The 72089-nt window shown below is 37.7% G+C and overlaps 3 protein-coding genes and 1 long non-coding RNA gene across 6 annotated transcripts; 2 read left to right on the forward strand and 2 right to left on the reverse strand.

Annotated features, from left to right (window-relative positions):
* The first annotated feature begins 1856 nt into the window (after positions 1–1856).
* Positions 1857–2249, forward strand: LOC110888555. Its single transcript, XM_022136078.1, has one exon. The coding sequence runs from the start codon at positions 1857–1859 to the stop codon at positions 2247–2249; it is 393 nt and encodes a 130-aa protein (XP_021991770.1).
* Positions 2250–32316: 30067 nt separating this feature from the next.
* LOC110913950 lies at positions 32317–37870 on the forward strand. 2 transcript variants are annotated; one of them, XM_035978844.1, is made up of 7 exons: positions 32317–32384; positions 32470–32703; positions 32831–32881; positions 33069–33131; positions 33311–33394; positions 37048–37070; positions 37395–37870. In XM_035978844.1, exons 1-7 carry the CDS (start codon positions 32355–32357, stop codon positions 37711–37713), a joined length of 804 nt encoding a protein of 267 aa, XP_035834737.1. In that variant the 5' UTR covers positions 32317–32354; the 3' UTR covers positions 37714–37870. The 2 variants fall into 2 exon arrangements, with proteins under 2 accessions (XP_035834737.1, XP_022014461.2); XM_022158769.2 differs by having other exon boundaries at positions 32325–32384; positions 37048–37286.
* LOC118483254 lies at positions 33544–36455 on the reverse strand. The gene is made up of 3 exons (XM_035978849.1): positions 36356–36455; positions 35787–35971; positions 33544–34326 (listed from the first exon to the last, which is right to left on the reverse strand). The coding sequence occupies exons 2-3, from the start codon at positions 35863–35865 to the stop codon at positions 33620–33622; spliced, it is 786 nt and encodes a 261-aa protein (XP_035834742.1). The 5' UTR covers positions 35866–35971; positions 36356–36455; the 3' UTR covers positions 33544–33619.
* Positions 37871–51860: 13990 nt separating the features above from the next.
* On the reverse strand, positions 51861–54259 carry LOC110913958. 2 transcript variants are annotated; one of them, XR_002578423.2, is made up of 5 exons: positions 54204–54259; positions 53577–53669; positions 53388–53477; positions 53264–53316; positions 51861–52270 (listed from the first exon to the last, which is right to left on the reverse strand). It is a non-coding gene; the product is annotated as an uncharacterized LOC110913958 (long non-coding RNA). The 2 variants fall into 2 exon arrangements; XR_002578422.2 differs by having other exon boundaries at positions 53192–53316.
* Positions 54260–72089: the final 17830 nt, after the last annotated feature.

Here is a 72089-nt window from a genome sequence, read left to right on the forward strand (position 1 = left end):
AAGATAAAACGACGTTCACATGCCCTTACGGCACTTATGCGTATCGCCGCATGCCTTTCGGGTTATGCAATGCTCCGGCAACTTTCCAAAGATGCATGGTCGCTATATTCCAAGACATGCTTGAGACTTCCATGGAGGTTTTCATGGATGACTTCTCGGTTTATGGCACCAATTTCGAACAATGTCTTCTAAATCTTGATAGGATGCTTAAGAGGTGCATAGAGACAAATCTTATGTTGAATTGGGAGAAGTGTCACTTTATGGTGACGGAGGGGATAGTTTTAGGACATAAGGTGTCGAGAGAGGGTATAGAGGTGGATAGGGCCAAGATAGATACCATAAGTAGATTGCCTCCACCTACTAGTGTCAAGTCCGTTAGGAGCTTCCTAGGTCATGCGGGCTTTTATAAGCGGTTTATAAAAGATTTTTCCAAAATCACACGCCCGATGACTAGACTTTTAGAGAAGGATGTACCTTTCGTCTTCGACGAGGAGTGCATAAAGGCGTTCGTCTTCTTGAAAGAAAAACTTGTGAGTGCCCCGATACTTGTTTCGCCCAATTGGAGCTTACCTTTCGAGCTCATGTGTGACGCAAGCGATTATGCCGTAGGTGCGGTCCTAGGTCAAAGAGTCAATAAACACTTTCATCCAATCTACTACGCGAGCAAAACTCTAAACGATGCTCAAGAGAACTATACCACAACGGAAAAGGAACTCTTAGCCGTAGTGTTTGCGTTTGATAAGTTTCGCTCATATCTCGTGCTTTCCAAAACCACCATGTTCACCGACCATTCCGCTTTGCGATTTTTGTTTCAAAAGAAAGACGCGAAGCCGCGTCTTATTAGATGGATTCTTTTGCTCTCCGAGTTCGACATAGAAATTAAGGATAAAAAGGGAGCGGAAAACGTGGCCGCCGACCACTTATCACGTTTAGAGGATCCAAAGAGAGAGGAGGTTCGTGAGGATTCCATAGGAGACACTTTTCCCCACGAAACCATAGATTTTGTTAGTACCGAGGTAGAGGGTTTGCCATGGTTCTCGGATTTGGCAAACTATTTAGCGAACGGAGATCTTGTGAGGGGTATGTCCTACCAACAAAAGAAAAAGCTTTTTAGGGAGGCTAGGAAGTATATTTGGGACGACCCATACCTCTTTAGGATAGGGGGAGATCGAGTGCTTAGGAGATGTGTTTCAAAGGAGGATGGTTTAGACATCCTTAGACATGTGCATGAAGGTTTAACGGGAGGACATCACGGAGCGAATGTGACGGCACAAAAGGTATTTGATAGTGGGTTTTATTGGCCAACGGTAGTTAAGGATGCCATAGAGTTTGTTAGGACATGTGACCGTTGCCAACGTACCGGCAACATCTCATCCAAGGATGAAATGCCCCAAAATCCCATCCAAGTCTTGGAAATCTTTGACGTGTGGGGCATTGACTTCATGGGACCTTTTCCATCTTCAAGTGGAAATAGGTACATCCTCGTGGCTATTGATTACGTTTCAAAGTGGGTCGAAGCTCAAGCTTTGCCCACCAATGATGCCCGAGTGGTGGTGAGATTCCTCAAAAAGTTATTCACGCGTTTCGGAGTCCCTAAAGCTATCATAAGTGACCGTGGCACGCACTTTTGCAATTCCTCCATGGAAAAGGCACTTGCACGCTACGGTGTCACTCATCGTCTTTCCACCGCGTACCACCCGCAAACTAGTGGCCAAGTAGAGAATGCTAACCGAGGGGTGAAGAGAATCTTAGAGAAAACGGTAGGAAAAAGTAGAAAGGATTGGTCGGAAAAGCATGACGACGCTTTGTGGGCTTTCCGCACCGCCTATATGACACCGTAAGGAACAACACCCTTTATGATTGTGTATGGAAAAGTGTGCCATCTTCCGGTAGAGTTAGAGCATAGAGCTTTATGGGCTTTGAAAACCGTAAATCTTGACCTTACCGAGGCCGCTAGAAAGAGGTTCTTCCAAATTCATGAGTTGGAAGCATTGAGGGATGCCGCCTATGAACGATCTTGGAGTATCAAGGAAAAAACTAAGGCGTTGCATGATAGGAGGTTGCGAGGCGTGAAAGAGTTTAAGGTAGGTGATAAAGTGCTTTTGTTCAATTCGAGGTTGAAATTGATAGCAGGGAAGCTAAAATCGAGATGCAGTGGACCGTATGTGGTGAGAGAAGTGTTTCCATACGGCATGGTTGAATTATACGACGAAGTCGACAAAAGGAATATGGAAGGTAAACGGTCATAGATTGAAACATTACTTGGGAGGTCCTATTGATACCACCGAAGAGGAAGAAATTCCTCTAGAGGACCCACCCACCTTCACCGACCAGTGAGTGCAAAAAGCTTCGTGTGTAGAGTATGTACCGTTTGTAAATTTCTTATTTTTTCGTATTTTTCGTAGTTTTTCGGTGTTTGTTTTGTGTCGTTGAGAATTTTGCAGGTTTCATCTGTGACAACCCTCACTAAACCAGGTATCTGTACGATTTAATTAATAATTAATTACTGCTTAATTACCGTGCTTGATTGAAATTGTGAATGAACTGCTACTTGAAATACTGATACATGTACATACTTGCATCATACTCTATTTGCTGTCACTCCATTATTTACATACTGAACTCTAGTGACAATCTGGAAGCACAAAAGCACAGTAGCACTATGAACGGATAACCTATTAAACATGCTGATATAGCCAGCATCAGGCAGGCACTGCCTCTAAGGCCTGTATGAGCCAGGAATAGTTTACTACACTGGTAGAGTGTAGGGATAAGAGAGTTATAGAATGCGTCACTAGGCGATAATTATAGTGACCGGATGTGCCTAAAACGTACATTAAGTTCAAAATTCAGCACTTTAAATAAAAATTCAGCATTTAGCTAACTAGTAAAGTGCCAAAACATGAGAAAAATATTACTAGACACTTTCCAAAGTGTCGGGAATAAGTTGTGTCACTAAAAATAATATTAACGACACTTTAAAGCTTTGTTAAGCACTTTAACGGATCACTATCCAACCGAATAACCGGACTTTACCCGGAACATAAAAATATTGCCATTAACATTGTTTCTCTTTTTCTGAGCCAGTTAGGGTTCCTGAATACCCTAACACCCGCTATAATGCACAACGCGCTAGTAACCGAGTTAACCTCCAACTTAACATAACTATAACCTAACTTGTAGTTGGAATTGAACTAGGAGACCCCCCCCCAACCGAATTCGGTCCCCAAGGGACACCCATGTCCTATATTTGATTATTTAATTCCCATTTATCTAATATCTAGATGGCATAAGAACTCTTGGATAATGAACATGAATTTTGCCTATAAGTAACTAAGCTTAAACCACCATATCATTTCCACACTTAACCAAAACAACACTCCACTCTCTCCTCTCTTTGAACCTTCGGCCGTGAGCACCCACATCCATCCATCATCCTTTCAATTTCATTCAACCCATTCCATACAACTACAAGTGCTAAGGATTGCGTATAAGGAAGCTTGGTGCATTCGGATTGTGAAGGACCTCACCTCATTGCTTTTATCCACCCAATCTTCGACTAGTTTCTTCCCTAGCCTCGAGCTAGTAGTAAGTTGCTAAAAACACCCTCTCGATCTATTTTAAAGTGGTTAAAATGAACTATGACGGTTAAAACTCATGAACTTACAAGAATGTATGCTAAAAGTCTACTAAAATGTTAAAAATGTTGGATAAAAGCTATGATGTTGTGTAAAACTTCTAAGACTTGTCTTGTGGTGATTATTTAGTGTCGATCTATGTTGTGGTAGCTCGGATCATCATCTAACCCGGATTAGTCATGTTCCTGAAACATGACATAGAATATGTTAAGAATGAAAGGGGTTAAATGATGAAACTCTACCACACACTAAACATGAACTTGTGTAAAATCGATTTTACTTACGAAATAGTGTTCAAAACTAGTAGATCTACGAATCTACAAGCGGTATTTTCATAGGACCAAGTGTCAAAGAAATCATATTTTCTAAAACTGGATCTTACATGAACAAGAATGATTTTTAAACACACAAGTGTGTAAACACTTGTGTAACACTAAGTTTCGACGAAGAACTAGTTTTGTCAAATTTTACAAGAAGTTGTAAAGATGGAATTTCTTTAAAAACGAGGCTTTTACGAAGCCGGATTGATTTATACAAAGATCCACTAAAAGTAATGGGATTTACTTCATATTCCGGACAAACCACAAGTTTGTGTAATTTTTGCGATTTACATATATGTTGACTAGTTTGGTGGTTTGGAAATTGCTGTGGTTGAATGAGAAAATTGTTGATTTGAATTATAAAAGAAAATGATACGCTTGAAAGCGTGGCCACCTCCAGTTACAGGGGAAACTCTGGCGAAATTTTTCTAAAACCTAACACTTAAAAGTATTTTCATCACAAGTGTTACAAATGTATTTTTAACTTGTTTTCGAATTATAGATTTCGCCATGACTTTATTTACAAAAATTTCTAAATGTCGGAGGTGGGATTTTCACAAAATAAAAGCTCGATAAATATATATTTTTAGTATATATTTTCCGTAACAACACTTGTGGATTTTTTTTATGATTATTTTGTGAACTATACAAATATTATTTTTAGGGTAAGAATAATATTACCGATTGTTAACGCTTCCAAAATATTACGAACGCCTCTACGATAAATATTTAAGTTACAACGGTATAGTTAATACCACCCGACCTTTAAAACGTAACTTACGCATTTTAAGAAAATATGCAGGAACGCGTATTTTGTCAAGGTATTATTTTGGGAAAAGTATATGTATTAAAATATAATATTTTTGAGAAAAATATTTATATTTTGGAGTTAGAATTAAAATATATTTTAAGTGAGACTTAATAATATATTTCGAATTTTACGAACGCACATGTATTAAATCCCCCATCCTTGGGAAGGAAAACAATTACCAAGTATTTACAAAATGTAAACACGAAATAGTTGTCTAACTATTTCCCAAAAACTTAAACCATAAAGCTAAGGCACGGTCGTCCGTCTAATAGAGTTAGTACGTGTAGGTCGTTGCACAGCTGCTTGATCAGGAGATATACTTGGTAGAGACGCACCACTGTGAGTTCATGTCCCCCTTTTCTCTTAACTGTTTTCAGTTTTCTAAACTGTGGGGGTGAAATACATGTTATTATGATTACGAATATTTCTTACATGGTACGGCTAGCGTAAGGAGGGTTATTATTTAGATCATGTGAGTGGGTAGGCGGAAACTTGAGGCCATTAATCCTCAGGGTAGGACCGAGGGGCAGGAGCGGTAGATCTATCTGGGTGTAGCGAGCCCAGCCCCAGGCCCAGCATAACGGACCTCGGGTGACTTTGTACCCAACGCAAAAATCTGCTAGGTTTGAGTCTTCCTACTTGCACTTCACACATATCGATGGCCTTGCAAACCATTGGTGATCTCTTTTTCCTTATTTGCTACATACCAGGATTTTATACTTACAAAGGTTTTACTTACTCACTACACATGAACTTGCTCAACAATTTTTGTTGATTTTTCCAACTTACATGTATTTCAGGTAATTAAGGATCTGGCATGGTATGATACGTTTTCACGCTGCATAAGAGAAATAGGGTCATCCAAGTTTAGGGGTCGTGGCTCTTGCCTGGACGAGCCACCGCTCTTAAACTACGTCTGCTTTATGTTTGTGGTTATGAATTCTGAACAATGTTTTTATGTTATTAGGTTGTAATCTCCGTTGCATGTGTCGGTACTTTAAAACAATGTTGTGGTACTTTTATTTTGAAACATAAATCAATGGATGATCTTGCATGGTTTTATTTTCATATAGCTTTGTTATGATTAAGCTATGGTATTAAGAAGTCACACCAAATTAACCACGCTTCCGCAAAGCCAGGGTGTGACATCATCACCGCTACGGAATGGAAAGAGCATGAGAAAAGAGGTCCCAGGTATGTGTCTTAGACACTTAGAAAAAATTTTGAGGGTTTTGGATGGTTTGGGAAAAGTTAAAAAAATTTTCTAAGGCATGAAACCAAATTTTCAACGAAACATTCTGTGAAAAACGGGCCTTGGCGAGACGCCAAGGTCCTTAGCGTCACGCGAGGGGTAAAGGATCAAAAACATTTGAAATCAAGATCGCCGCGTAACGCGAGGCCCTCCCCTGGACCCAACGCGTCACACGAGGCCCCCTTGGACCTTTTAAAATGGTTTTAACTGAACTTGTTGGCTGTAATGCTTTCCCTTCCCCTTTTCCAAACCCTAGAACGTGAATTTCACCAAAATCTCCATAAATCACTCGTTTTTCCACCAAATCACTCCGTTCTTCTTCCTAAATCACCACAATCACATTCCCCACAATCTTAACCATCAATTTCACCCGAATTCGTGCTCCATTTTCGAGTTTTTGGACATATTCGTGCACCACAAGTTCAAGACTTCATTTTTCTTGCTAAATCCGAATCCAAGGGATGATTTCTGTGATTTCTCGCTAGTAGGTAACTTTATTGCTTAGTTGTAGTGTCGGGTCAGTCATGTCTTAGATCTAGGGTTTGTGTAGGTTTATAAAGTTGGGATTTTTGAGCCTTTAGTCATGTTAGTGGTATGCGGGTGGTTATGTTTGGGATGTTTACATATAATGGGGTCTGCGGATGGTTAGGGTTGGTTGCTTGAGGTTATTTGACGCTTGTGGGGTATGTTTGGACAACTAGACAATATGGTTGAGCTCTACGGGTTTGTTTGGCTATAACTAATGAATTTTTGCTAAAAAAAATAGGTTTTTGAACTGATTTTTGCAAATGTGATTAGTTTTCTAAACGGATGTTGTTGCCACAAGCGTTGTGGTAAGGTTTAAAAAGTCAAACTCTCACGTGTTTCGCCTCAAGTGTGGGGATATTTTGGCACTTATGCTTAATTGAGGACAATTAAAGTGCCGGGAGGAGATAGTGTACATTGAGTCGTAGGTCGTTCGAGTCATTGAGTCTAGTAGTGTCTTTAGCGTAGTAGTTTGAGTCTAGTGTCGGGTTTACTTATATGCACGTACAAGTTCACAACATTTTGCCCGTACTCAATCTCCATTCGGGTAGAATGATGTGTAACTTAAGCTTTTGTAAACGGTAACCCATATTTTCGAAATTAGCCGCGAATGAAATGCTATACGGCTATTTTCATTTTCTAAAAAAAATTAAAAATTTTAAAAATACCAAAAATAGCTTGTGATTACTAACAGTCTGCATTGTTTTTCTTGTCAAATCTTTCTTGTTTTGCAGAACATGTCGGGTGAAGGTTCATCGTCAAACCCAAGAAAAAGGAAGATCAAGTATCGCGGGAACGATAGGAGAGTGTATTCCCGAATTGAGAGGTTGGTCGATCACCCGGTTTTGGACTTTGAAGAGGATACCGAAGAGAGGGTAAAGCTCAAAAAGTATGTGGTAACTTAGACATTGGAGCATCGTATAATTGACTGGGAGTGGTTACAGAGTATGGGAGCGAGTGAACGGGTGGCAGAGTTGTTAGGGCCGAGGCTGAGAGCGGCAATGGATTGTAATTGGAAGCAGTATACCGAACTTACAATTGAATTCCATTGTACCTTCCGTCACAAAGAGGGTACTTTTGCGGAAAAGGATGCGGTATCGTTCTCATTGGGTAGAAATCTTTATGAAATGAATATGGCTCAGTTTGGAGTAGCTCTGGGTTTTTACACACCGGAAGAAGTGCAGACGGATGAGTTTGTGAATGGGTTAAGGGGTGTGTATAATCACCCTCGGCCGAAGTGTTTGGATTCGGCGGATTTGGAAAGGTTCTGGGATACAATTGCGACTCAGCCGTTCGCTCAAACGAACCTCATCACATCGGTTCGTGATCCGATATATAGGTATATTTTGAAGGCATTGGCGACGACGGTTGTAGCGAGGAAGTCGGGCGAGAATAAAGCGAATTGGTTAGATATTTTCGCGTTGATGTGTATGGTTGAAAAGCGAAATTGGAATTTGGCAAGCTTCTTTGCATGGTCGTGCAATAGGCCTCGTCGGGGAGGAAAACGGGCTGCTATGGATCTTGGGCCTTATATAGCTAGATTGGCAGAGAATATTCGGGCCCTCACAAAATACAAGCTTGAGCAGATGCATGAGGGTATGCAAACGGTTCGTTGGAGTGTTGCGGATTTACGGTTGGCAGGTATTATTACACATTCGGACCCGCCAGAGTGGAACTTCGAGGTTGGTGCTCCTCCGCAGTGACAGCCGGCACCTCGACAGAGGCGTGCAGTTCCACCGCCACAGCAGCCAGTTAGACAGCCGAGACCCGACCCGTTTACTCCTGAGGCTGCTTTTGACTGCACACAGCAGAGGTTTGCTCAGATTGAAGATAGGATGCGGGTTGACCACCAGTGGACGATGCAGAGCCACCACCGACAGGACGATATGCTCAGGTACATGATGTCGTGTATGTCACTAGGTCCACAGATACCTCCACCCTTTGCGGGATTATTACCTCCACCAGTTTATGGAGGCGAGCAGCAGACCCCATATGTTTATGGCCAGTATCCGGGGTATGACCAGTGGGGGGTCAAAGTGGTTATGCGTATAGTGGTCAGTTCGGGTGGCAGCAGGCTGGAGGTTCGGGGACACAGCAGATGGAGGAGGATTCAGAGGAGGAGTGATGTAGCGGACTGCAGCAGCATATATATCCTTTCATGTTTGTTTTATTTTTTATGCTGTTTCGGTAGTTCGATATGGTTGTATCCGTAGGACGTATATTTTATTTTCTGTCTGAACTTCGGATGATGGTATGTAGACATGTAGTAGTGGTATGTTTGGTATGGTATTTATGCTTTAGGTTGATGATTTGGAGCCGCTTTCCGTTCGTGTGAGAGAGAGTTTGGTATTGTTTGCTGAGCACGTTCGGTATTGGAGGGCTTATGTGGAAACGACTGGCACTTTGACAGTCTCACATATCAGTTAAGTCGTTTTCCTTTTTGTTGTTGTTGTATTTTTATTTATTTCGTCGTCTAATTATTTAGTAGTCGTTAGTAGTCTAGTAGTTTTTAGGTAGTTGTCGAGTAGTGTTTTCGTTCTTGCATTAGGGACAATGCAATCTCTAAGTGTGGGGATGGGAATACATGTAAATAATAGAGTCTTAATTATTAAAAAAAATAATAATAATAATACAAAAAAATTGAAAAAATCGAAAAAAAAATCCAAAAAAATTGAAAAAATCAGAAAAATGTCCTTCGAATAAAAAAAGAAGTTTGCAAATTAAAGCGGAAAATGATAGAAAAGAAAAATTTTTGCTTGGGTTCGAATAATAATAATATGAGATTTAAATAAATCGAGCTTGCGTCTAGTTAGGGATATGTGGATAGGCCCGGGTTTGATTTTAAGTCCCTTTGAGCTAATATACCTTAATTGTCGGTCCGCTAGTGGGTTTTCGCCTGGGAGATATGGGAAACTAAAACCGCCAATAATAGTATAAGGGGCACCGTTATAAGTTAAAACCGTTAGAGTTTGTGATCAGAGAAAAAATAGAATAAAAAGTGAGCTAGAAACTAAATGAAAGTAATGCATTCCTATGTAATTTGGGATGGGGATAGCGACTCTACAGCCGAATTACCTCTAGGGTGTGTGAAATCGACCGTGCTAAAAAGAAAAATAATAAATAGATAAGTACTGAAACCTAAGTAATCTGTGGTTGGGGATAGCGACTCTACAGCCGGATTGCCTCTTGGCTAGGGAAAGCACCGTCTAGACTCACGAAAGAAAGAAAAAAAAAGAGAAAAGCGAAAAAAATGGAAAAAGAAAAAAAAGTTTGATTGTAAACTCTCTTGGTTTTGATATAAGACGGTTGGGAATTGGTCAAATGATCGTTCTTTCAGTCCTATAAGCTTGAGGCGGGAGTAGGTGGACTGTTGATTCTAGTGTGAGACCCTAGGTGGATTGACCGCACTTAAATTAAAATCACATGATAAGGGTTTAGGATTGGATTCGGGTTTAAAGTGGATAAAGTATATTCGCAATCGCAGCTAACGCAAGCCTTGGTTTTAATTAATTATACCTTTAATGTTCGACCCAAGTGAATATTTATCTATGATTCCGTTGCATAATTCTTTTTCGAGGACGAAAAAAGAGTAAGTGTGGGGATGTTTGATGTACTGAAAAGTACATATGTTTATAGTGTATATTTTGGTCAGTTTTCAGTCGTTTAGAGTCTAGTTTAGGTTAGAATTTCGATACTGCTGACGTTAAGCTTTGATTTCAGGTCCCGTAGCTTAAAGTGATGAAAAACGAGTAAATCCAAGCAGTTTGGAAGAAAACCGGGATTCGTACGCGCGTCGGAGAAGCTGGAAGTCAAAGTTGAATAAAAAAATAATAAAAATCAAACAGGGAGGCGCCCCCCCCCCCTAGGCGTCACGCGAGGGTTGGAATTCCGAAAAAAGTGATTTCAAGATTAGGGTTTTGAAGATTGATTTCCAAGAAACTTAACACAATTCTAATTACGAATCAAGAAACCCTAGGACGAATTACGAAGGTGATTTTGAGTATTTTGGAGTGCTTTAGCTTGCGGGAATCATTCGGTTGAAGCTTGGATCGTGAAAGTGAAGATTGTTCGGGTTTTATCTCCCGGTGTTCTTTAATTTCGTGCTTTCAATACTTTCCGATGAATTCTTGTTTTGAACTTGCTTTGTTTATTTTGAACATCATGTTTCTTGGCTAAACCCTAAATACTACCTAGACAAGATGATGGTTTAATTCATGTTTGGATCTTTTAACGGTTTTTATTGATTGATTATGGATTGATTTCTGAAAGTAAAGTGTTCTAGATTTTCTGATTTGGTGCGTGTGCGTATTTACTTTTGATTGTGGATTGTTTACTGTTTCACATAGATTTTGGTGGATGTCTTTCACATAATAGATCTGTGTTGATTATTTGCATCCTTGCGGGTTCGGGTGATCTTTGGGTGAATCGACCGATAGCCTTAGAAACAGTAATTAAAATATAATTAGAAGTAAATATTCTGCTTAACTTGTCGCTGAGAGGCTCGAGTTAGTTATTAGGTCTCGGTGCAGTATATAGCTAAATTAGATTTTGAGAGAAGTCGACGTTAGTTCCCTAATTGCATTTGTGTCTAGTAAACCAAATTAGAACCTAGAATTGCCTTAGATTGCGCGCTGAGAGGTAGATAGTCATATTAGGGCACTTTTAGAATCGTTAGAGGACTGAGAGGAAATCTAACAGTCGGTATACATAACAGCCTTGTAGGGTTTCCTAGGTTTCTTCCTGAGAAGGGTCGGGAAGTCTTAGCATTGAAATACCTTAAGGTTTAGTATTTTACGATCCCGGCTCCATACAACAATAAAACCGTTAGAGGTCCATTCATAGTTAAACTGGATTCAAGTCTAGGTAGTCCTTAATCTCATCTGAAGTAAAACCCTAGTCTTCGTTCGTACTTTAGTTTAATTTCATTTTAAGTGCAATTTTAGGATTTTTGTAAAAACCCCCCCTTAAAACACAACAATTGTTTAATCGTGTCAGTGTCTAGTCTAAATAGAGTCGTTAACGTAATTCATTAGAGTCTTTGTGCGTTCGACATCCGGACTTACTTTTCTGTGCTAGAGTCGACTGGTACACTTGCCGGTGAGTAGTTTACTCAGGTTAAAGAGTCTAGATTTTTATTACTTGAGTCTTAATTTAGGGTAATTTTAGTTTAATTAGTTGAACTACTTTTTCCACATCAGTATCTCATAAGGACGATTCTCATCACTCATCGAATCAGAGGAGTGTTCCATCTGGACAGGTTGTGCTTAATCAAGAGCCACGTGTTAAAACCTGTTCATATAAATATTTTTTCTCCTTCAAGCCCAGAGACTTCACAAGAGAAAAGGGAGCCATCGATTGCATGACGTGGCTCGATGGGATGGACACCGTTGTTGATATTAGTGGATGTGCAGAACAAGACATTGTGAAGTTTGTTTCACAATCTTTTAAAGGGGAAGCTCTAGCTTGGTGGAGGTCACTAATCCAAGCTACGGGGAAGATCCCGTTGTACAACTTGACTTGGGATCAGTTTGTTGCTCTTATCAAAGAAAATTTATGTCCTCAACATGAAGTTGAGAAAATCGAGACTGATTTCTTGACATTAGTCATGAAGAACTTACATTGTCAGGCATATATTACAAGTTTCAATACCATGTCTCGATTGGTTCCTTACTTGATCCCACCAGAACCGAAGCGTATAGCTCGTTTTATTGGGGGTCTAGCCCCAGAAATCAAGGCAAGTGTGAAAGCATCGAGACCTACCACGTTCAGGTTAGCGGCAGATCTGTCACTATCTCTCACACTTAATGTGGTCAGAAACAATGCTGCCAAAGCTTCTGATGATGGAAAGCAAAACGGGAGGATGAGAATTCTCATCGCTCCGATAAGAAGAAAAAGGGGAACTCTGATCAACATACCCTTAAATTGGATTTCCTAATAATGAGAAAGTAGAGCTTAAACTTAATTTTGTTAATTGAGACGACAAATCCAAACATGCCATATTTATTTGATTTAGTTTGAGAATCAAATTATCTATTATACAAAGATACATAGGGCGGTTTTTGTGACTCACTCTTCCGCTAAATTTGTTATGCACTATGCATAACGTATAGAATTCTCATAATTAACCGTTTAAATTTGATTTTGTATTAAACGGTTGGTATATGTTAGATTGTGTTGTGGTGAATTTGAATAAAAGGTATGCTACATATGTAGTAGAAGGTTTCTCCTTTCACACAACTAACATATGTTTGTGATCATGTGAAATGTGATAGTGTGAGATGTATCAGCTAAAAAGAATTACAAAAAATAAAATAAAAAAGAGTGAGGTGTGTGAATGTGATTAGACCATCAAAATCTAAAATAGAAGGTTAATAGCTCTTAGCAGATGACATGCTATCCCACACGCCCCGCTAAACGACTTGGCTCCCTTCACAAGCCACATCACACAGCCTTAGGCCTTAGCCTTTATATGATATCTCATGCCACATGCTTTTCTCATAGTAAATCATATCTAACAAGATTTGATTGTAAGGTAAATATCTATAATCATAGATCTAATTATTTTCAGATCCCTTCATTTGATTGTAAGGTAAAAATCCATAATCATAGATCTAATTATTTTTAGATCCCTTTAGAAAGAAAATGCTAAGACGGAACAGTTTTTTCTGTAAATATTCATCTTAAAAATTAGTTAGTGTTTGGTAGTCCTTTTCAGAAATATTTATCATGATCTACAAGATTTATCTTTAAAATAAAGAATAAAATTAAACTGGGCATGTTTGTTATCATTCGGCAAAAGAGAATTAGAAAAAAAAAACTTAGCTAATTATTATTTCTATTCTTTACATTTTCAAAGAGCTTTTACAGTAGTTTTATTTTCTGGGTTATTGGGGTAATCAGTGGATGCCACATAGCACTTTCATTTTCTATTTGTCACTACAAGCATATTTCACTATATATTAATGTAAGTCCAAGGAATATTAACAAAAAGATATAGTGCTCTAATGGTCAGTTTTATTTCTTGCAATGCTTGGGATGTTGATGTAGGTTCGTTGTTGAACCCAAATGAGTCGATCAGAAGAGTTTTCTATCCGAGTCAAAGGCGGAAACAATGAAACGGACGCTCAAAGTAATTATAATGCCTCTTGTATTGATTTAACACTGATTACAACCTGAGAACAATTTGGCAGCACTTCGTTACACAATCCTGATTCCGTGCCAAATGAAACAAACAATGCACTATATATACTTGTGCTAATTTCGCTCCTAATGACCCAATGCCATTTCGGGCGAAATCAGAACCTTCTGATTTCGCTCTAAATGACCTTGGTCCATTTCGAGCGAAATCACACTCTTAACCACTAATATCTGTTTCTCGAACCTTGTGCACTGGTAATTCCAACCTATCCTATTACATGATACAAGACGAAGTCAATAGACGTAATGCACTAACAGACTGTCACACCCTGGCTTTGCGGAAGCGTGGTTAATTTGGTGTGACTTCTTAATACCATAGCTTAATCATAACAAAGCTATATGAATTAAAATCATGCAAGAATCATCCATTAAGTTTTTAAAAACCAAATACAGTGCCATTGTTTTAACGGGAAACACGCCCTAACAACCATATCCTTATTCAACAAACATTACGAACCTAAACATAACATGATCACAGTTTAAGGACTGTGACTTGTCCAGGAAAGAGTCACATCCCCTAAACCCCAGATGATCTTGGAAACTAGTGCAGCGGGAAAACGTGCCATACCGTGCCAGACCTTTTAATTCCCTGAAATACATGTAAGTTGAAAAATCAACAATAATGTTGAGCGAGTTCATGTGTAGTGAGTAAGTAAAACCTTTGTAATATGTCTGTAAGTATGAAAATTCCTGGTATGTAGCCATAAGGAAAAAGAGATCAATTAATGTGTAGCTAATACATTAATAAGTGAAATGGCCTAGGAAGCACTCAAACCTGTAACGCGTATTTCATACCGGTCCTTCCGGCGGAACGACATAGTCACCACATGCAGCCACACGCTGGCTCATGCGTGGGGCTCGCAACACCCGATAGATCTATCACTCATGCCTCTCGGTCCTTATACAAGGATTAATGGTCTTACGATAATAGCCTACCCATTCACATGATCTAGGTATTAACCCTCCTTACGCTAACCATACCATGTAATAAGTATTCGTAATCAAAGTAACATGTATTTCACCCCCGCAGTTTAGAAAACTGAAAACAGTTAAGAGAAAAGGGGGACATGAACTCACAGTGAGTGCGTCACAATACCAAGTAATCCAAATATCCAACTGCTGCGCAACGACCTACATGTGCTAATTCTATTAGACGGATGGCCGTGCTTTAGCTTCATAGTTTACATTTTCGGGAAACAGTTAGGCAACCGTTCCGTGTATATACTTGGTAGTTAATCTCCTTCCCAAGGATGGGGGAATTAATACATGCGCGTTTATAATATTAAGTCTCACTTAATATATTTTATTTCTCGTTCCAAAATATATTTATTTTTCTCAAAAATAATATATTTCTCTTTACATAATATTTTCCAAAATAATACGTTGACAAGATACGCATTCGTGAATATTTCCGTATAAAGCGTAAGTTACGTTTTGGCGATTAAGTGGTAATAGTAATTACCATTGTAACTTATATGTTTGTCGTGAAGGCGTTGGTATTATTTTGGGTTCGACAAAGTTAGTAAATATTATTTTTACTCTAAAAATAATATTTATACATTTTCACAAAATAATCATAAACAGTGTAGTGAAAAATATATTTATCGAATAAATATTTATCACGTTTAGTTTTTGTGAAAATCCCACCTCCGATTATTTAATAAATAAAGTCATGGCGAAATATATTTTGAAAACATTTCAAAAATAATTCTAACACTTGTAAATAATTCTAAGTGTTAGATTTTTAGAAAAATTTCGCCAGAGTTTCCCCTGTAACTGGAGGTGGCCACGCTTTTAAGCGTATCATTTTCTTTTACAAAATCATTTCAACACTTCTTTTAAATCAACCAATCAATTTCCAACACATTAAACAAGTTTCAACACTTCAAACTTGTAGACTAGTATGTAAAATCGCATTATTACATGAACTTGTAGTTTTTCTAAAAACTATTGTGTAGATCTCGTTATATTTAGTGGATCTATGTAATAAACAATTTAGTCTTGTAAAAACCCCGTTTTTAGAACAAATCTCTCTTTACAACTTCCCGACAGTTTTTGTAAAAATTGTTATTCTGTCGGATCTTTCGTTTCACAAGTGTTTTTACACTTGTAGTTTATAGAAATCATCTTTTATTAACATGTTATCCACTTTTATAAAACATGATTTTCTCAACACCCGGTTCTACGAATATACCACTTGTACATACGTAGATCGGCTCGTTTTAAATACTATTTCACGCGTCAAAACACTTTTACACAAGTTCATGTTTCCCGTGTGGTGGAGTTTCACCTTTTAACCCTCGTACTGCTAGAAACAAGTGTATGTCAAGATTCGGGATCTTAACAAAGTCGGGTTAAACGATGATAAGAGCCACCACATCGTAGATCGGGCCTTAACAATCAACATATTCAAATACTACGACATTTACACAAGACATGACCTTTTATCCAACGATTTTCATGTTTTAGTAGACTTTTTAGATTCAAATGATGGGTTACCGACTTTCAACCATTAAAAATCCTTTTAACCACCTTAGATACGAACAAGAACAAGTTTTAAACAATATACCTCTAGCTCGGGGCTAGGGAAGAATCTAGTCGAAAATGGCGTGGATAAAAGCAATGTAGCGAGGTCCTTCAACTTCCGTTTGCTTTCGGCTTCCTCGTATGTGATCCCCGACGCTAGTGTGCACTTGGAATGGCAAGACAAGAACCGAGCAATGGATGGATGGTGGTGGGTGGCTACGGCCGTGAGGGAGCACAAGAGGGAGAGAGAGAGTGAGTTGATGAGTGTGTGTGTTCTATGTGTGAGTGTGTGTATTTATAGAGAAAATTTTCGTTATCGCCCAACGGTTTCTTGTTCTAGATATCCACAAACCCAATATAATATAATAAAAGTGTACCCCCCTTGTCCCATCATCTTGGCCGATTTCATTAGGGTGGTGGGACCACCCGGTTGGATCTAGATTGTTCAGTTACAGTTTAGTTAAGTTAAGTCGGTTAAGTTTAGGGTTTAACCCCGTTAGTTGTTTAATGCGTTATAATGCGGGTGTTAGGGTAATCAGGGACCCTAACTGGCTCAGAAAAATGCCAATAATATTTATGGCAATATTTTTATGCTCCGGGTATTGTCCGGTTGTTCGGTTGGATAGTAATCCGTTAAAGTGCTTAAGTAATCTTTTAAGCGTCATAAATAATATTTTTAGCGACACAATTTATTCTGCAAAGTGTCAGGAATAATTTCTCATGTTTTGGCACTTTATTAATTAGCTAGAAGCTAGTATGTTGATAAAAGTGCTATGTTCCGTGTTTAAAGTATGTTTTAGGCACATCCAAATCTCTATATCTTATCCCTAGAGACGTAATCATACAACCCTTGTATACCTACACACACTATGGGTGTAGTAAAATAATTCTGGCTCATACAGGCCTTTAGAGGCAGTGTTTGCCTGATGCTGGCTATATCAGCATGTTCAATAGGTTATCCGTTCAAATGCTACTGTGCTTTTGTGCATCATATTTGTCACTAAAGTTCAGTAATTAAGTAATGTAGTGACGGAAATCAAAGTATGATGCAGACATGTACAGTTATCAGAAATCAAGTAGCAGTTTATCAGCAAACTCAGTAAAGCACAGTAATTAAGCAATTATTAATAGTTAATTAGGTCGTACGGATACCTGGTTTTGAGTGAGTTGTCACATTCTCCCCCCGTTAAATAAATTTCGTCCCGAAATTTTTAAATTCTGCTTGTAGAAGCAGGGTTCTTAGGAAACAGGTGGGGGTATTTCTCTTTCATTCGGTCCTCACGCTCCCAGGTGAATTCAAGACCGTGTCTAGCATTCCAGCGAACTTTGACGAGCTTGACACTGCTCCGGCGGGTCTTGTTTATTTTCCAATCTGTGACCTCGACAGGTTCCTCAACAAAGTGGAGTGTGTCATCAATATGAATTTCGTCGGTAGGAATGGCAACGTTAACTTGAGTTGGACTTCTCTTTAGATTGGATACATGAAATGTATCGTGAACGTTATTCAGCTCGGCAGGTAGTTCCAACTTGTATGCTACGGTTCCAATTGTTTCCAAAACCTTGAAAGGACCAATGTAGCATGGATTCAACTTCTCACGCTTCCCAAAGCGTGCTACACCCTTCCAGGGTGATACCTTCAACAGAACCATATCCCCAACCTCAAACTCCTGAGGTTTCCTTTTCAGATCTGCGTAGGTCTTCTGACGGTCACGAGCCGCACTAATGCGATCTCGGATTTGCGCGATCTTATCTGTAGTTTCCTGAACTACATCGGGACCTACCAATTGTCTATCACCCGCGTCAGACCAACAAAGCGGCGACCTGCACTTGCGCCCATATAATGCTTCGAATGGCGCGACACCAATACTGGTGTGGTAGCTGTTGTTGTAGGAAAACTCAACCAGGGGTAAGTGCTTATCCCAGCTACCACCTAAATCCATCACACATGCTCTCAGCATGTCCTCCAACGTCTGAATCGTCCGCTCACTTTGGCCGTCGGTCTGCGGGTGAAACGCGGTGCTCATATTCAGCTTTGAACCAAAAGCTTCCTGGAAGGATTGCCATATCCTCGATACGAACCTTCCGTCTCTATCAGAAATAATCGAGAGAGGTACTCCATGGCGAGTAACAATTTCTCTCATGTAGATTTCAGCCAATTTGCTTGTATTATCCTTCTCGCGGATAGGCAAGAAGTGTGCTGATTTCGTCAAGCGATCCACTATCACCCAGATAGTGTCATGGCCTCTTGGCGTCCTTGGCAACTTCGTAATAAAATCCATGGAGATTTCTTCCCACTTCCATTGGGGAATTTTTGGTTGTTGCAGAAGCCCCGAAGGCTTCTGGTATTCTGCCTTGACCTTAGCGCAAGTTAAACATTTGCTCACGTATATAGCAACATCGCCTTTCATCCTAGGCCACCAGTAATAGTCCTTAAGATCCTGGTACATCTTATCCGCTCCAGGGTGGATAGAGTACCGTGACTTGTGAGCTTCTTCAAAGATAACCTCTCTTAAACCACCAAACAGAGGAACCCAAATCCTTTCCTCAAAACATAACGTTCCATCCTTGTTTGGTACCAATATCTTCTCCATCCCACGGAGGTATTCTTCTGCAAGGTTTCTTTCCTTGAGAGCTTCTTTCTGCGCTGCACGGATGCGCGAGGAAAGATCGGTTTGAATAATCATTTCCATAGCCCTAACCCTTATGGGCTTGATTCTCTTTTTACGACTTAGGGCATCGGCGACCACATTCGCCTTCCCTGGATGATACTTGATTTCGCAGTCGTAGTCGTTTAGCAGCTCGACCCATCGCCTTTGCCTCATATTCAACTCCTTCTGGTTGAATATATGCTGGAGGCTCTTGTGATCGGTAAAGATCGTACACTTTGTACCGTAAAGGTAGTGTCTCCAAATCTTTAAGGCAAAAACCACTGCGCCTAGCTCCAAATCATGCGTGGTATAGTTCTTTTCATGCACCTTCAGTTGGCGTGATGCGTAGGTAATAACCTTTTGACGTTGCATCAACACACAACCTAATCCTTGACGCGATGCGTCGCAGTATACCACAAAATCGTCGGTACCTTCCGGTAGAGTTAAGATTGGCGCGTTACAAAGCTTATCCTTCAACACTTGAAATGCTTCATCCTGTTTGATTCCCCAATCAAACTTTTTATCCTTTTGCGCGAGGAGCGTTAACGGTTGAGCAATCTTTGAAAAATCCTCAATGAACCTTCGATAATAGCCAGCCAAACCCAAGAATTGCCGAATCTCGGTTGGCGTTTTTGGCGTTTCCCAATTTTTGATCGCCTCGATCTTGGTGGGATCCACGTGGATTCCATCTCCGTTCACCATGTGCCCAAGGAATTGCACTCCTCGTAGCCAAAACTCGCACTTAGAGAATTTGGCGTACAACTGTTCTCTCTTTAGCAGCTCCCGAATGGCTCTAAGATGCTGCTCGTGCTCAGCCTTCGTCTTTGAATAAATCAAAATATCATCAATGAATACAATCACGAATTTATCCAAGTGCGGCTTGCAAACTCGATTCATCAAATCCATGAACACTGCAGGTGCGTTTGTCAAACCAAACGGCATAACGAGAAACTCGTAGTGTCCATATCGAGTTCTGAAGGCTGTCTTTGGGATACTCTCCTCCTGTATCCGTAGCTGATGGTATCCAGATCGAAGATCGATCCTTGAGTAAAGCTTGGACCTTGAAGCTGGTCGAATAGATCATCAATCCTTGTCAAAGGATACCTATTCTTGATCGTCAGCTTGTTCAACTCTCTGTAGTCAATGCACATACGGAAACTACCGTCCTTCTTCTTGACAACAATACTGGAGCTCTCCAAGGCGAGAAGCTTGGTCGGATAAATCCCTTGTCTAACAACTCTTGAAGTTGTGTCGACAGTTTCTGCATCTTAGACGGAGCTAGCCTGTAGGGTGCCTTAGCCACAGGCGCAGCGCCTGGAACTAAGTCGATGCGAAACTCCACTTGCCTTTGAGGTGGCAAGCCAGGCAAGTCTTCTGGAAAGACTTCTGGGTATTCCCTCACGACAGGGATGTCTTCGATCTTCGGCTCAGCAGCCTTTTTATCCACAATGTGTGCCAGAAAAGCAACACATCCTTTCTGCAAACACTTTCTCGCTTTCAGGCAGCTAATCATCCTTAACGGCGTCTCACGCTTCTCCCCATGAACAACAATGGTCTCACCATCATCGGTCGGGATACGAATAACCTTCTCGTGACAAACTATCTCTGCCTTGTTACTCGATAACCAATCCATCCCTACTACCATGTCGAAGCTTCCCAACTGGACTGGTAGTAGATCTAGAGCGAACTCGCGCTTTCCCAACTCGATTACGCAACCTCGAATCACCTCGTTAGCTTCTACTAACTTTCCATTCGCTAATTTAATCGAGTATGGAATATCTAGCTTACTAGCGGCTAAACCAAGCATATTCTTACATTCTAACGATACGAAGCTATAATCGGCACCAGTATCAAATAGAATGGATGCATAGCGTTGAGTAATATGGGACGTACCGATATCCATGCTTGGATTCCTGGCGTGCTTCCTTAGCCCGGTGTTAGACATCTTTCCCATAATTTTGTCTAATCTCCATTGGGCAATCTTTCCTATAGTGCCTCATATCCCCGCAGTTGTAACATCCCCTATCTTTTCCTTTTCCTTTCTTTCCACGCTTCGTCTCACGCCAACACGTTTCCCTGTTGTGTCCCACTTTGCCACAGTTGTCACACTTCCCATTTTTACATCGCCCGGTATGATGACGTCGGCACCTGTCGCATTTAGGTAGCTTACCCATGTACTCTTTTCTCTTTTTGTTGTTGCTACTCGACTGGGTACCCTGTTTGAAATTCGCCAACTTTCTCTTGTTGTCCCCAGATGACTCTACATGAGTCTCCTTCTTCTCCTCAGAGGTTGAAAATTTGTTCATCCTGATTGCCTCTTCAGTCAAGGCTACACTTAGATTGATGGCCTCAGTGATCGTTGCAGGCTTAGATGTCGTCACCATGCTCATGATTTGGTGTGCCAATCCCCAAATGAAACGTTCAATCCTCTTAAACTCCGGATCTACCATGTAAGGAACAATACGCGACAGGACTTGGAACTTCTCCACATACTCAGCTATCTTTGGACCTTCCATCTTCAAGTTCCAGAACTCAGTCTCCACCTTCTGGCTTTCTGTTCTCGAACAGTACTTTTTATACATTAGCTCTTTTAGCTCGTCCCATGATAAAGCATACGCAACAGCCTCGCCCATTGTCTGAACCTGTAATTTCCACCATGACAGAGCCCCATCTCGGAACAGCCCGGAAATGTACGTGACCTGATCCTCTGGGGCGCATTTGCTTGCACGCAAAACAGTGTCCGTCTTCTCAACCCAGCACACGAAGGCTACGGCACCCCCAGTGCCGTCGAAATGTAGGGGCTGGCAGCCTAAGAACTGCTTGTAGGTGCAGCCGTTGGGTGGTTTGTTTCCGGGGTGAGAGGCCTCGTACTGTGCGATGAACTGTAAGAGACGTTCTTGAAATTCCGCCTCTGAGGTGGGCATGCGCATTTCGCGTCTTGGTGGCATCTTCTAAAAGACGTTTCATGTAGGTTAGGTCGTAGCAGGTAAAATGTACGTATGTATTCAACAATATTAGCACATAACATCTCATGCTATCAATAAATCAGCCACATAACATCTCATGTCATAGAGCACAAAAAATAGATCACTGCGATTGCATTGCCACAAATCGAGACCACAATGTAAAGCTTACACGTACATAACTGTATCGTACAACAATAATGACTTAGTAGGGGACGACCCTAGGCAAGTCGTGCGATTGCTAGACATGTTAAGGAATCTCTGGTCTGTCCATTTTCAAATTCCAGAACTCCACCTTAAGCTTCTGAATTCCAGTCCTAGAACAACATTTCTTCTCAATCATTTCCTTGAGCTCGTCCCAGCTTAGTGCATAAGTAGCATCCGTGCTAAGGGCCCGAATCTGATGGTCCCACCATGAGAGTGTGCCATCCAGAAGTGACCTCAAGGTAGAGGTATCACTCTGTTTTGGGGCGAATAGTTAGTCTTTCTTAGAATGGAGTCAATCTTTTCGGACCAACGAACAAATGCAATGGCGCTTTCTGTTTCGTTGAAGTTCAAAGGCTTGCAGTTTAGGAACTGCTTATAGGTGCGGTCAGCTGGGGCTTATTTCCAGTAGTGCCATTGCTGTGCTAGAGGCGGAGAGCTTCATGTCGTGCAATTGCCTGAGAGTTGCGTTTTTGCAGCTCGGCTTCTATCCTTGGCAACATACTGGTGTTTGTGTCACGCCTGGGTGGCATTCTCTTCTGCCGAAATGGCATGAAGTGGGTTAGACAACTTTCCAATTGTCTATGAGATACGTAGCACCATAAGCCATCATGTACTCACCCAATTTTACACATAAATATACTCAATGTATGGGTGGGGAAATAAATTTTCTGAGCCTTCACATAGGCTTGCCAATTTGGCTTGTGGCTTGAAATAGAATGAAGTCGAGGCTTCATCGCCTTGGTCATTCGTGTTCGAGTTATTTCCTGCTACATTGGTTTTCATTAGCTTGACCCGCAGAGTCAACCAGGATTTCTGTGCACTACCAGTTGTTATTACGTGGGCCCCCGTAATAATAAATTGTCTTGCACAGTTACCCCAAATTTTCTATCGTCCAAGCAGATGATTAATCAAGGAGCAACAGCAGGTGCATCGGCATGAACAGGGTCATGTTCCAATGCGGTGTTAGGAGCAATGCCTGGCTCAGGGGCCACGGCTGGCTCCGGATCAACAAACTCCATCTCAAAATCAGCTGGATCAACCATCATGGAGGGTTACAGGATCCTCCAAGGGCTGGTTTAAGTGTATGGACTCAAAGTCATGGTCTGGATCAAAACTGGGTGGAAGAACAAGATCACCCTCAGTACTGTGATCCAACTCAAAGCTGTGTGCGGGAAACGGTGCAGCTGATGATGCCGTATCAGGGTCGGCGTCGTGTGAATGGTGCTGCACTCCCTGTATATGCGAAAGATGGATTCAGCAACTCAAATGAGTCTGGGACAGGGGAATGGGCATGAGTTTCCCCTGCAGGTGCGTCCGCAAGCAGTAGGCTAATACCAGCAGCAATAGGGCCTCGCCCTCGAATGGGTCCTCTTCTAGTAGATCGTTTTCGTCGTCAGAGGCCATGTCGGGGGGAGGGGGCATATCAACAACAGGATACGCGGCAAGGGGCACAGGAGCAGGGATCACCACGAGTGGCAAATTCCCAACAAGATGGCCATCAGTAGGCTCTGCTACGACATCAGGCAGCGCAAAAGGGGCTGAAAGTCGTCATCGTCTGTGCCGGTATTATCGGAAATGTACACCTCGTGCTCCGATGAAATTATGTCGTCTGATGCTATGGCCATGGGATTCGTAGTGCCCATCCTTCTAGTACATGATGAAAGCATGACGTTTTACAAACACATATACGTATAATAATAAATCATATTATCATATAAACATGTTAATCAATAAGCAAGCAAATAATTCTCCTAGTCCCACTAGCCTCCTAGCCTCCCAGACTGACACTCCTAGTCCCACTAGCCAAATTCCTTCCAGTCTCTAAGACTGCTCTATCATCCACCTCGACCTCTTAGATCGAGCCTCGGCCTCCAAGACCGAGCCTCAGCCTTCATGACTGAGCCTATTCTCCCTAGTCTCACTAGCCCTCTACCTCGATCTCTTAGATCGAGCCTCGGCCTCCAAGACCGAGCCTCAGCCTCCAAGACTGAGCCTAAAACAACAAACATCTACCTCGATCTCTAAGATCGAGCCTCGGCCTCCAAGACCGAGCCTCAGTCTTCAGGACTGAGCCTAATAATGAATAAGTGAAATGTGCTCAACATTTGTTTGTAAAAAATGTTTTGGGTCTGGACTTAAGTGGTATGCAGTAAAAATGTTTTCGTGAGAGCCCTAGTGATCATAGTCTAGACTCGAGAAGGAATCCTAGTTCGCTATGATCAGAGCTCTGATACCAAGCTGTCACACCCTGGCTTTGCGGAAGCGTGGTTAATTTGGTGTGACTTCTTAATACCATAGCTTAATCATAACAAAGCTATATGAATTAAAATCATGCAAGAATCATCCATTAAGTTTTTAAAAACCAAATACAGTGCCATTGTTTTAACGGGAAACACGCCCTAACAACCATATCCTTATTCAACAAACATTACGAACCTAAACATAACATGATCACAGTTTAAGGACTGTGACTTGTCCAGGAAAGAGTCACATCCCCTAAACCCTGGATGATCTTGGAAACTAGTGCAGCGGGAAAACGTGCCATACCGTGCCAGACCTTTTAATTCCCTGAAATACATGTAAGTTGAAAAATCAACAATAATGTTGAGCGAGTTCATGTGTAGTGAGTAAGTAAAACCTTTGTAATATGTCTGTAAGTATGAAAATTCCTGGTATGTAGCCATAAGGAAAAAGAGATCAATTAATGTGTAGCTAATACATTAATAAGTGAAATGGCCTAGGAAGCACTCAAACCTGTAACGCGTATTTCATACCGGTCCTTCCGGCGGAACGACATAGTCACCACATGCAGCCACACGCTGGCTCATGCGTGGGGCTCGCAACACCCGATAGATCTATCACTCATGCCTCTCGGTCCTTATACAAGGATTAATGGTCTTACGATAATAGCCTACCCATTCACATGATCTAGGTATTAACCCTCCTTACGCTAACCATACCATGTAATAAGTATTCGTAATCAAAGTAACATGTATTTCACCCCCGCAGTTTAGAAAACTGAAAACAGTTAAGAGAAAAGGGGGACATGAACTCACAGTGAGTGCGTCACAATACCAAGTAATCCAAATATCCAACTGCTGCGCAACGACCTACATGTGCTAATTCTATTAGACGGATGGCCGTGCTTTAGCTTCATAGTTTACATTTTCGGGAAACAGTTAGGCAACCGTTCCGTGTATATACTTGGTAGTTAATCTCCTTCCCAAGGATGGGGGAATTAATACATGCGCGTTTATAATATTAAGTATCACTTAATATATTTTATTTCTCGTTCCAAAATATATTTATTTTTCTCAAAAATAATATATTTTCTCTTTACATAATATTTTCCAAAATAATACGTTGACAAGATACGCATTCGTGAATATTTCCGTATAAAGCGTAAGTTACGTTTTGGCGATTAAGTGGTAATAGTAATTACCATTGTAACTTATATGTTTGTCATGAAGGCGTTGGTATTATTTTGGGTTCGACAAAGTTAGTAAATATTATTTTTACTCTAAAAATAATATTTATACATTTTCACAAAATAATCATAAACAGTGTAGTGAAAAATATATTTATCGAATAAATATTTATCACGTTTAGTTTTTGTGAAAATCCCACCTCCGATTATTTAATAAATAAAGTCATGGCGAAATATATTTTGAAAACATTTCAAAAATAATTCTAACACTTGTAAATAATTCTAAGTGTTAGATTTTTAGAAAAATTTCGCCAGAGTTTCCCCTGTAACTGGAGGTGGCCACGCTTTTAAGCGTATCATTTTCTTTTACAAAATCATTTCAACACTTCTTTTAAATCAACCAATCAATTTCCAACACATTAAACAAGTTTCAACACTTCAAACTTGTAGACTAGTATGTAAAATCGCATTATTACATGAACTTGTAGTTTTTCTAAAAACTATTGTGTAGATCTCGTTATATTTAGTGGATCTATGTAATAAACAATTTAGTCTTGTAAAAACCCCGTTTTTAGAACAAATCTCTCTTTACAACTTCCCGACAATTTTTGTAAAAATTGTTATTCTGTCGGATCTTTCGTTTCACAAGTGTTTTTACACTTGTAGTTTATAGAAATCATCTTTTATTAACATGTTATCCACTTTTATAAAACATGATTTTCTCAACACCCGGTTCTACGAATATACCACTTGTACATACGTAGATCGGCTCGTTTTAAATACTATTTCACGCGTCAAAACACTTTTACACAAGTTCATGTTTCCCGTGTGGTGGAGTTTCACCTTTTAACCCTCGTACTGCTAGAAACAAGTGTATGTCAAGATTCGGGATCTTAACAAAGTCGGGTTAAACGATGATAAGAGCCACCACATCGTAGATCGGGCCTTAACAATCAACATATTCAAATACTACGACATTTACACAAGACATGACCTTTTATCCAACGATTTTCATGTTTTAGTAGACTTTTTAGATTCAAATGATGGGTTACCGACTTTCAACCATTAAAAATCCTTTTAACCACCTTAGATACGAACAAGAACAAGTTTTAAACAATATACCTCTAGCTCGGGGCTAGGGAAGAATCTAGTCGAAAATGGCGTGGATAAAAGCAATGTAGCGAGGTCCTTCAACTTCCGTTTGCTTTCGGCTTCCTCGTTTGTGATCCCCGACGCTAGTGTGCACTTGGAATGGCAAGACAAGAACCGAGCAATGGATGGATGGTGGTGGGTGGCTACGGCCGTGAGGGAGCACAAGAGGGGGAGAGAGAGTGAGTTGATGAGTGTGTGTGTTCTATGTGTGAGTGTGTGTATTTATAGAGAAAATTTTCGTTATCGCCCAACGGTTTCTTGTTCTAGATATCCACAAACCCAATATAATATAATAAAAGTGTACCCCCCCCCCTTGTCCCATCATCTTGGCCGATTTCATTAGGGTGGTGGGACCACCCGGTTGGATCTCGATTGTTCAGTTACAGTTTAGTTAAGTTAAGTCGGTTAAGTTTAGGGTTTAACCCCGTTAGTTGTTTAATGCGTTATAATGCGGGTGTTAGGGTAATCAGGGACCCTAACTGGCTCAGAAAAATGCCAATAATATTTATGGCAATATTTTTATGCTCCGGGTATTGTCCGGTTGTTCGGTTGGATAGTAATCCGTTAAAGTGCTTAAGTAATCTTTTAAGCGTCATAAATAATATTTTTAGCGACACAATTTATTCTGCAAAGTGTCAGGAATAATTTCTCATGTTTTGGCACTTTATTAATTAGCTAGAAGCTAGTATGTTGATAAAAGTGCTATGTTCCGTGTTTAAAGTATGTTTTAGGCACATCCAAATCTCTATATCTTATCCCTAGAGACGTAATCATACAACCCTTGTATACCTACACACACTATGGGTGTAGTAAAATAATTCTGGCTCATACAGGCCTTTAGAGGCAGTGTTTGCCTGATGCTGGCTATATCAGCATGTTCAATAGGTTATCCGTTCAAATGCTACTGTGCTTTTGTGCATCATATTTGTCACTAAAGTTCAGTAATTAAGTAATGTAGTGACGGAAATCAAAGTATGATGCAGACATGTACAGTTATCAGAAATCAAGTAGCAGTTTATCAGCAAACTCAGTAAAGCACAGTAATTAAGCAATAATTAATAGTTAATTAGGTCGTACGGATACCTGGTTTTGAGTGAGTTGTCACACAGACTCCTCCTCAGATATTGACGAAGTCTTCAGTGTCTAGTCTTCAGCATAACACCTCTTCAGTCTTGATCATTTTGCATTCTCACTCAGATTGTAACATTAAAAAGCATCTTTCAATTTTTTTTCTCTTGATCAGCTTTACTCTTTAACTTTTATAACAGAATCTCATCACTGACTCTATCATCAACAGCTTCATCATAAGGCTCCCCCTTTCGTCAAGCTTCCGTGCTTTTAGGGATCGACACCTAGCTTTCCAGCTACAAACTCCTCCTAGCTTCAAGCTTGTCTTCAGACTCCCCCTTAGGCTCTGCTCTCGGGATCGTAGTCTGGACTTTTCCTGCAATCCTCATACAACTATAAGTAACAACATTTTAAACTTCCAGATATCGTAATCTGGTAACTCAAACTCCTCAAAATCACTTCTCATGAATTTGGCAGTTTCATCGAATCGTATCGGAAACTAGCTCTAGAACAATATAAGCATCCAAATCCCCCACAGTTAATCATCCAAGTCCAAACTAATGACCTTGGAGATATCACAGACTGTTTTTGATTTTTGATAGAAATTCAAATTTCAAATTAATGAACTTGTTTTATTTTCAGAAACACAATCTGTCACACCCTGCTAGTTGCGGAAGCGTGTTGCGTGTGACGTAAGAAAGGTAATCATTGCATCCAATCATGTATCACCGGCTCAAGACTTATTTCCTGAAATACATGTAGTTTTAAAAAGTCAACAAAAGTTGAGCGAGTTCATGCGTTTTGTATGAGTTCCAATAAACTTGTAAACATTTGAGAGATTCCTTTGAAAACAAGTATGTAAAGCGTCTATGAATAGATCAATTAATGTTTTGCAAGGACATTAATATATGTGAAAACATAGGGAGTACCCAACCCAAGTGGGCTATTATTAGTGTCGAATCCCCTCGACTGTGTCGAATCCCCTCGACTGTGTCAAATCACCTCGACTGTGTCAAATCCCCTTGACTGTGTCAAATCACCTTGACCATTGTCGAATCACCTCGACTGGGACATAACAGCACTCTAAGTAGTCATAAATGGACCATGAGTGGGGCTCGGCCGTACCCGTTAGATCTAACCTTTGTCCATGTTTCTTATGAGAGTTATTGGCATTTCAATTTCAGCCTATGCTCACATGATCTAATAGTTCATTTCATAGCCAAATCATACCGTTGAAACATATGTAACATGTATTTCACCCCCGAGAGTTATAAATTCGAAAACAGTTAAGAGAAAAGGGGGACATGAACTCACAAGTTTGTGTTCCGTGTACTATGATATCGAAGTGAGCGTCCGTACGTGTCAATAACCTACATGTGTACTAATCTCGTTAGACACTAGGTCTTTCGGACCTCGTACAAGTTGTTCATCTTGAATTCTTTATTATGTTCTCGTTTGTCATCTTTGGAACAACTTTGTATTTTAGAGCGTTGATAGTTTACTCGCTCGATTGTTATGTACATACATGTATTCTATATGTATTGAATTATAGGTGAATGGGCTTCACCCTTCATATGTCTGCGTGCCGCGCACAGGTGTAATTGAGCCCTTGCTCATGCCATTGGGTCGAGCCCATGTCATCTATGTTACCGTATCTAAACCATGTTTTAATGTTATTGGGCCGAGCCCATGTTATATTGTCATTGGGCCATAGCCCATGTATTAAGGAATTTGGGCCTAGCTCATTACTAGCTTTGATAAGCCCAATTCTAACTTTATGAGTCCATTAACATGATCTTGCAATTTTTACCAAAATGTTACCAAGTAGTAAACTTTAAATAAGTTCATTTTTCCTATGAAAAATAGTTAGAAATTTGTATAGTTTTCGACTTTCCAGATTCTTGTTATCGATCGTTTAGATATGTGCTCGTTTTAATGTCTAAAATATGTTATTTTAGACTCGACTTTTTAGTAACTTGTTCACGATGTCAATACGCCCAATTTATGCCTCATTTGATGTAATTTATATGTTGCATTTTACACACATCAATTGCCAATCTTGATAATTGGGCAAAGAATCAAACAGTTTATCAACCAGCTCCTCTTGAGTATATGTGATTTTGTGTCTGGCCAGCTCCATCTTTAGATGTCCAAATCTCTCGATCATTTTACAAACAGATTCATTTTTCATACAGCCAAAAAGATCAAACTCTTTACGCAACAATTTCTTTTTGTTTTTTACAATCTCATTACTTCCTACACATTTTCTCTCTAATGCTTCCCACAAACTTTTCGAAGTTTTCTCTTGTTCAAGTAGCGAAATAATATCTTCTCTCACTGACTGTTTGATTAATGTAATCATTTTATATTAAGCTACAACATCTTTTATATCTCTTTCTGTGAAGTCTTTTTCATCTATTAACTCTCCTCCCTCTTTTACTGGTGCAGTATATCCATTTTTCAATTTTAACCAACTTTCAGGAGCGAAAGCTTTTACCCAACCCTCAAAACGGTTTTTCCACCAGTTATAATCTTCAACTTTCATTAGCTTCGGTGGCTTCTGTTGACTTCCATACATGTTCTCAAACTTCAAATTCTCTGAAATCTCCTTCGAATATTCTCTCATCTCAGATCTTCTCTCTGTAGATTCTGAAGTAAATGCGTTGTAGAATGTGTTGTAAAATTCTTCACTGCTGTTTGTCATCTTTAATCACCTGAGAACAAACAAACAAACTCAATCAGTTTAAACAATATCAAATATTCTGAAATAAACCGACACTCGATTGTCGTGAAATGATCTTGACGTGAAAAAGTTCACTTTCGAGCGAAATATAACTCTCAAGCGAAATCAGACTTTAACCAGACATCTAATTTCGAGCGAAATCAATCAATAACACTTTAGAGCGAAATTAGACTTTAAGCCTTTAGAGCGAAATCAAGTTTAATCTTTCGAGCGAAATCAGGTTGGAGTTCGGAGCGAAATAGCAGTCTTTGCTATTAGGAGCGAAACCAGACTATCTTTTGGAGCGAAATCACTATTTTAACAGTTTGGAGCGAAATCACAACTAACTCTGGAGCGAAATTAGAAATCTTGAGCGAAATCAGAAAACACTTTCGAGCGAAACCCCACAGTTCATTGGAGCGAAATCAGATCCGAGGTCAATTTTGGTCATTTTTAGTCCTAATTTTGTCCTATAACTTTCAAGGCTTTGTTAATTTTCACTTTTACACAGTCTGTGAAAAATTAAACAGGTTTTGACCGTTAAATTTTGTTCTGTTGAAGAAAGAAGGTGTAGAAGACAGAAATCTAATGCAATTGAGCTAAACTCTTCCTTCTGTGCTCTGATACCACTTGTAGGATCGTTGTTGAACCCAAATGAGTCGATCAGAAGAGTTTTCTATCCGAGTCAAAGGCGGAAACAATGAAACGGACGCTCAAAGTAATTATAATGCCTCTTGTATTGATTTAACACTGATTACAACCTGAGAACAATTTGGCAGCACTTCGTTACACAATCCTGATTCCGTGCCAAATGAAACAAACAATGCACTATATATACTTGTGCTAATTTCGCTCCTAATGACCCAATGCCATTTCGGGCGAAATCAGAATCTTCTGATTTCGCTCTAAATGACCTTGGTCCATTTCGAGCGAAATCACACTCTTAACCACTAATATCTGTTTCTCGAACCTTGTGCACTGGTAATTCCAACCTATCCTATTACATGATACAAGACAAAGTCAATAGACGTAATGCACTAACAGATGATTTTTTTGATTGTGATAAATTTTTTATTGAAAACGGATACTTTTCCATTATCATGGCAAACCTAATAGAGGCAGACCAAAGGTTACTGGTATTTATTTTTATTGTTTTTGGTTTTGATAAACTGATACCGTGTTTCTAGTGTAGCGTACCGAACAACATCATTATGGATAGTTGTATTCATTTATGGTTTTGGTACCATTATATTTAGACAACATTGTCAGCAAAGATATATGAATATGAGTGCCATTGGTACCGACACCAATTTTCGTTTTCGGTCAATGTAATACACATGTTGATTTCTATATTTATTGCACCGATGCTATAACGAAACGAGCGATGCCCATGATAAGTAACGGAAGCTTAACCTTGTTGCATGTTAAAAAGTTAGGGTAGACAGTTGGGCCGAAGAACTATCGAAAAAAAAACAAATATATATATAAGAAGGAAACAAGATCAAACGTGCGGAGGTGGTTAGGGTTTCATCGAAATGGTTTTCACCGAGAAGGAGTGTGTGGGCGTATATCGAGTCGGCAAGGAGGGGAGGGTGTTCGTCTCTTCAAATTGTATCAGGTACTTATATTTCATATTATTCATCCAAGTTTGTCGATTGATTTCACATAACTGATTGTGTAATTGTTTGTTGATCGATCAGTGAGGAGGAGAGGCTACGCCTATCTCAAATCGACAAGACGGAGAAGGATAAGGAGAAGGAGAGGAAGAGGAAGAGGAAGAGGAAGAGGCTGCTGCGGTTCTCTTCAATAGACAAGATGAGGTACTAATTTCATATTCTTCATTCATTCAAATGATTGATTTTACATAATTGTGGTTGTGTTATTGTTGATCGATCAGTATGAAGCCAACATATAAGAGGAGGATGAAGGTAAGAGTACTATTTAATTTAAATAATAGTTATACATCAATCGTCATTTTTTATAATTATTACTCTTTGTTTGTGATTTGAAAAGGTGAGGAGGTTCAATGGCGAGTTAAAGGACATGATTAAGCTTAGTAGTAACGATGAGGCTTTTCGTCTTTCATGGAAGGCGCTTAGTGAAATTATAGATTTTATTCGCTCACGGAAGACTCCTACTCCTAACACATGTCGGCAGTGGGATGAGTACGCCAGATCATTCTATCGTAAAATGTGTACCTGCTTTGGTGTTGATTATCAGCATTTAGAGGCCACTCCTCCTCAACAGGTAGTATATCAAACCTCTTAATTAATTGGTTTGGTTGATAATAGAGTTATGTTTTTTTTTTAATTACATTTTGGTGAGTCGTATCAATTTTTAATAGGCCATTCAACTTTGTTATTTTTTATTACAGGAGACCCACCCCGTGCCAAAAGGGAAGTCATATATGTCTCGTTTAGCAGAGGTACTCTTACATATCAAAATTGATAATCACATAATAAACCTATTCATTACATGAACCTAATTATTATTATGTTAAAAGTAAAACAACACGAGTTCTAAGGAAATTATGCTTTTTTTGTGAGTAATCATCTTGTGGCTATTGGACTTTGTTATCATTATCCTAATTTATTTGCTCTGATTGTTTATAGACTGGTGTGGGGTTTGTTTTGAGGACCCTCTCCTGGGCAGAAGGGAAGAAGCATTTTGAACCGGTACTGTTGCACATCACATTGATAAACCTATCATTAATTAATTAATTTATTTATTAATTAATTGTTTATAGCTCATGTTGTATGAATCTCAATGTGACATGAAGCTTAGTCTTAGTCTCTTATGATGTTTGAATCAGCATTAAATATTTCTATTTGTTGATCGATCCCTGATTGCTTAGAAAACGCACATCGAGGAGCCGGGCCCCGTGCAAATCATCCAACCAGCAACAGAAGAGATGTCATTTGACGAGTTTATGGACACGGTACTGTCAGTGGCGGATCCAGGAATATTTTTCACTGGGTTCACTTTTTTAGATACTCCAATTTCATGTAACCGAACATAAAGAATTTCGGGTCGGTTCGATGGTTCGGATCGGGTAAGATTCATCACATAATAAAAGTACGATACAACGATGAAAAGAAAATCGTCATTAGAAATTTAAAAACACAATATAAAATACGATAGTCTTTACAAATAAAAAAACTACCTAAAGTTGTTGACGACGGGTTTTCATCTTTTGAAAACGTTGCATTACACTCTCAACGGAAACTTGTTGTAAGAACTCCTTTTCAATGTAACAAATGCAAGAATCGTTCATGTATCCATCACCCATCCTATTACGCAATTCTGTCTTCACAAGCTTCATTGAAGAAAAACTCCTTTCAACACTAGCCGTTGCAACCGGTAAAACTAGTGACAACTTTATTAAACGATAGACCAACTGATACTCAATGTGTTTCCTTGTTTCCACCATCCTTTTGGCAAGATCACTAACCCCATTCAGGTTATCAAACCGACTATCTCTTTTCATATTAGAAATGTAGTGGCCGAGTTCATCGATAAGCTTATCTTTTTCATCAAAAGTAAAATCATACGGATACATTTCGGCCAACTTTAGCAAGTTTAGTTTATTAAAGGAACTAAAATTATCACGCGGGCTCAAAGAACTCATACACGTAAGCAAGTTAGTGGTTACCTCGTTAAAACGGTTTCCAAGCTCTTGAATTTGCATGTCGAGAACCGTGTTGAAATTATTGACCACAAAATGATGACGATTGGTGATATTGGTCTTTCTTCTTCTGTTTTTCGGGTCAACATACTCATCTTCCATGTTAATCATCTCAATATCATACTTGTCACAAAAGGATGTGACATCTTTTAAAAGTGAGTCAAAGCCTTCAAGTCGATACCTTTGTAATTCTTCTTTGGTAGATCTAACCAACTCAACTGCATTCAAAATATCTTGATTCTTTCTTTGAAGAGCGACACACAATAAGTTAGTAACTCCCAAGATATGTTTCATCAAATGTAAATAAAATACAAACTTGAAACTTTTCATGTATAATTGAAGTCCATTTGCTTGAGTTTTGTGAATTGGTTCCCATGCCGAAGTTTCTATATATTCAAGCACTTCAATAACACAAGGATATAAGGTAAGCAAACGAAGAAGTGTTTTTTCGTGAGAGCTCCAACGTGTATCTCCGGGTCTTGTAAGTGCCATTTCTTGATTATTTCCACTTCCGATTACAACTTCCGGATTCAATGCCAAAAGCTCTCTTTGACTTTCTCTTAGCAAATCTATTCGTTTGCACGATGCACCAACAACATTTATTAAATCTGTTATTTCCTTAAAAAATCTACAAATTTCAAGATGCTTGTTTGCAAGGGCCACAACAACAAGTTGAAGTTGGTGGGCAAAACAATGAACATAATATGCCGAAGAATTTTCTTTCAAAATCAAAGTTTTCAAACCATTAAACTCACCGGACATGTTGCTTGCACCGTCATATCCTTGGCCTCTAACCCTACCCAAATTTAAATTGCGGTGAGCAAATAATTCATCAATTGCAGATTTAAGAGATAAAGCGGTTGTTTCCATAACATGAACTACACCAATATATCGCTCCTTCACAAATCCTAATTTATCAACAAATCTCAAAACCACGGCCATTTGTTCCTTTTTAGAAATATCCCTCGATTCATCAACTAATAAAGAAAAGACATCATCACCAAGCTCTTCAAATATCATCTTTAACACTTCTTCTGCAAAACAATTACAAATGTCTTTTTGTATTGATGGAGCCGTCATTTGGCAATTCTTCGGAGCATTACTTAATATATACTTTGCAATTTCTTCATTTATTTGTGCGAACAATTTTAAAAACTCTATGAAATGTCCTCTATATAAGGATGCTTCAGATTCATCATGACCCCGAAAAGGTAATCCGCCATTCAACAATCCTTTAGCGAGTATAACCGAAGTACTTAATCGGATTCTATATTCTTTGTTTTGCTCGGGTTTTTTTTGAACCGCTGGTATAGATTGGGCTTCTTTAAGTAAGTCTTCTCCTTTTTGAACCGCCCTGTTGTGAAAACTATTGCTTTTACCAACATGAATTTCGAATCTTTCTTCTTTCCTATGCCAACATTGTACCCCCTCACTCGCAAATGCATCTTTTTGTCCACTTTCTTTGAATAAGTAACAATATAAGCAATACACTCTATCCGCTTTGACACTATATTCCAACCAATTTCCATGCTTTTCTGTGTACCATTTTGGATTGAACCGTCTTAACTTATCACTATTACCAATAAGTGTTTGTGGAAAATCTGTTTTTTTCCCTTTCGGTTGACATGGACCTCGAAGCAAATATGTTCGTCTAATTTCATCTTTTTGACTAGGGTGATAAGATGAAATTGGTTTCCTTTCGGAAGGATCCCACGGAAGATCATCCAAAACGATTTTCAAGGGTTTACTAGTTGAAGATGACGATTCAATGTTAGGTGGTGGTTGCCTTTGAAAGAAACTTGAAATATTCTTCTGCATAACTGATAATGCCTAAATACCAAACAAATTCAATATTAACTCTAAGCAGCAATATTAACTTAAAAACCACTTAATGGAAATTTTTAAACCCAATTTTTAAACCCACTGTTAACTTAAAACCCCAATTTTCAAAACCCAGTAACCCACTGTTAACTTAAAACCACAATTTTTGACCACCACACCACAAAAGGCATATACAATTTGGAATTCCTACATGTTTTTTTGACCGACGTGTTTGATATATGAAATTAAGTTTTGATAAACAATTTGGAATTCATACAAAAGGCATAAACAAAGCTTGGTAACTATCCTAGGCCCAACAATCATCAACCTCGTTCATATAATCATATAAAACAAAGAGATAGATATAAAGTTAAAACTAACTGTAAAACTAACCGGAAATCGAACTGAGATGATGATAATCAGGAGCCGGAGCCGGAGCCGGAGGCGGCGGAGCAGCCGGAGGCGGAGGAGGGCGGAGGGCGGAGGCCGGAGGCCGGAGGCGGACTGGTGGCGGAGATAATGATGTTCGCTGCTGCTGCTGTTCGAGTGTTCTACAAATGTGCGGCGTGTGTTTTACAATATAACCCTAAATGGGTTTTAATGTTTCTATTAGTTTAAAGAAAAAAAAAACTAAAAGGGAAATTAAAAAAAAAAAAAAACCGGACTAAAATATATGCAATGACGGGATTCGAACCCGGGTGGGTTAGGAAGAAAAGCGGGATTATAACCAGTGGAACCAAGGCCTTTTATGTTTATGGGTTCCTTTTATAATATACTTATGGGTTCCTTTTCAGCTTCTTATATATATTTACACTAAAAATAAAAAAAAGACTGGGTTCCCGGGAACCCGTAATTTACACGTAAGTCCGCCCCTGGGTACTGTTATATATCAAAATTGATAAGTCACATAAACCTATTATCAGTTAACTGATTTGGTTAAAAGAAGCAATCAACAAGGGTTTTAGTAAATATAATGTTTTTTGGTGCTCGTGTTTAATTTGACATGAAGCTTAATCTTAATCTTGTATGATATTTGAATCAGTACTCGGAATGACTGGATATTGTCTTTTGCTCTGATTGTTTAGGTATTGGATAGACTTGAGATTAGGTACGCGACGTTGATCCTTGACGGGGCATTCGACTTCGGTCTTTATTCTCCTGGGACTGGACCCGACCGTATTCCGTATCATTTGCATTTGTTGCTTAAGGAAGCAGTTTATATCATGAGCAACACGAATGATAAGAAAGATTTGAAAATGGTTGAAGAAAAAATTTGCTTCTTTATGACCTACTTTCACTCTCATGTGCCATCTTCGTTTAGATAGTATGCATGCATGCATGCTGCAGCCTTTTTCTTTTTCTTTCTTTCTTTCTTTTTTTTTTTCCCCCTTTCTAAAACATCTTCCCTAATTAAGATCTTTTTTTAATGCAGCAATCGGCGCATGGCCCGTTACAACGTTGACTCCTATCACAGCACGCGTGAGCCTAGATACATGCTGGACGGTTACACCCTTTACCCCCGTATATCCTTCCTCATGTGGGGGTGGGATCCGAGGGCCCGTCTCTCGCCACAAGAGATGGTTGAAATTATGAATATTATCCACTCACGGAAGACACCGTCATTTTGGGGGATGAGCTCTGAGGAGATATCATTCTATTGTAAACTATGTTCCTGCTTTCGGATTGAATACGATTATTTAGAGGGCGCTCGTGAGGATGCTGTGTGTTTGATGAATGTGAGACGAAACTAAAGGCTGGCTTCTATATGTGAAAACGTACGCCTAGCTTCTAATCGTTTTGAAACAATATCCTTTGATGTTAAGTTGTTCTCGACTGGATTATTTATCAACACTGACAATTTACATTTTTGATGTATGTATATGGGTAACCTAGGGAGCGTGATACTAATGATCTTTCAGCAGCTTAACATATATTATATTTAGTGGTACGGTTTCACCAACGGTTTTTGATTGTTAAAAGCTTTTATCCTGAGGCTCAAAATGCTGACTGACTCTCATAAATCATTGTGGTAGGCAACATGCAATGCCATCAGTCGTATGCTTACATGTTTTGTTGAGATTCTTTCTTACCTTTCTCACACTTTGGGCCTTTTTTACTATTGTAAAAAAGACCAAAAGTGTGAGAAAGATAAGAAATAATCTCAACCATTAGATCTAAATTAATTGAAAAGGGTATAATTGTAAATGCATTAACAAATTCAAATATGGTAATCCTTGATTTAAGGATTTGGAGAGAGAAAATCCTTGATTTAAGGACTTATAACCGTCCATAAATATAACACCATTCAGAGCATGTTCATACATGGTGTTTTAAATATAACACCATTCAGAAAATATAACACCATTCAGCACAAATATAACACAATTCAGCACAAAAAAAAACACCATTCACATAAAAATAACATCATTTAGCACAAACATAACATCATTCAGCATAAAAAAAACACCATTCACACAAAAATAACATCATTCAGCAAAAAATATAACACCATTCAGCACAAAAAAAAAACACTATTCACACAAAAAAATAACATCATTCAGCACAAAAATAACACCATTCAGCACAAAAAAAACACCATTCAGCAGTAAATAAAATAAACACCATTCAGTACAAGAATATAACACCATTCAGTAAAAGAAATATAACACCATTCAGAAAAAGAAAAAAAATACCATTCAGAAAAGAAAAAAACACCATTAAGAAAAGAAAAATAACACCATTCAGAAAATAAAAAACACCATTAACAAAAGGAAAAAAACACCATTAATGAAAAGAAAAATAACACCATTCAATAATCCTTACATCTCTGTATCATCTTCTTCTCCGCTGCCGGCACCACCACTGCCGGTCCGCCACCGCCATTACAAGTGGAAAACTCACCTTCCACATTTTATAGAATTAAAAATTCACATTATATTACAAAACCCTATTTTCTTTTTATAATCACAAACAAACGCCAACAACAAATTCACTTTTCCTTCTTCTCTGTTTACGTTTTCTGTTTGCACATATATTTGGCATAAAAATCGTTGGTGGTGACCACAGGCTGCGGAACTACTAGTCGATTATCACGCTTCATCGGAAGATTTTAGACGGGAGGCCAGGTACTTTGGTGATTGAATCGTTTGTTGTAGGTGTGGATGAGAAAGTACCAAAAATCAGTTAACGCTCAAGAAACCCCCAATAGCTCACCTGATTATTCCTTCTCGAAACTCTCAACCGACTTTGTGTCTTTATTAACCGCACCGATCAAATTCCGGTCACAGTGCGCCGTTGCAGTTACTCATAATAATCACCGATGGTGCTCACCGGAGAGGACGACGTAACAAGGGATTCTGTTCTGAATATGGAAGAAGAAAGAGAGAGAAAAAGAGAAATTAGGAACGTATGATAGAGAGAGAACAAAATTGTAGGTATTTTGATTTACAAAATGAAGATAAAAAGACACAAATGCCCCTAGATATTTCAATTCAATCCAAATTAATAAAAATATTATACATTTTGGTCCCTATTGATCTCAACCATTAGATCAAAAGATCTAATGGCTGAGATTCTTTCTTACCTTTCTCACACTTTGGGCCTTTTTTACAGGATCCTAACTCTATATATATATATATATATAGAGTAAGGTTAACATACAAAAAGCCTTATCATACATCACATAGGAGACAATGGTAACCGTTGGATCAGGGGTATAATCACGCATGGGACCACATAATCATGCATGGGACCACATAATCACGCATGGGACCACATAATCACGCATGGGACTATAATCACGCACGTTCTATGATAATAACGCATGTTATATTTTTTGTCATGTATGTTAATGTAGGTTAAGCCTTGAAGTACATTATACTTTCTCTCTCTCTTTCTCTCTCTCTCTCTCTCTATATATATATATATATATATATATGTACGTACCTATATATATTTGGTGATACATGTTTCATCTTAAATGAAGTCGAATGAAGCATTCCTATTGGTTGAAATTTATTCTTTTTTCTTCTTACAAAGAATTTATTTTCATTTAAACCCTCAACTTACAATATATTCAAAACAACTAAAATTTCAAACTTTTTTTTTAACAATTTTAGTTCCCTAAAAATCCAAATAACACAAGAAAACAACAAAATAGTCAAACCATACCCCGAAAGAGTGATGAAGATGTTGTTTTCGTGAGTTTGGTGGTCAAAATTTACTACTCTCCTGCGAAATCCGAAGTTGCTGCTGCCTGATGAAAGACCTGTTGTGCGCTGTTGTTGGTGTCGTGGGTCTGGGATCACAAAACAAAGAACGGGACGAGAGAAGGAAAGGGTGGTGGGCTGGGTTATTATATTTTAGTTCAAATTAGATTATTATATTGGGTTGGGCTTGGGTTATGGAGTGTTTATTGGGCTAAAGGTTAAGAGAAAATTAACTGGGTTAAGTGAAAGTTAATTGTTTTGAACACCGAAAAAGCAGACCCTAGTGGAAAAAAAATACTGGGTCCGCCACTGCACGTCACGTTTCGTGAAATTTGTTGTCACGGTAACATTAAGATGTTTAAGTATATAAGAGAAGCGTAAAAAGTTGTGGTACGATTAAATTAAAAGAAATATATATAAAATAGAAACGCTGATAAAATGGGCCGCTCATTTTCTTCTTGGTCTTGGGTGTGTCGGACACTTGGGCTTCGTAAGCTAAAAGGACAGGCCTATTATTATTAGTATATATTTTAATTATATATACTAACAAATGATGAAGGCCCTTAACAACATTGTAGGTTTCTAGGCTTTATATCTCTGCAAAAACCCATCTTCAAACTCAACCAAAATGGAGGATTCGCAATGGAAGTTTTTACAGATACCTTCGATGCCAGTGGTGGCGAATTGGCGGTGGGGGAAGGAGTGGAGATTTTTTTCTGAGATAACTCAATCGAGAAATGCATCCTCCATACGGTCAGTAGTCAGAGTTGGATGCATACCTGAGCCACCAATTCCGGGGAAAACCCGCCGCCCGAAGGCCCATTGCGGTAAAACCCGGTTTGGCTCGGTTTTGAACTGGCGACCTCCAGAGAGGCCTAGTTCTAAACATCATTGCCACCACCAATGTCCTTTAAAGTGATGCTAGTAGGAGTTGAACTTAGGACCGTTGAACTTGGGACCTTAATGAGAGAAACTAAATGACTAACCACTAGATCAACTTATTAGGACAATAATTAGGTATTTTGAGTCGCATTTGGGCTTCCACTGCAACATTATAAATTTATTCTATTGTGATTGCGATTTATTTACTTAAAAAACTAGCTAAGTTAATAGTGTTTTTTATGCATTAACCTTTCTTGGCAGTTTGGCACCTAAAAGGGACCAATGACTCGATAATATTTAGCAATTATTTATTTTTAAGATTTAATTTCTATAACCTTTCGGTATAATTTAATTAAAAGAGGATTTGTATTCACAATTAAATAATCTTTTTGGTATAGTGAGATATAACAAATGCCGGTACAACACCGATGCCGTTACGAACATAACCGATACGTTCATCGGTATTGATATTATCAAAACTGGTACCAGTGTTTGATTGATATAAAATGTGCGCCGATAGCTTCTATTTTTATATTTGGGTTTTATGTTATACCGATTGCCGGCGTATCGTACCAATACCATAGCGAATTGAGCCGATACCAACGGAATTCACGTTACGTGAACCAACCTGATACCGATTGGAATTAACAATTTATTCAATCCCGGTCCCTACGAGAAAGCATATTTTTTTAGAAAATCGTCGGCAAGCACAGATGGTAAGTTTGTAGAAACCAAAATTGTGTTGTTTTAGTTTTATATGTATTCTTTCAAATTATCGTAACGAATGTTGGTTACCCAGGCTTACAAGACGTTGGAAGACGCATTTCATCGTCTTGACTACTGCAGAATTCAGATTCTATTTCATGACGAATACGATCTCTTCTATAGCGGGGTTGATTATTATTATTATTATTAGTATTAGTATTATTATTATTATCAATTTTTTAATTTATAGTTTTTTTCTTGCCTACTTGGTTACAACAACTTTCTGTCGTAGGGATGCTGCTGTGACATTTACGGATGACACAAATAAAGAAGAATATGAGCGAATAGCAAAAGAAATTGTAGAGAAAGGTGTTCCGATGACGTTTGGCTGATCATTCGGTTTTCTTTTGGGTGTTTCTTTTTTGTTTCCAGAAATTGTGATCATACTGTTTTGTTTGTTTTGAGTATCCATGAGTAGCTAAACATTTAATACTACATAGTAATGTTTCATGTTTACTCATTTCCTTGGATGCATTTTATAGTATGACCATTATACATTTATACTCTTCCTCTTACACTTAAAACACTCTCATAAGGTAAAACCTTTAGATACGAAAAGGGTAAAAGAAAAAAAAAAGAATAAAATTAAACTGGGCATGTTTGTTATCATGGTTTAAAGCTTTGTAAAGTCACACCTATAATATAAACTGATTGTTGCAACTTTTAGTCACGAATGACTAGTTCAAAAACACAAATACAAACACCCCTTTTGCAATGTTACAACAATTATATAATTTGTTTGTAAAGAAAATCCTAGAAATGGTTCATATTAATTTCATTATGTATCACTCATTTCCATTTACTATGATGATACATTTTATCAAATCTAGATGATGATGATGGTAATGAATTAAAATCGCCCTTTTTGTACTTTTTGAATATTTTTTATGGTTTCTAGGTTTGGTAGTAATATAGTGTTGGCCTATTTTGGGTGCAATTACTTTTAGAGTAAACTACAATTTGCATCCCTTCAGTTTACTCGTATTTTTATGTGAAAATGGTGGTTGTGTTGACCCAGTTTTCTGTTTGATTTTGTTGACCTTTTGAAACATGGTCTACAAATACGAGTTTTGAACCTTGATGTTTGTCCTGTTACACCAAATGTTCATCAACTTTAGACTTGATCGTATTTGCAAATCGAGTTGATCTCTCATATTGCTAAACCGAGGTGGTCGTTGGTCAATGTTTGATAGCTTGTTGAAGGCATGTTTCATGTTCGATGCTTCTGATGGAATTGGTAATGAGATGGAATGAGTTACATTGAGGAAACATAATTCTAATTGTTTTAAGGAACTAATAATTAATGTTCACTTCTATAGATAACAATTATTGTGATATTTTTATTTTTAACGACTCTAATCTAAGCCTGCTCTACTCATAAGTAATGTTCACTTCTATAAAAACAAACTCACTCACGACCATCACTCGCATCCTCTCTACCGACCAAAATTCAGCTCCCTAACCCCGATCAGTTCCCACCACCATCCAAACCACCAACCCGACCCTATTTAACCGCATCATCTAAGCCAAAGCTAATTCCCACACAAGCCTAATCTTCTGCCTTAAATGTAAACAACTATGCTTATGGGCCTTTGTTGAAGTCCTATGGCATCTCATCTTGAATCGGTCTCTATTATTATCACAATTGTATCTTAATCATATTCATTTGTGGATAAAACATTAGTAACATTCATCTTTTGAATATATCGTGTATGAAGTTACTATTTTAAATAAACTAATCTCACATTTACGGCGCATATCATTGTTAGAAATATTACTTTTTAGAATTCTAGTTTTATTACATGTCAGTTAACCTCAGTACGTGGAATAAAAAGGAAGAATCCACTAACTGTTTGTCAATCTCGTTTTTTAACGACAAATATTGTTTCAAATAAGACTCTGACTCAAAACCTCCTATTTAAAAGGTCAAAGAGCTACCACTTAACCAAAGGTTCCTTGACAAACTAATGAATAATCGTTCGTTTTAGCCACCCAATAATATTGAGCCGCCACTATCACGTGTAATTGTAAGATTATATATAAATAATGTGTTATATTTAATTGTATAGCCATTATAATCATTTATATTATACTAGATCATAATACATTAAACCTATAATGTATTAGTTGGTAATTGTTGATGGACCATATTACCCTTATTAACTAATTAGGTTTCCTTCTGGGTGTATATATAAGGAGATAACTAAAGAGGTAAAAAGTTACCCACTAATTATAACCATAGCATCACTAATTTCGTATACCTCTCTCTATCCATAACCATAACCGTATTCATCCCTAATTCGGTATTACCATCATCACTTTACACCCTATGGAGGAACCAGATCATCCTGACAAGTATGTCGAACACCATGGCTGCATCTCTGACTGGATTCTCTGCTGCCATGTCTGCTGTTACAGGTATTTCATTTATGTTTTTCATTATGTTTAAAAATAACTGATCAACAGTCATCACATCACAACCATCACCACTAGTCCATCGCTTGGGAATTTGATCAGATTATGATTTTGTTTTCAAAAAAATCTCTAGTTTGTGTATAACATAAGAACGTAATTTGTTTTTAACGTAAAAACATAAAAATAGACTAACTATAAGTCAAAGAAGTCAAAACAGGGATTGAGCAAGGAGAGACAGATTGCAATTAGCAATATTTTCTTCCTTTGACTTCAATATTGACTTTGACTTTCGAAACACAGGGTGTTACAGCTACGGTAGGAATTGAGTGGCGACCACCATGGTGTTCTTTTTCCGTCCTTGAGGGCAAGGACGATTTGAAGGGGCGGGGAGTTGATACGATCCGACTCCACCCGTTAGAATGAAAACCGAAAAGCCACGTTCAAATGGGTCATCACTCAACCACTACTTTTTCACGTTTGCATTTGCATGAGAATAGGGGTAGTTTTGTTTGCATTTTCCTTCCATGTTTTGTAGTTGAAATCACCTTTATTTCCAAGTCATTTTCCCTTTAAATTGTAATTTTTGCATTCATGAGAAATTAGAAACGAAAATCGTTTCAAAGTGTTTTTTACTTCTTTCTTTTATCTTACTATTAAGAGTGTTTGCCTACTACAAAAGGCTAAATCATTTGAGAGATTGACCATCTTGACAGGGGCGTAGCTTAAGAGGGGCTGGGGGGCCCAACCCCTCGAACTTTTCGCTCAATGGTGTTATATATGTAGTTTTTGTATAAAAATTTTTTGGTATATACGTTTTCGACCTTCCGGTTTTATAAAAAAATAGGTATATACTTTTAGGTCCGGCGACTTCCGACCCACCTGGTAGAAATTTTCAAGCTTCGCCACTTCATCTTCAATTGGTCTCTATTATTATCACAATTGTATCTTAATCATGTTCATTTGTGGATAAAACATTAGTAACATTCATCTTTTGAATATATCGTGCAGGGGCGTATGATTTAAGGGGCGGGGAGGGGCGTCCGACCCCCCGAACTTTTCGATCAGCAGTGTTATATATGTACGTTTTGTATAGGATTTTGTAGGTACATACGTTTTCGACCCCCTGTTTTTATAAAAAGAATTAGGTATATACGTTTTCAACCCCCAGTTTTAATTTTTTTATTTATATAGCTCAAATAAAATATTTAATTGGCCCAAATATTATAGCCCAAATAATTATATTTGGTAGAATACTAGAATGTATATTATATAACCCAAATCAAATCTAAAAAAAACCCAAATTCGTTTACTTTGGGACATCGACCAGAAGAACAGAAGCCACAAGCCAAAATTGCAGAAGAGGGGGAAAACGCAGGTTCCAGAACTGTTCGACTTCAGCTTCTTGTTCGAGAACAGAAGCCAAAACTCTGCTCGTTGTTGTGCTCTTGTACTCTTGTTCGACTTCTTCAATCTTCATAAGGTTAAAGGTATATGTGTTTTATCTTCAGGTTTAATTTTGGGTTGCAATTTATGTGATTTAGATTAAAATTAGGGGTGAAATTGGTCCGAATTTTTGCCATAAACTTGTTGAATCTTTCTGTAACTATGTCTAATTTTATTGTTTAATCTTATTATGATTTGATTTAGATAGAAATTAGAGTTTGAAATTTAGGGTGATTTGTTAACCTTTTTTGTTATTAGATTATGCTATGGGGAAGAATAAAATGATAACTTCATTTTTAATGTTTGAGAACGTTTTTTATTTGATATTTTAATGTTTGACCCGACCTGACCCGAATCGAATCACCGACGTCCGACCCAAACATACACCTTGAAACTACGCAATTGAAATTTGTTTTAGATCCGTTACCTTCCGACCCCCAGACTATTTTTTTAAGCTTCGCCACTGATATCGTGTATGAAGTTACTATTTTGAATAAACTACTCTCACATTTACGGCGCATGTCATTGTTAGAAATATTACTTTTTAGAATTCTAGTTTTATTACATGTCACTTAACCTCGGTATGTGGAATAAAAAGGAAGAATCCATTAATTGTTTGTCAATCTCGTTTTTTAATGGCAAATATTGTTTCAAATAAGACTCTGACTCAAAGCCTCCTATTTAAAAGGTCAAAGATCTACCACTTAACCAAAGGTTTCTTGACAAACTAATGAATAAGGGTATTGTTAAATACACCATAACTTAATGTTTTTAATTAAAAAGTCTGAAAAGTCAAAGAGCATAATTAAACCTTGTTTGACATTACTCCAACCACTACTCTCGTCGTGAAGAGTGCGTGCATCACACTCCCCATTGGTAAAGATAATGTCACATATCAAAATTCCACTTAACCAAAGGTTTCAAGAATGTCATTCCATCGCTAATATCTCCGGTGCAAACGGCTTTCGTGGAAGGAAGATCCATTATCGACGGACCACTTATCATTAGCGAGATCATGTCATGGGCAAAAAAGACCAAGAAAGGGATGTTCATATTCAAAGTGGATTTCGAGAAAGCTTACGATTCGATTAATTGGAAGTTTCTCTTATCCAATTGTAAAGCAATGAAATTTCCCAGCCGATGGACGAAGTGGATTGGTGCGTGTTTAAAATCAAGTTGGGCATCAGTTTTGGTAAACGGGTCGCCTACGTCGGAGTTCAAGCTACAACGAGGGCTAAGACAAGGTGATCCGCTATCACCTTTTCTATTTATATTAGCAATGGAAGCACTTGAGGTTATCATGAAGAGGGCGGGGGAAAGAGGTGTATTCAAAGGCATCAACCTTCCAAACAACGGTCCGTGCATGTCACATCTGTGCTACACAGATGATGTGATATTCATGGGCGAATGGTCCGAGACGAACATAAAAAACCTTAACCGCATTTTGAGATGCTTCTTCTTATGTTCGGGGCTAAAAGTTAATTTAGACAAATCAAGTATAACTGGCGTAGGGGTGGAAGGTGAGGAAGTTGAAAGAATGGCGGAAGTATTAAAATGTAGAAAAGTAACAACACCGTTTAAATTCTTGGGCCTAACGGTAGGCGTGAACATGAAAAGAGTCAAACATTGGAAGCCGGTAATCGATAAATTTAATACCAAACTTTCGGCGTGGAAAGCCAAATGTCTATCGTTTGCCGGAAGAGTAGTATTAGCGAAAGCGGTACTGGGAGCATTACCGAATTATTATTTTTCGTTATATCCAGCACCGAAGAAGGTCATAAATACCTTAGATGCGATCCGAAGAGATTTCATATGGGGAAGAAAGGCCGGAAGAGTTAAAATAAGGTGGATAGCATGGAGTAAAATGACTAGGATGAAACAATATGGTGGATTCGGGCTTGGAGACTTGAGAGTTGCAAATATCGCGTTCTTGATAAAGTGGTGGTGGAGATACAAGACGAAACCGGAGGAACTTTGGACAAAAGTCATAAAATCAATACATGAAAGTAAAAGAAGTAACAAACTTTTACCAATTAATAATGCTTTTGCAGGTACATGGAAAGACATCATCGGCATAGGAAAAGAGCTAGAAAAGATGGGCATAGTTGCAGCCGAAGAATTGGTAGCGGAAGCGGGAAGCGGCACACGAATAAAATTCTGGGTGGATAACTGGATTGGAGGAAGAGCACTTAAAGAAAAATATCCGGAGATATTCAAAATCATAAAAAACAAAAAAGCAAGTATTGCGGAATGCAGAATACAAACCGAGAACGAGTACCAATGGAATTTCGAATGGGTTCGACCTCCAGACACAGATAACGAATGGGCTCAGTGGACAGATTTGATGCAGGAACTTACTGGTGTGACTTTCAAGGCTGGAGAGGATCGATGGGTGTGGAATGCGGCTGAAAGAGGAGAATTCTCCGTGGCTTATGTTAGAAAACAGATAAATAAACTACAAGGAGAAGGTATAGAGGAACGATGGAAGTATTGGAATAGTTGGGTACCGCCAAAAATAAATTACTTCACATGGAGAGTTGCAATCGATAAAATACCCGTGAAGTCGGAGCTACTTAAGAGAGGTATCCAACTAAGTAATCCTTTATGTCTAAGATGTGAGGAACAAGAGGAATCGGCCATACACGTCGTATGCAAGTGCCCCAGTTCAAAGCAAGTATGGAAAAGGATAGCACAATGGCTGAAAATATCGATACCAGATGAGTTCGGATCATGCGCTGAAGCTCTTGAATTCGTGGAAGGCCAAATAGGTTCAGCGGAATGGAAGAAAATCATTAACGGGATTTTTCAAACGACCATGTGGATTATCTGGAAGGCAAGAAACGAAAAAGAATTTGACGGAAATTCCCGAAATGAAAACATCATTATTCAGGAGATAATATTGGAAAGCTTCGTCTGGCTAAAGAGCAGATCAAAATTGCAAAGCATCGTTTTGGAAAGATGGGTGGATTTTAACATTAGAGACATAGTAAAGTAAGTGATGAAAATGGGGGTGTAATGTAATGTTTTTTTTTAGTTTTATTTGTTTCCGTTTTGTAATTTTGGGTTTTTACAGCAGTTGCTGGCCCTGTTCTATTAATCATAGAATTTTACCGTTCAAAAAAAAAACATATCAAAATTTAAAATTTATATATAAATATTTAAAGATGTATTTTTTGAACGGTCACAGATTAAAATATAAATTTATATATAAATACTTAAAGATGTATTTTCTTAACCGCAACTAACAACATGTCAATCACCGTGACACCATGCGTTGTGGCCAAGGTCGACTACTTGTGTATTACACGGGTTGAATAAATATAATTTTATATACCAAATAATAAAAAAATATATATTTAATAATCACGTTTATTACATGAATTGAATAAATGTAATTTTATATACTAAATAATAGAAAAAGTTATATCTTTAAAAACCCCGTGTATTGTACAAATTGAGTAAATCTTCTATACTATATAATAAAAGAAACCTGTTTTGCGACACTTTTCATTCTCTCATTTAATTAATTAAAAATATTAAAGTATGATAAGATTTTATGATATTTATAATATAATTATATTTATAAATTATTACCTACGTATTACGTGTATTAAAGATGGTTTAACATACTTATCTAAATATTTATTATGGATAAATATATATATATATATATATATATATATATATATATATATATATATAATTTCCGTGATTAAAATAAAAATCTAAATTAATACAAACTAGATGATTTACGTATATATAATTGGTGGAGGGCTTGCATTTCTCTTGAGTACATTTGAATACTATGAGTACATTCGACAGCAATGAGAGAAGAGTTACAAAATCGATATCATAATCGTTCGTTTTAGCCACCCAATAATATTGAGCCGCCACTATCATGTGTCATTGTAAGATATATAATTAATGTGTTATATTTAATTGTGTAGCCATTATAATCATTTATATTATATTAGATCATAATACATTAAACCTATAATATATTAGTTGGAATTGTTGATGGACCATATTACCCTTATTAACTAATTAGGTTTCCTTCTGGGTGTATATATAAGGAGATAACTAAAGAGGTAAAAAGTTACCCAATCATTATAACCATAGCATCATTAATTTCGTATACCTCTCTCTCCCTCTCTCCTTAACCATAACCGAATTCATCCCTAATTCGGTATTACCATCATCACTTTACACCCTATGGAGGAACCAGATCATCCTGACAAGTATGTCGAACACCATGGCTACATCTCTGACTGGATTCTCAGCTGCCATGTCTGCTGTTATAGGTATTTCATTTATGTTTTTCATTATGTTTAAAAATAAGTGATCAACAGTCATCACATCACAACCATCACCACTAGTCCATCGCCTGGGAATTTGATCAGATTATTATTTTGTTTTCAAAAAAATCTCTAGTTTGTGTATAACATAAGCACATAATTTGTTTTTAATACAATATAATACAAAATTAAGTATTTTTTGTTGATATAATCTTTTATAAACGAAAATTTTCTTTTAAAATCGAGTATTTTTTGGTATCATAGTAAACGAAAATTTTCTTTTAAAATCGAGTATTTTTTGGTATCATAGACTACAACGAGTGCAGAGCTACCGCTGTGATCCCGTGACGAATGAAACTATTATGAGCGAAAAATATTGTAGTCGGTATTGGTATTATCGGAATGGTAAACGTAAGAGTAAAGTTAATATTTGCAGCCAGAATAGAGAGTGGAGAGAAGAGTTGACATGGTATGAGGTGATTGGCTAGGTGGAGTGTTTACCAACTCTCTATGTGGGTAGCACCCCCAGGGGCGGACCCACCCCAAGCCGTGGGTGTGCGGGCGCACCCCTTGAAAAAAAAGTTTCAGTGTTCTTTTACGCCGAAAATTCCGATCGCCCCCCTTGAAATTTTGTAATTGCCCTCCTTGAGCTTGGACCTCATGATAGAGAATACATGAAAAAAAATGAAATAGAAATAAAGAATCTGTTCACCGAAAAAAATGGTGAAAATAAGAACTCTAGTGGTGTGTGCAAATGAAGAAGAAAGAGAGAATGAGTATTGTTCTTTTTAATATGGACCCAGTAAAAAATTATTTTATATAATTTTATTTACCATATATAAATTTAATTTAATAACTGTGTATTGTCTAAGAGTTTTACTTTTATTTTTATTTGGGCAATTGGTCTGTAATAATCTCATCTAGACTTTATCGGCCATTAATAATCCCACATAAGAACATTCCCCCCAGTCCCACCAGTCTCACCTTTCACATATTTTTCCTACAATGATCCCCCGTTAAAAATACTTAACGGAGTTAACCTTTTTTCCAAATTACAAAAAGATTTTTTAGGGTTTTGATCAGAACGATGATACGAGTCCATTGATGTAAAACTTACTTCGAACTGGTGCTACAAGTGACTTGATTTTAGTTAATTGGAAATATAAACACCCGAATTAAAGCGTCATTTTCATCGTTTTATGGGGTGTAGTTACCCATCGGTAGAATATACCCATTTACGGCCTTAGCCCTTTAGGGGATGCCCGTTACTTGAGAAGCAATCTTAAACTCAACTCAAAACTATATTAGAATATTAAATACTCCGCTACACCTCTAACAATTCTACATTTTATTTTCTAACAACCTTGGGCACACTATTTATTATATTATATTATATTTTAAATATTACATAGTATATGAATAGTTTAATTTTGATGCGGGTAAACGATGTTAGGATCGCAAAAAGGTTTTTTATACCAACAATTTAACAGAGATTCATGTAGTTTCAAGGACCACGCGTGTTATGGCGGAAGATGTAATATACAACTAAGGATGAGCATTTGAGACTTGGTACCGGTACCGATGTCGAATTTCCAGTACCAAATTTTGTTCGGTACCATCGTAATTTTCGGTTCGGTATTACACATAAATACAGGTACGGTACCTTATCTAACATTTTGGGTACCGGTACCCACATTTACCGAGCTTATCCCTATATAAAATTGCCACATGAACAATCTGTGTAATTTAACTCTCATAATAATAATAAGATAAAATTAGGATCTAGTAAACACATCATAAAACCTTCAAGAAGTAAACAATAAAAATCCATCTGATATCACATTAGATCCCTATGAAGTGTGTGTGTGTGTGGTTTCTCAACATTCAAAATGAAAAATGTTACAAGTTGGAACGTAAATCTCAAAAGCAAACAAACTTCAAAGCCTAAACAAATTATTAAAAGAAAATGGTTGAATCGAAACACTTTACTAGAATTTTATTAAATTGTGAGACCACCTCATATTACATACACAAATTTCACAAACAAACTGAAAAGGGAGCAGGAAATATACACCTTCTTGTTATAAGGAGTACTCGATGGGAGATCAATAGCGCATGTTCAACGTTCAGGGTTCCTTTTGTTCATGAAACCAACCAGGTCCTTAGTTTTGGTGTCTTTTGTTCACAAAAAAAAAAGACGATAAAACACTCTTGCTACGTATAGGAGCCTGGACAACCTCTTGTCTAGGATTATCGAACGACCGAAATGACATTACTGTCCTCGGACCCTCCACATTATCCTGTCGAAAGAAAACATCAGATATAAACATTTAGTCGATATGTCTATAGCCTATTTCTTATTACAACATTTTTATAGTATCAATAAAAAATAGATCAAATGTGACAATTCTAACCCGTTTACTTATAAATTGGTCAATCTAGGTTACATTCTATCTCTGACGGGCTAAACAAATGTTAGATTCTCTGTTTTTTTAAATGAATAAATGGATTTCTACCGTTAATCTGCTTAGAGACGGAACCAAAAGAGGTAAGGAGTCCATGACCCCTCTGTTGAACCCTTTGATTATAAAAGAATAAAACTTCAGAATCAATTTTTTAACAGTAAAACTAACTTCCATTAAAACCAAAGACAATACAAATCAAAGTCCAGCAAGATGCTGAATGAAAATAAAACTTTATAACTACCATGTTTCACCATCTTACCACTTCTCCAAAGTGAGTGAGTCTAATAATATTACATTATGTTACATGTTTCACCATCTTACCACTTCTCCAAACTTTATAACTACCATGTTTCACCATCTTACCATTTCACCATTTTATAATTTTTCTGATTTTTTAGATTTTTTTTGGATTTTTTAGAAATTTTTTGATTTTTTAGATTTTTTTTTTAAGTTTTAGAATTTTATTTTTTTGATTTTTTTTTAGAAATTTTTTAGAATTTTTTTGATTTCTGGAATTTTTTGATTTTTTAGAATTTTTTGGATTTTAATTTTTTTTTTTTTTTTTGATTTTTTAGAATTGGATCAAAATGGCAATTGAAAAGATTAAAAATGAAAATCCCCAAAATACCCCTGGTTAAAAATGGGGTTTTTGGATGGAGTTAGGGTATGTGATCAAAATGACAACAAAAGGGAGAAGTCAGGGACCCAGAGGCGAAAAAAAAACTATTTGGACTAAAATGGCAAATTTGGACAAACCTCAGCGACTAAAATGGCAATTATAAAAAGACAAAACATCGTTATGGGTCAACCAAACCCAATTCGACATACTCGATGCATGAGAAGACGCAATAGCACGACCCGAAGTTTTCGGATCATCAATGCTGCAAAAACAAGCGTTCAGAATATTAATTACTCGTATGAAACAAGAAAAGAAAAAGATGTTTATGCAAACCTCATAGAGCTTGAATTCCTTTTCAATGTAGATAAGTAGATTTAGTTTCGGATGCTAGATGCCAACAAAGAGTATTTGCAGCTGGGGTACCTAATTTAAAAACCGACGTGTTAAACAATGATTGATACATCCCCGCAATTTTACTGATTAATGAATGAAATATGATTTGAAATGACGTGTATTTAATACCTGAAACAAATTGTCGAGGCCGTGACTGATAATGACTCTGCTTTGCACCGGTTTGAACCTGAGGGCTAAAATGGACCTTTTTGCTCACGGAATCTAGGTTAAGTGCAAGGATAAAGTCGTTAATTCATTATTTATAAACACAAAGGACAAAATTTATTAATATATTAGTTTTGAGAGTAAAATGCCATTTAGGTTTGGCCAGTTTTGCGACTTTCGTCCAAAGGTTGGTTTTTCCGCATCTGGATCCAAAAGGTTTGAAATCTTGCCCTTTCCATCCGGCTCGTTAACTCCATCCACTTTTCTTCGTTAATTCAAGGGTATTTTCGTCTTTTTTTTTTGTTAGCTTAAAGGGAAATTCGGTCTTTTTCAGGGATATTCACCCCTTCTTACATAAGGTGAAAAAGACTGAATTTCCCTTTAAGTTAGCAAAAAAGACGGAAATACCCCTGACTTAACAGAGAAAAATGGATGGAGTTAACGAGCAGGATGAAAATGGCAAGATTTCAAACCTTTTGGATCTAGATGCAGAAAAACAAACCTCTGGACGAAAGTGACAAAACTGGCCAGAACTCAGGGACGAAAATGGTATTTTACTCTAGTTTTAATAATGTAAGTTAATATTCTTACTAGGCAAACTGTAATGCTTATGATGTCGTGGTACAACGGCTAGCAATTGTTATTGCCTGAGAGCTTCTCTATCCGTGTATGTTTGGCATGTAAGAAGTTGCATAAAACGGAAAACAAATATATATATATAAATATATTAATTATCAATGGTGTCAGAACAACAGAATTTTTTTGTAAGCACACATATATCTATTCACCTGATGTAAACATGATATATGTAACCCTGTTGTTGAAATTTCTAAAGTTTGTTGCTCTAAAAGGTCGGTCAATTTGTAAGCGACAGTGCCAAGATGGTCAACCGCGTTTACAAGGGCGCGCACAGCATAATCTTTCAGGTTATCAAGGACCCTACAAGAAAATGAGTATAAATTTCCATAAGAGATAGTGTGAGTGTGTGTGTTTAGACGATACTTACACTTGTTTTTGTTCGCTATGAAGATAAGATTTTTCACAATATTCGGCTGCTGAATAAAGTTGAGGCCGTATATTTTTGAGTTCCTAAAATGAACATCGAACATGATTAGCAACGCGACAAGTAGATACTATTTAACATTTATAAATACAAATAAGAACAAATTATGACACTAGACTAAAGAGAAAAAAAAAAAAACCTTTCTTATTTAGCAATGCAAACAAAGCGACAATTAGGTATTATTTAACAGTGATAAATACACAAGAAAACAAATTATGTCACTGAACCAGAATATACTTCTCTAATTTAGCAATGCAAACAAAGGATAAGCACGCCATGTCAAAGCATCCATCTTGATTATATAATGTACTAATAGGAGAATCCAAAATTAAGACTATTCTAATAATTGTCCTCATGAAAATCTGCAATGTTTCTGCTTTTAACGAATCATATGAACCATAGCTAATGTTAATAATGACAATGAGCAGAGAAGTAATTTCAAGAAAATGTTACAACTATATCATTACAGAGGGCTTAAGGGGGTTGTTTGGGTATTATGTTTAAAGTAGCAATAACTAGTTAGTGTTTGGCAAAAAAAAAAAAAAAAAAAAAAATGATACTGATTCCGATTCTACAAGTCTCGATAATCACTTTTGAAACTCAAATCCAAACACATCCTAATTAAATTAACTCCAGCAGTGAATTTCAGGAACAATAACAAAGACTAAAAATAGGGAAATCACACCATGAATCCAAATTTGTGAATTAGATCTACAACAATCTAGTTAGAAACAATCAATCTATCCAATAGTCAACATTTCTTTGACTATAACACACATTTCCATTTCAAATCTAGTACATATACAATGCAGAATTATTACATATTTTCAGTCAATTAACACATATTGATGTGATTGGCAATCTCACTTCAAAAAACTAACATATACAACATAAATCTTGACTTTAAAGCTGACCAATTTGACTCAAAAGTCAAAACATTTCAGCTTTTTCAACATGCAATGGACTCACTCACACAAAACAAATCAAACAGTTACATAAAAGTCAACGATTACAAGGATACAACAACAACAACAACCAGATCTGAAACAAAACATATATAACAAATCAAATTAACCTGAAGAGCTTTAACGAAGCTGATACTCGGCTCCATTGACGGCTCGTTGAACATCTTTGCTTGATTCGATTGCTCCACTTCCATACAACAAAATTCGGGGAAATTAATTGATCATTTGAATTGGAGCCAAAGTAGCTCTAATTTTGATGAAATTGTGGAAGTGTTGATGAGTTAGGTGATGTGAGAAGATGAAATTGGTGTTGGATTGATTGGATTTGAAGTGATTTAAGGGTTAGGGTTGGTGAGTGAAGAAGAATATTATGGGGGAAGAGAGATCATCTGCAGAAGCAAATGTCAGAAGGAGGAGTTGTGAAAATGACTTTTTTTTTTTTTTGAGTTTATTATTAATTAAGGTGTTTAAAGTTTCTTTTTCAAGTAAATTGCCATTTTAGTCCCTAAGTTTTGTCTAAATTTGTCATTTTAGTTCAAATAGTTTTTTTTTTTTTTTTTGCCTCTAGGTCCCTGACTTTTCCCTTTTTTGCCATTTTGATCACATACACTAACTCCATCCAAAAACTCCATCTTTAACCAGGGGTATTTTGGAGATTTTCATTTTAAATGTTTTCAATTGCCATTTTAATCCAATTCCAAAAAATCAAAAAAATTCCAAAAAATCAAAAAGATTCCAAAAAATAATAAAAAATAATAAAAAATAATAAAAATTCTAAAAAATCATAAAAATTCTAAAAAAACCGTTTCGGCGCGAACCGTTTCGAACCCGAACCTTTTCGACCCGTACCGTTTCGAAGCCGAACCGTTTCAAACCGAACCGTTTCAACACGTACCGTTTCGAAGCCGAACCGTTTCAAGCCGTACCGTTTCAAACCGAACCGTGCCTTATCGAACCGAACCGTTTCGACGGTTCGGGTCGAAAGGGTTCGGTTCGAAACGGTTCGCATCGAAACAGTACGGTTCGAAACGGTTCGCGTCGATAAGGCACGGTTCGCGTCGAAACGGTTCAGCTTGAAACGGTTCGGGTCGAAACGGTACGGGTCGAAACGGTTCGCGTCGAAACGATTCAGCTCGAAACGGTTCGCGTCGATAAGGCACGGTTCGCGTCGAAACGATTCAGCTCGAAACAGTTCGGGTCGAAACGGTACGGGTCGAAACGGTTCAGCTCGAAACGGTTCGGTTCGAAACGGTTCAGCTAGAAACGGTTCGGTTCGAAACGGTTCAGCTCGAAACGGTTCGCGTTGAAACGGTTCAGCTCAAAACGGTACGGGTCGAAACGGTTCGCAGCGAAACGGTTCGCGTCGAAACGGTTCGCGTCGAAACGGTTCGGGTCGAAACGGTACGGGTAGAAACGATTCGCGTCAAAACGGTTCAGCTCGAAACGGTTCAGCTCGAAACGGTACGGGTCCAAACGGTTCGCGTCGAAACGGCTCAGCTCGAAACGGTTCGGGTCGAAACGGTACGGGTCGAAATGGTTCGTGTCGAAACGGTTCAGCTCGAAACTGTTCGGGTTTGAAACGGTTCGCGCCGAAACAAATTTTTTGGATTTTTAAAATTTTTTAGAATTTTTATGATTTTTTAGAATTTTTATTATTTTTTGGAATTTTTTTGATTTTTTGGAATTTTTTTGATTTTTTGGAATTGGATCAAAATGGCAATTGAAAACATTTAAAATGAAAATCCTCAAAATACCCCTGGTTAAAGATGGAGTTTTTGGATGGAGTTAGTGTATGTGATCAAAATGGCAACAAAAGAGAAAAGTCAGGGACCCAGAGGCAAAAAAAAACTATTTGGACTAAAATGGCAAATTTGGACAAAACTCAGGGACTAAAATGGCAATTTACTCTTTCTTTTTCACATGCGACCAATTTTGATTAGACGTTTCTGCTCCTAAAACAAACAATCTAAACTATTTTAAATATTGAACCAGTAAAAGCTTTTGTGACAACCCTCACTAAACCAGGTATCCGTACGATTTAATTAATAAATAATTGCTGCTTAATTACTGTGCTTAACTGAAATTGCCAATGAACTGCTACTTGATTTCTAGTACTTGTATATTCCTGCATCATACTTTGATTTCCGTCACTACATTACTTACAAGTTGAACCTTAGTGACAAACATGATGCACTAAAGCACAGTAGCATTAGAACGGATAACCTATTGAAAAATGCTGATAAAGCCAGCATCAGGCAGACACTGCCTCTAAAGGCCTGTATGAGCCAGAAATATTTTACTACACCCATGGTGAGTGTAGGGATACAAGGGTTGTAAAATTGCGTCTCTAGGAATAAGATATAATGACTGGATGTGCCTAAAACGTACTCTAAGCACGAAACACAACACTTTTATTAACATACTAGCTTCTGGCTAACTAATAAAGTGCCAAAACATGAGGAAAATATTCCTGACACTTTGTAGAATAAATAGTGTCACTAAAAATATTATTAACGACGCTTAAAAGCTTACTTAAGCACTTTAACGGATTACCATCCAACCGAACAACCGGACTAAACCCGGAACATGAAAATATGGCCAATAATATTATTGATCTTTTTCTGAGCCAGTTAGGGTCCCTGATTACCCTAACACCCGCATTAGAACGCATCACACCACTAACCGAGTTAACCCCTAATCTAACTTGGTTTAACATAACTAAACACTAACTATAGACTTGAAATCGAACTAGGGACCCCCCCCCCTTGGGCCGGTTCAATCCCCATGTAACTAGCTTGTACTATTTCTTGATTATAATATAACAAAGTGTCTCATATCAAGAGAACACTAGGACTTTTGGACCAAGATCTTGTCTTTGCCTATAAGTATCATCATCAACACACAAGATTAATCAACACCACATTCCACCCAACACAACTCTCCCTCTCCTCTCTAAAATTCTCGGCCGAACCCCCCTTGGGTCATCACCACCATTTTCGGCTCTTGTTCATCCATTCCAACATCACACAAGTGTTCGAGGTCACATATTGGGAGTCTTGGAGTAAACGGAAGTGGAAGGACCTCGTTACCTTGCTTTTATCCACCACATTTTCGCCTAGAATCTTCCCTAGCCCCGAGCTAGAGGTATAACACTTAAAACTCATTCTCGAACATATCTAAGGTGGTTAATAAGATTTGTAACGGTTAAAATGCGGAAACTTATCTTTTGAATCTTTAAAGGCTACTAAAACATGAATATAGTTGGTTAAAAGCTTAATACTTGTGTAAAAGTTGTAGTATTTGTAAGTGGTGATTATTGAGGCCCGATCTACGTTGTGGTAGCTCGGATCATCGTTTAACCCGACTTTGTTAAGATCATAGATCTTGACATAAGCTTGTTTCTATCGGTACAATGGTTAAAAGGTGAAACTCTACCACACGAGAAACATGAACTTGTGTAAAAGTGTTTTTACTTGTAAAATAGTATTTAAAACTAGCGGATCTACGTATGTACAAGTGGTATTTTCGTAGAACCAAGTGTCGAGAAAATCATGTTTTATAAAAGTCGGATGACACACTAACAAATATGATTTTACAAACCACAAGTGTATAAACACTTGTGAAATGAAAAGTTTCGACAAAATAACAATCTTTGAGAAAGATGACGGGAAGTTGTAAAGGATGATTTATTCTAAAAACAAGGTTTTTACGGGATTAAACTATTTTATATAAAGATCCACCGAATATAACGGGATCTACACTATAGTTTTCGGAAAAACTACAAGTTCATGTGATTATACGATTTACATACTTGTCGACTAGTTTGATGTGTCGGAAATTGATTTGTTGATTTAAAGAAGTGTTGAAGTGATTTTTGTAAAAGAAAATGATACGCTTGAAAGCGTGGCCACCTCCAGTTACAGGGGAAACTCTGGCGAATTTTTTCTAAAAATATAACACTTAGAATTATTTACAAGTGTTGGAATTATTTTTGATATGTTTTCAAAATATATTTCGCCACGACTTTATTTACAAATATTCGGAGGTGGGATTTTCATAAAACTAAACGTGACAAATATATATTTGGTAAATATAATTTTTCACAACACTGTTTATGATTATTTTGTGAAAATACACAAAAATTATTTTTAGAGTAAAAATAATATTTCGAACGATAACAGCTCCAAAATAATACAAACGCTTACACGACAAACATATAAGTTACACTGGTAATTATTATTTCCACTTAATCGTTAAAACGTAACTTACGCATTATACGGAAATATTCCTGAACGCGTATCTTGTCGACGCATTATTTTGGAAATATTATGTGAAGTGAAAATATAATATTTTTGAGAAAAATATTTATATTTTGAAAGTAGAAGTAAAAATATATTAAGTGGGACTTAATGATATAATACAAATACACATGTATTAAATCCCCCATCCTTGGGAAGGAGATTAACTACCAAGTACATGCAAGATATAAACACGAAATAGTTGTCTAACTATTTCCCAAAAACTTAAACTATAAAGTTAAGGCACGGTCATCCGTCTAATAGAATTAGCACATGTAGGTCGTTGCACAGCAGCCTGACATTCGGAGTACTTGGTATAGCGACGCACTGACTGTGAGTTCATGTCCCCCTTTTCTCTTAACTGTTTTTAGTTTTCTAAACTGCGGGGGTGAAATACATGTTACATTGATTATGAATACTTTTTACATGGTATGGTTAGCGTAAGGAGGTTTGTTACTTAGATCATGTGAGTGGGTAGGCGGAAACTTGAGGCCATTAATCCTCATGGTAGGACCGAGGGACAGGACCGGTAGATCTATCTGGGTGTAGCGAGCCCAGCCCCAGGTCCAGCATAACGGACCTCGGGGTGACTTAGTGCCCGACGCATAAATCCGCTAGGTTTGAGTCTTCCTACTTGCACTTCACACATATCAATGGCCTTGCAAACCATTGGTGATCTCTTTTTCCTTATTTGCTACATACCAGGATTTTTGATAAATACAATGGTTTATTTACTCACTTACACATGAACTCGCTCAACATTATTGTTGTTTTTCAACTTACATGTATTTCAGGCACTACAAGAAACCTGGGTTTTCAGTACGCGCAAAAGCATCCTAAAATGCTATTTTATAGGACCTTTCATTTAATAGGACCAACGGTAAAAGCGTTTCATGTAAAGGGGTCGTAATAAGTCCCGGAACTAAAAAAGCGTCCTAACATCTCAAATAAGTTTATGAAACCAATTTTATGGTCGTGTAATATGTCTTTGAACAACCAAAATAGTGTCCTAATAAAAACATATTAGGACACTTTTACAATATTCTAATATGTGCTTACATACTTTTAATCTTTTAATACACTTACAAGCATCCTTAGAAATTAATTGATAGGACCCTTATGATATAATATTATAGCTAATTTAGTACCAAGAAAAGGGTCCTAATATATCAAATAAGATTATGAAACCAATTTTATGGTCGCATAATATCTCTATAGACAACTTAAATAGCATCCTAAAAAGAACATTTTAGGACACTTTTACAATGTTCTAATATGTGATTACCTACTTTTAATCTTTTAATACACATACAAGCGTCCTTAAAAATTAATTTATAGGACCGTCATGATGTAACGTTATAGCTATTTTAATATCAAGAAAATGGTCCTAATACCTCAAGTAAGATTTTAAAACCAATTTTATAAACAAACCATCAACATATAACATCCTAATAGTTACTATATAACATCAACTAATGAAAGAAATAAAACTTCATTATATTTCAAATAAGCATGTTCATAACAAAAACACTAACCATAAATAAGTTATAACATTATCTAACATAAAGTCTTAATATTTAATAAAGAAATTAAAAGCAATTAAAGAAATAAGAAGCATAAAATCTTGAGTCATCAGGTGTCCTCAATCCTCATGGACTACCTACAAATAAACCATCCATGTATAAGCATTAAGTTCTATGATATTAAAATTATTTGTATCAAAAGTTTAACAAATACATACCGAGATGAATGGATAGAGCCATGCGATGGATGCACCAATACAATCTTGAATTGTAGAAACAAATGAAATGAATTTCATAGGATCTAAGATCCAAAAGTTAGTCAAGTTAACAAAATTACATAAAACTGTATATGATCACATCAAATGCGTTAACTATGTATATAAAAGTTTAAAAGATGGACCAAAAAGCCTTTTGCGGGCAACCCAACATGACCCATTTTGACATGAGCTAAAGGTTACCCAGAGGACTCGACAATCACTAGTTTCCACCTCCAAGACAGAGAACACAGAGCTATATAGGTGTCTTCGGCAAATTGAAACCAGTGGTGGAGCCAGGATTATATATTTTTCGGTGCCTAAAATTCTATCAACTTGATGTCATATATTTCCAGTCACGTTGGTTTGCTATCTATGATTTTTTAATCAAGAACAAATAAAAGCAATAAAGTTTCACATCTAATTTTAACTTGAATTAATAAAGTGCAAAAGTTGAAAAAAAAACACTAACCTGAAGGGTGAGAGTAGTTCCAGTATTACCTAGAGATGCCTGTCATAATTCGGAGAAAGATGATGACTAAATACCTAGATAATATTGTGTAATAACTGTTGAATTAGCTAGCATATCTGAACTACCAGTTGATCAGCTCCAACAATAGCAAAAAGACTAGAGCTAAAAAGCATTTCAACAATAACAAACGCTCCAATAACCGAGGGTAAAAAATTGGGTCATCTTAAAACTGATTGAAACTGAATAGTGAATACAAATACAAATACAACATAACCAAAATACTACACATATCAGAAAGTAATGTAAGTTAATTGATATTGTAATCATACAACTAGTATACAATCCATTGAAAGTCGTATCAACCTAATTGGGGGTTCGCCTGAGAGTCCATATTAACCTAATTGCTCCCTTCCTTAAATCCCAAAATAACTAATCAATCAATCCATTTGTAAAACCCAAGGACTAAAGAAAGAAATAAAACATAACATCAATCAACCGACCCATTTGTAAAACCCAGAAATACTGAAAACGAAATGTCAAGGATTGGAGGTGATGAAAATTACCTGTATTGCAAGATTAAATGAGACTACATTATCGTATAAACTGCTCATATCAAAAGAAATCATATCACCATCATCATCATAAGCATCGGTTAATCAAAAAGATCAAATCAGTTCGACAATCAACATCAAGAAACCACGAAAATATGCAACTAATAATCTGTAACGGAAATAGTATTAAGCACCTTATCATTGTTCTTAACATCAAACATATGTACCTACTTTCATTACTGAATCAACCAAAAATTACAAAGAAAGCCAAGAAATGCAAGATGATCACTGTCAAACAATTCCCAAAATCATATGTCTAGCAAATTTTAACTATTCCTTCAAATGATCAAAACAGCTTTACACAAATCCTCAATAAATCAACTTCAACAGTGTATGTGTAGATCTAAGATAGCATTTTATTGTTAACCTATATATTTCAACAGAAACCATCACACTCTTTATCAACAACGTCCATTATTCTAAACACGACATTTGAACCTCATGTATACCCAAATCAGTTAATACACCAGTATATCTACATATAGTCAAGCTTCATAACAACCACATATATTAAAACGTATCACGTACTGACCGAGATATGGGGTGGCGAAGGGAAATATACGGCTGCCACTGCTACTGGTCTGAGCCGGAGCTTCTCCTGTAACACACCCGACCCGAACATTTGACCCGTCGTCTTCTCTCCCTCATCTGTTCTCTTCACAGTGATTCCCTTCTAAAGTCAAGGAGGTGTGCGTTATAAGGACAAAGGAGGAAAGGGGAGGGGTTCTATGGAGATTCAGATGGGGATTTCAGGTGCGGCCGGAGTGGCCGGCAAACGGTGCCGGAATCGTGACTCCGGTGACTGATTTCGTGAGAGGAAGAAGAGGGGTTTTAGTGTTGTGCGGGCTGATGAGAGTTTTTAGGGTTCTTTATTTTTGAAAGGAGAATGAGGGTGAAGTTTATAACACCATCCGTAGTGGGGTGGTATTTTTGAAAAAAATTGAAAAAAACGTCTCCATCATCATTACACTAGGCGTTTTGGGGGGTTATTTTTGAAAAAAAATTGGTTTGGCGTTTTAAAAAACACGCCTAAAGGTGATTAATTTGTGTGGTTCAGTTAGGACTTGGCCAATAAGAAAATAATTAGTTTTTTTTTTGTTTAAAAAACGCCTAAAAGGGATTATTGGGCATTATTCCCACTACGGCACTTTTGCAATAACGCCCAATGCTGACTGGACTGCCACGTATCGGATAATGCCCCATGGTGGGGGCATTATTTTTCTTAACCACTACACATGGTCTAAGAGCATTCACATCCATCCACTATATTTTCACCCTAAATTACATTAAAAATACTATATTTTCTCTCTTCTTTTCAATTAAATAATATTTTTTATACCTTTATCATTATCTTTTCTCTCTCCTCTACTCACAACCATTTTCAAAATATATTAAAAAATTATAGGGGGTGAACAGTGTCCCCCCCCCCCCCCCGCCAAATATACAGATGAACAGTAACATTTTCTCTCTCCTCCACTCACAACCACTCTTTATACTGTTTATATTTTAAAAACACCACACTGAGAATATGATGGCTTGGATGTGAATGCTCTAAAAGGTTTAAATAGGCTAAGGTTTTGGTTTTGGTTTTGGTTTTGGTTTTGGTTTAACCATCGTGTTATGTTAGATTGAATTTGTTCACAGTTAGATCGAATTTGTTCACAAATAAAATATGACGGTTAATATGGTCCATTAACACATATATGATCTACTACTGTTTATCGTGATCCATTAAGGCCCAATATTGTCCATTAAGACTTGTACGATCTACTATTGTGCATTGTGGTCGATTAACACATATATGATCCATTATTTGTCTTTGTGATCCATTTAGGCCCAATACGGTCCATTAAGACATGTATGATCCACTATTGGTCCTTGTGATCCACTAAGGCCCAATATGGTTCATTAAGACATGTATGATCCACTATTGGCCATTGTGATCCATTTAGGCCCAACATGGTCCATTAAGACATGTTTGACTACTATTCTCCATTATGATCCATTAAGGCCCAATATGGTCCATTAACACACATATATGGCCCACTATTGGCCATGGTGATCCATTAAGGCCCAATATTGTCCATTAAGACTTGTACGATCTACTATTGTGCATTGTGGTCGATTAACACATATATGATCCATTATTTGTCTTTGTGATCCATTTAGGCTCAATAAGGTCCATTAAGATATGTATGATCCACTATTGGCCATTGTGATCCATTTAGGCCCAACATGGTCCATTAAGGCATGTTTCACTACTATTCTCCATTATGATCCATTAAGGCCCAATATGGTCCATTAACACACATATATGGCCCACTATTGGCCATTGTGATCCATTAAGGCCCAATATGGTCTATTAATACATATATGATTAGGGATGAGCTCAGTATCGATACGAAAATACCGCTACCGAAAATCGTCAACTATGGGTATAGGTACCGGTACTGAAAATGTTTGGTACGATACTCTACGTTACCGGTATTTGAAAATTAAACTCGGTATAATGTTGGTACCGTACTGAAAACGCCAAAAAGTAGGTACCGAAAATAATTTGGTACGGGAAATTTGGCACTAGTACTAATTTTGCATATATTAAAAACGTATATAAACGTAATTAACTAGAAAATTAGAACACGCGTTGCGCGCAAGAATTTAATCGGTATCGATTCGATTCCGTTTATTACAGAATATATAGAATACTCAGACTCGGTATAGCAATCGCAAGAGAAGCCAAAAAGGATGTCAACATGTGTTTTAAATTTATAAGCCTTAGTTTCGACGAATTGTACACTCGTATCCACCCTGTAGAAAAAAAACACATCAAAACGCTACTAAAGCTAACTTTATAGAATCCTTACGAAAGTATTTAACATTTTTGCATAAATCTATGATAAGATTAAAATAGAGTAATCTAAAATTAGTATGAGATTAAAAGAAAATACATGAAAATCAAGTTTTTCATATATATTAAATTTTAAAACATGAATTTTAATAAATTTGTCAACTACATTATTTATGTAAAGGTGAAACATTACCATTTTTATTTATAATATTTTAAAGTGTTGTTGAAAACCAAATAACATACCTATTAATGTAAACATATGTATTTTAGCAATTGTATGTAATATTTTGTCAAGAAATTAAGTGGTGTACCGGGAGAGAAAATAAATATTTTAATATAAGATTTGATAAAACAAATTAAAGGACTAAAGACCACCATCATAGCTTTTTTTTTGTTTTTTTTCTGGTTCTTCATCCCTGACATTCCAATTCAACATCATCGCCTCTGTTTCACCTTCAATGCCTCTCCAGAATTATCTTTTATTCTCTATCTACTCATCTTCTCCAAATTGGTTAGTGTTATGTTACATATCCTTGATGTATATCTGCATAATGATCTAGGATTAGAGGAGAAATTCTGATAGATTCATCAATTTGTTGAATCCTCTTGTTCTGTGAGTTTCTAGTTGTTCGCCTGAGATCTTTTACTTTTATGAGAGTATACACATAACCCACTTTCACGGCATTATTGCCTGCCAGGTGCCACCACCACCTCTCATCATGAAACCTAAACACGATCATCTCCGGTTAACCACCACCATCTCTCATCACCTGCCAAAACCACTCCCCATCGTTGGAGAAGAAACAATTTTAGTGGTGGTGATGAGATATGGTTACGGTGGTGACAGTAGCACCGGTGGTGGGGGAGACTTGGAAACGGTGGTAGTTAGGCCTTTAATTTTGTTTTATTCATGAAATAATGATTGCAACATGGCCCAAATCGGCAGATGCAGGTTAAAGTAACCTGGAAACCGGAACTGTACTTAAGATCCTACCCAAAATGTTATATATAATAATATGCCTACTCTTACATATTATTTAGAAGAAAATACATATGGTTAGAATATATAACATTAATAATAGGATAAATTTTTAAATATGTAGTAAATTTTTTTTTGTTTTATAATATTAACTAATATAACTTTTCAAATGAGAATATTAATTGAGAGGGGAGTTTTGAATGAAATATTTTGGTGGGAAGTTTTAGAATGAAATATTTTTGGGCGTAAGTTTAACTTTTAGGATAAATATTTTGGTGGGAAGTTTTAGGATGAAATATATTAGTGAGAAGTTTTAGGATTAAATATTTTGAGAGAAAATTTAAATTCTAGGATAAATATTTTGGTGGGAAGTTTTAGAATGAAATAATTTTGGGAAATTTTTTAATATGTTGTAAGTTTAACATTTAATCACACATTTTTTCATAACACTTGATAATATTTCGTTGCACGAAAATAAACAAAGTGACAATGATGTGATGAATGTTATGTAAAGGCCCATGATTTTTTTTTAAATTTTAAGTGTAGATATTGTATAACCTTTGGTCACAGAAAATAATATACATAACCATATGTATTAAATTTTAGCCACATTAGTAAATATCAAGCGTCCTAATACATTGTATTTTAATAACAGCATAATGACTAAGCGTCCTATAAAGGTTAAAGTTATAAGACCCTAGTGTCAAGTGTCCTATTAAGTTATGTTATAATATAACTCTAGCGAATAAGCATCCTATAAAACTGATGTTTTATGACTCAAATATCAGGTGTCCTATTACAGTGTATTATAATAACACCACAATGATTAAGCGTCTTATAAAGGTTAAATTTATAAGACCAAAGTGTCAAGTGTCTTTTTAAGTTATATTATAATAAAACTCTAGCGAATAAGCGTCCTATAAACTAATGTTTTATGACTCAAATATCAAGTGTCCTATTACGGTGTATTATAATAACGCCATAATGATTAAGCGTCCTATAAAGTTTAAAGTTATAAGAACCATGTGTCAAGTGTCCTATTAAGTTAAGTTCTAATATGACTTCGACTAGAAAGGGTCCTATAACACTGAACATTTTTATGACTTAACTACAACGTGTCCTATTAAGTTATGTTATAATAGGACCCCAGATGATCATGTGTCCTAATACAATACCAAATAATGGGACACTAACAATTAAATGTCTTATAAAGTACTTTATTAGGATCTACGTTTTAAGTGTCCTATTAAATTATATGATAATAGGACCCAAAAAATCATCCATCCTATTAAATAGTTTTTTAGGACACCGGTTTAGTAGAGTATATTATAAAAGGACCCCAAAAGTTCATTAGTCCTATTAAATAGTTTTTTAGGACCCTCTTTAACAAGCGTCCTACAGAAAAGGTCCTAAAAAGCCATTTTTGTTGTAGTGAGGGAATTAAAAGATCTGGCACGGTATGGCATGTTTTCCCGCTGCATTAGTCACCGAGGTCATCCAGGGTTCGGGGAATGTGACTCTTTCCTGGACAAGTCACAGTCCTTGAATCATGTTTATGTTAAGAATGAATTTGTAATGTTTGGTGAACAAGTTATGGTTGTTAGGGTGTTATCCCGTTAAGACAATGTTATGGTATTTTTATTTTAATGGATGATCTTGCATATCTTTAATTCATATAGCTTTGTTATGATTAAGCTATGGTATTAAGAAGTCACACCAATTAACCACGCTTCCGCAAAGCCAGGGTGTGACAGCTTGGTATCAGAGCTCTGATCATAGCGAACTAGGATTCATTCTCGAGTCTAGACTATGATCACTAGGGCTCTCACGAAAATATTTTTACTGCATACCACTTAAGTCCAGATCCAAAACGTTTTTTTTTTACAAACCAATGTTGAGCACATTTTATTTATTCATTATTAGGCTCAGTCTTAGAGGCTGAGGCTCGGTCTTGGAGGCCGAGGCTCGATCTTAGAGATCGAGGAAGATGTTTATTTATTTTTAGGCTCAGTCTTGGAGGCTGAGGCTCGGTCTTGGAGGCCGAGGCTCGATCTTAGAGATCGAGGTAGATGTTATTTATGTTAGGCTCAGTCTTGGAGGCTGAGGCTCGGTCTTGGAGGCCGAGGCTCGATCTTAGAGATCGAGGTAGATGGCTAGTAAGACTAGGAAGAGTAGGCTCAGTCATGAAGGCTGAGGCCCGGTCATGGAGGCCGAGGCTCGATCTAGGAGGTCGAGGTGGATGATAGAGCAGTCTTAGAGACTGGAAGGAATTTGGCTAGTGGGACTAGGAGAATTATTTGATTGTTTATTGTTGACTTACATGTTTATATGAATATATGATTGATTATTATACGTATGTGTGTTTGTGTTACAAACGTCATGCCTTCATCATGTACTAGAAAGATGGACACTACGAATCCCATGGCCATAGTATCAGACGACATAGTTTCATCGGAGCACGAGGTGTACATTTCCGATACTACCGGCACAGACAATGACGACTTTCAGCCCCTTTTGCGCTGCCTGAAGTCGTAGCAGAGCCTACTGATGGCCATCTTGTTGGGAATTTGCCACTCGCGGTGATCCCTGCTCCTGTGCCCCTTGCCGCTTATCCTGTTGTTGATATGCCCCCCCCCCCGACGTGACCTCTGACGACGATAACGATCTACTAGAGGAGGACCCATTCGAGGGCGAGGCCCTATTGCTGCTGGTATTAGCCTACTGCTTGCGGACGCTCCTGCAGGGGAAACTCATGCCCATTCCCCTATCCCAGACTCATTTGAGTTTCTGACATCCGTATTTTCGCATATACGGGGAGTGCAGCACCATTCACACGACGCCGACCCTGATACGGCATCATCAGCTGCACCGGTTCCCGCACACAGCTTTGAGTTTGATCACAGTATTGAGGGTGATCCTGTTCTTCCACCTGGTTTTGATCCAGACCATGACCTTGAGTTCATACACTTAGACCAGCCCTTAGAGGATCCTGTAACCCCCTGTGATGGTTGATCCAGCTGATTTTGAGATGGAGTTTGTTGATCCGGAGCCAGCCGTGGCCCTGAGCCAGGCGTTGCTCCTAACACCGCATTGGAGCATGACCCTGTTCATGCCAATGCACCTGCTGTTGCTCCTTGATTGATCATCTGCTTGGACGAGAGAAAATGTGGGGTAACTGTGCAAGATAATTTATTATTACGGGGGCCCACGTAATAACGACTTGTAGTGCACAGAAGTCCTGGTTGACTCTGCGGGTCAAGCTAATGAAAACCAATGTAGCAGGAAATAACTTGAACACGAATGACCAAGGCGATGAAGCCTCGAGTTCATTCCATTTCAAGCAACAAGCCATATTGGCAAGCCTATGTGAAGGCTCAGAAAATTTATTTCCCCACCCATACATTGAGTATATTTATGTGTAAAATTGGGTGATTACATAATGGCTTATGGTGCTATATATCTCATAGACAATTGGAAAGTTGTCTAACCCACTTCATGCCATTTTGGCAGAAGAAGATGCCACCCAGGCGTGACACAAACGCCAGTATGTTGCCAAGGATAGAAGCCGAGCTACAAAAACGCAACTCACAGGCAATTGCACGACATGGAGCTCTCCGCTTTAGCACAGCAATGGCACAACTGGTAATAACCCCCCAGCTGACCGCACCTAAGCAGTTCCAAACTGCAAACCTTTGAACTTCGACGAAATAGGAAGCGCCATTGCATTTGTTCGTTGGTCCGAAAAGATTGACTCCATTCTAAGAAAGACTAACTGTTCGCCCCAAACAGAGCGATACCTTTACCTCGAGGTCATTTCTAGACGGCACACTCTCATGGTGGGACCATCAGGTTCAGGCCCTTGACACAGATGCTGCTTATGCACTGAGCTGGGATGAGCTAAAGGAAATGATGGAGGGGAAATGTGGTTCTAAGACTGGAATTCAGAAGCTGGAGATAGAGTCCTGGAATTTGAAAATGGACGAACCAGAGATTCCTGAACATGTCCAGCGATTGCACGACTTGCCTAGGGTCGTCCCCTAATAAGTCATTAATGTTGTACGATACAGTTGGGTACCTGTAAACCTTACATTCTGGTCTCGGTTTATGGCAATGCAATCGCAGTATTCTCATCACTTGTGATGTTTGATCTATGGTTTATGTTCTATGACATGAGATGTTATGTGACTGATTTATTGATAGCATGAGATGTTATGTGCTGATATTATTGAATACATACGTACATTTTACCTGCCACGACCTAACCTACGTGAAACATCTTTTAGAAGATGCCACCAAGACGCGAAATGCGCATGCCCACCTCAGAGGCGGAACTTCAAGAGTTAATTGCTGCAGTTATAGCACAACACGAGGCCCTACGCTCTGAACCTAGCAGAGGTACCTCAGAAAATAACGGTTGTCCCTACTGGCACTTCCTCAACTACAAGCCTCCGAAGTTCGACGGCACTGGAGGTGTCACACCCCCAAAATCCACCTGCGGAGTATCACCGCTTGGGAGCGTGACTGACCAGGATCAAGCCACCAATCATATTGAACATGTAATTAATGTCAAGTATAATAAAGGTAAACAAACCATTCAATACGATTGATGTTTCAACAAAACATAATTTAAGTTGCGGAAGCATAGTAAATAATCCAACAATAGTTAATAGTTTTGAATGTCATAATAGTTCAACGTAGAAACCACGATCCTTGTCCACAACGACCCGCTTCTCCCGTGCAAGCTCCAAGTACCTAATGATCTGCAAGGCATGTAACAGAATGATCAACAAACTAGTTGAGCGAGTTCACAGTAAGTAAATGCATAACAGTAAGTAACGGGTGGCTCTACTGGGCCAATAGTAGTTATACAGGTGGGGACTTCCCATGTTATGTGACCACTAGACTATTCGTATCATCCCTGTTCTTCGTCCGAGAACAGTAGTATATGACCACGTAGGTGTTATCCAACCTACGGAAGAAGTAAGTAATGCGTACACGTAGGTCTTACGTGCGTATCCTTTGTAACGAGGATAGTAATTGGCATATGACCACGTAGGTGTTATCCAACCTACGGAAGAAGTAAGTAATGCGTACACGTAGGTCTTACGTGCGTATCCTTTGTACCAAGGATAGTAAATGGCATATGACCACGTAGGTGTTATCCAACCTACGGAAGAAGTAAGTAATGCGTACACGTAGGTCTTACGTGCGTATCCTTTGTACCAAGGATAGTAAATGGCATATGACCACGTAGGTGTTATCCAACCTACGGAACCACGTAGGTGTTATCCCAACCTACGGAACCGTCCTGACATCCGAGGACTATGATAGATGATAGTCTAGGAAAAGCATATATACGTTCTTAGTCAATGATAACCTTTAACCCATTCCCACGACCCGGGAATCCCATGCCTTAGTAGGAGTGTGAACTCACCTTGGTTTGCTCGGTATGCTAGGTTATGCA

The sequence above is a fragment of the Helianthus annuus genome, chromosome 2, assembly GCF_002127325.2.
Source record: "Helianthus annuus cultivar XRQ/B chromosome 2, HanXRQr2.0-SUNRISE, whole genome shotgun sequence".
Classification (NCBI taxonomy): Eukaryota; Viridiplantae; Streptophyta; class Magnoliopsida; order Asterales; family Asteraceae; genus Helianthus; species Helianthus annuus.

Excerpts from the sequence above, each read along its gene's own strand:
- LOC110888555 (XM_022136078.1), top strand. The coding sequence starts at position 1,857 with ATGATTGTGTATGGAAAAGTGTGCCATCTTCCGGTAGAGTTAGAGCAT.
- LOC110913950 (XM_022158769.2), top strand. The coding sequence starts at position 32,355 with ATGAAGCCAACATATAAGAGGAGGATGAAG. Across the intron at positions 32,385-32,469 it reads CATATAAGAGGAGGATGAAG|GTGAGGAGGTTCAATGGCGA; the intron begins GTAAGAGTACTA and ends TGATTTGAAAAG. Across the intron at positions 33,132-33,310 it reads GGAAGAAGCATTTTGAACCG|AAAACGCACATCGAGGAGCC; the intron begins GTACTGTTGCAC and ends CTGATTGCTTAG.
- LOC118483254 (XM_035978849.1), bottom strand. The coding sequence starts at position 35,865 with ATGATCTTCCGTGGGATCCTTCCGAAAGGAAACCAATTTCATCTTATC. Across the intron at positions 34,327-35,786 it reads AAAGATGAAATTAGACGAAC|AAAGGTATCGACTTGAAGGC; the intron begins ATATTTGCTTCG and ends AAGAAGAATTAC.